Below are 61,079 nucleotides of genomic sequence, written 5' to 3'. Positions count from 1 at the left end.
TACTGGTCTTTTTTTAATTGGGTTACCACCCCTCATTTGCTGCCAGTCCCCATGTGCCACTACTACACGTGGGGGAACCAATTGTTGCAGGGTGGGGGGAGCTGCTAATTTACTCATGTGTAAACAGAACCACTATCTCGTCCACTTGGGGAATTATTTGAAAGAATTGGTCATGGAAAACAAAGATTAGGCATGATGAGAAGCAGTCTCTGCAGGGGAGTAACTGATGAAATATGTGTGTCATCATGCAAATGCTACAACTCACATAAATGTGTCAAACAGTAGGATCCAAGAACATAATTACAGCATTTCTGTAGTGATGTCACTGTGCATGTGTAATTTTGCTGCCATTGTGGTTTGCTGCAGACATCACTGATCTGAAGCAATGGTTTAATGGAATTGTTTCTTGAGTGGACAGGATAGCAATTCTCAATAACGGATGTATACAATAGAAGAGTTTCCCTTTCCCCAGAACATGTCTTTTTGTAATGTCTAAACAGGGCTTTTCTCTTCTTTTCCTTGCCTGTACAGTTGCTTCTTCCTCTTAGCTCATCATACAATTTTGTTTCCCCCTTTCTGTCTCCTTCCCTTCCCTTCCCAGTGCAGCTAGCCCTTCCCCTCACCCCAACTCTATCCTGTTTTTTTTTTTAAAAAAACACATAGGACATCTTGCTTTGGGGAGAGAGATTTGATGTGCTGGAAAAATGTGCGGGAGAGAGGCCTGCTTAAGAAGCAAAAGAAAACTCTGGCCAATGGAAAAAACTCTTGTTTACTTGTGATACTAGCTTCCTAATACCAAATGCATGAATATATTTAAAATAAAATGTTCATATGTTGGCAAAACACTGAGGCACGAATGTTAAACTTGCCCTGATCTCTCCTCCTGTTCTTTTAAGAACCACATGCCTTAAATATGTTAGTTTTTAAAATTATTCTTAGAATACAGAATATACAAACTATGAACCCTGAAACTCATTGCAAATTAATAGAGGTGGCCTTTGTTATTTGCAGGGGTTCCATTCCAGCATGAAACTGGATACCAAAACTGCAAATAGCAACAGACTGAGTCTATGGATTAGGTTCCAGAGCCAGAGGTCTTCCTTTTCTTCCCACAGAAGCTGTCTTCCTCCTGTTTGCAGAAACATTGCTAGCTACAGTGATCAGAAGTGTCAGAAGAAAGAGGAGAACCCCAACCACAAGCTCTATGTGGACATTGGAGCATGTCTGTCAACAGCACTGGTAGCCAATGGGATAATCAAGAGGTCCCCTTCACCAAGATACTGAAAGAGCTGTATGGAATAGAGAACCAACTCACCTCACAGGGTTGTTGTGGGGGGAAATAGGAGGAGGAAGGAGTATTAGGTATGTTCACTACATTGAGTTATTTATTAAAAAAATAATAAAAGCGGGATAGTAAACAAACAAACAAACCCACCCATCATGAGCCAGTAGAGCAAGCTGAGAAATCAAAATAAATCAAATAAATCATGGAGTCAAGAGATGTGTTGCCAAGTACACCGATGCATACACATACCACAGTGGATTCCTAGGATTGAATTAAAGCGATCCCAGCTGACATGAATCCAAACAGCAAGCATAATTATTTATTTCAAGTTGTTTTGTTAGTAGCATTCATTTGACACATCTACTTTCAGGCCAAATGCTGCAAGTTCAAAAAGTTCATAAAGAAAAACAAAATGCAATGCAGCTTCCTAAATTCATTAAAACATCTGTTGTTTCATGTTCCAGAACTATTTATTTCTAAGCTGTCTTAAGATACCAGGTTTCAGAAAGTCCTCATATTGCAGAAGCAGTAAAAGGTAAATCAGGATGTACTACTAGATATCTAGGCAACTTACAGTAGATCAGTAAATACATTTAATCCCCAACTTTCTAACAACATTGTCAGAAATCCCCATAAATTAATTTGATTTTTAAAAAAAGAACGGAATAATAAGAATGGAGTTTTATATAAAATAATCTGTAAGCTTCATTCTTACATTGATCATATGTTCTTGAGTTGACCATGTCTTCAGAAACACTTCATTACTTAATTCATAAGCTGGATCACATGTTTAATCATAGTTTATTGAATAAATCACAATTGGCTAGACTTGAACAGTGCATTAAGCTATGAACAAAGCCAGAACCAAATAAATTGTGTTATATGAACTAGATCATACCATGACAAACTATCCTGGAACTCAGCCGAGTGGGTCTTGGAACTCTAGTGAAAATATCAGCAACAAAACAGATTCACACATGCCTGACAACTGCCCACCTCAGTGTATCACATATTTTATTCTTACTGTGTCAATAACACTGGCTGTATCTTCCATGTAACTTAAAGTTGTTCAGCCAATTCAGTTGCATGAGTGAACCCAATACTTTGTCTTGATTTTTTTCAAAGGAATCAGCACCCATCTGGGAGGTGGTCAGTTCTGAGCCAAAAATTGGGGGGGAGGGGGGGAAACGTGGAAGATGCTTTCTTTCATGTAACAAGTCATTTAAATATTTTGGCTGAATAGGATAAACAGCTTACGTTTGGGCTATTGTCAAATTGGAAAAGACTTTGCTATCAAGTCATCATTCCCTCCTCACCATTTAGATATTTTGCTAGCTAGTTAGAACAGCCAATCAAAGATGCTCCCTTCTGGAGCTGAACCTTTCAATAATTACTGCTGTTTCTTAGCAACATCATCTGTATATTCTTCACATCCCTTTAGATTTGATTTCATACACCTTTGGGAAACCATTATTGCATGTTTGTTTTACTTCAGCTCAAGTTGATGCAGATTTATGGTTCATTAGCTTGGTGATATCATTTGTTACATCTGTGTCCAATTCAGATTCACCCAGCATTGGGGGAGAAATAATCCTTGTAAACATCTGGTATTAACATCCCTGATCTTATTGATAAAGATCTTGCAATGCCGACAATAGATAATTTTCAGGAGAAATCAGTTGTGTTTGATCGGGGGTGTGTGTGTGTGTGTGTGTGTGAATGGATGTATTTAATGATAATTCCTAGACTTTATTGTATAAATATTGTGTTTTTTGAATTTTTGTTCTTTTTCTTATTATGGTCGAAATAGTCTCAAAAAGCAAACGATTACCATACCATTGCCTGTATGCTAGTCTACCCCTTATTAGAGGAATATTTCCATCCCTTTCAGGTGCCTGCTGTTTCGAATTGGCATAAGATACTGGCTTCTATAGAAAATATTGGGCTCCTTTTACAGAATTACAGTTTGTAATAGTATAGTTAGATCAGAAATGAATTGAGAGAGGAAAAACCTGTACTTAGTAATATTCTGGGATTCTGCGTATCTCTTGTTCACGAACTCTGCTTTTTCCTGAGCCAAGATTCACTCAGAAAGCAGATACAGTTGTTCAGGCTGCCTTGCGCAGTATTTCCCTTGGAAAATTTGCAGTACTACAGAGAACATTCTGTACCTCTAGCTGGACAACGAATAGCCTATTGTTTCTCCATCTGAGGACATGACCTCTTGTGATAGAATTCTTAGCATCTCAGCAAAGGACAAGGTGAGCGCCCAACGTAATAACAGTGTTTGATGTGTGGCTCAGTTTATTATGTACACCCAAACCAGTGGTAGTGTGTTCCATAAATCATGGTTAAACCATGGCTTGATATAGTAAGTAAATACATTTCTGTTGACCGTTTTTCTCATTGTTTTATACTATACTGCCAATAGGAATGCTAGTGCCTTTAGCGTAATGGCTAATGTAGCACGGTTTGTGCTTGTTGGAGACTATTTTATAACAAAAATTTATATCTACAAATAAAGAATGGAATATGCTTCCCAACAGTGGAATATATCAGTCACCCACAGTGTTCTCTGGCCACCCTCACTGAATCCCGAGATGCGCATGTGCTGAGCTAATGGAAAGACTGCCTTGCCTTGCCAATGACTCTAGCAGTCTGCTTGAACCTTTTCACTGAGTCCCTGCAACAAAGCCTGGGGAGGCTGCCTTGCTAATTAATTTCTCATATATTTATTTCCAAATATGAATTAAATTATGAAGCATACATAATATGATGTGGAAGTTTAGAAACAGACAGATGTACACTGGCATAGAACAGATAATTTCCCCTTGCTATTTATTATTAGTATTATTAGTATTATTATTAAAAGGAAAAGGATGTTTTGAAGATTATATTCTTAGGGAATTTTAGTACATGGAGTGAATGGACCTGTGGAATAGTGGAATCCTAGAAGGCACCAAAAGATGGCTGAGCTGTACCTTCCAGCACCACCACTTTAGATCAGGCAATTCAGATCATTCAGGTAATATTACAGATTGCTCTGTCTTTCTGTCATATAAGTCACATCTCAGGGTTCTGGCCCAGGGACTGACCACCTTTTTGCCCAAAAGACACATTTAGAATTTTGAGAACATGTTGCAGACTCTCAAAAAAGGGATGCCATGAAGGGGATGGCCTGCACAATGTGGCTATCATAGTGGCTATGATCAATCACAAAACAATTATTTTCCAGAAGGCAAACTGAGGAAGTTGCTCCCTGCCATGCCCATTAACCATCCAGGGTGTTCTGTCACCTCCTTTATCACCTCCTTTGCCTTTCGGCAGGGAAGCAGGTAGATATACTTGCAAACAATGCTTTAGGCTGCAATTGCCTGTCATTCCTCCTCTCCTTTCTAAAGATGTCTATCTGGGATTCACAGGCATTCTTGTAAATAAGGATGTTATTATAGATAATACTTCGTTTTGCAGCATGCCAGCTTCCATTTATTTATTTATTTATTTATTCATATATACATTAAATTAATTTTAACAAGATTCTTTTACTTAAACAGCACGTGCAGCATTAGCTTTCCAGTACCATATATCAAGGTTGTGGAATGGTTAACTTTGCTATGCAAATAATGCATGAATTTCAGCTGATGCCTCAGACAGAAATGGCATGTAAAACTCATTCCATATCAGCTAGATTGTTGGCACAGGGAAAAACTGTTTTCCCCTTTTTTGTTTTGATTTGCTTTTTATGGTCATCGTAGCCCATAAATAATACCTAAGTCAGCTTTAACTGATTTAACTATTATGGAAAGCAAATCCTGAGTACAGGATGCTCAAGTGTTTGACTTTGCAGGATAATGTTTTTTGGAACCTGTTACTGCCACCTGAAACATGAGCCAGATATGCATACCAAATTTCCTCCTGATCTCTTGTTTTCCATGGGGCATTTCCCACATTAAAAAATCAAAGAACAAATGAGATGCCCAACATTGTAACGGTTAAGCTGAGGCTTCTCAACCTCCAACTGAATATATGAATGCTAGGCCAATGAGGCTGAGTGAAGATTATTTTCATTTTATGACTTGGCTTATAGATACTGACCCCCACTAAACACACTTATATGGATTGTTTTGTTTTTCCAAAGGTGATTTGTCTATCGATTCTGTAGGTGGCTTCAGACAAATTGTTCTGTCTAAACTTTCTTCAAAAGTTCTGGAACAAATGTTAATATGACATAATAATACCTGGTAACACGACAGGTATGGGTGGAAAAATGTGAACAGCATGTTTAATTCAGACATTTTGCCCAGGTTAAACAGGTATTTTAGATACCTGTTAGAAACAATTTAGAAACGATAGATAGAAGTAATTCCAAGACCAATTTTTTGATAGAATGTACACCATCTGAACCAGAACAAGCAATGCAGCTCTTTTCCTTCTCATCAAATAGAGCAAAACAAAAACAAAAAAGCAAAAAAACCCAGGCAGGAAGCCATTAGGTCAGTGTTTCTCAACCTTGATGACATGAAGATGTGTGGACTTCAACTCCCAGAATTCCCCAGCCAGGTATGCTTCATATTCTGGGAGTTGAAGTCCACACATCATCAAGGTTGAGAAACACTGCGTTAGGTCATCAGCGGATCATGAAATAAAACTGTTATTTGGGGACATTGTACTTTTTAAGTTCTATAAAAGTGCTGCAGAACAATATCCAGCTTTCCCTTATTTACTTCTTTTTCATATGATACTCACAAAGTCTGCCAGACAATTGTCAAAGACAGCTGAAATGACAGAATATGCTAATCAAAAGTGTAAGTTGCTTGGTTTTGGTTTAATGTGTTATGATCACAGCCACTATAGTTTGCAAATCATGGTTTATTGCTTAAAATGATGTGTGAGTCCAATGGTAGATTATTTAATAACAGGTTTATACAAAACTGGCTTAGATCAATGTATAAAGGTAAAGGTAAAGGTTTCCCTTGACGTAAAGTCCAGTCGAGTCCGACTCTAGGGGGCGGTGCTCATCTCCGTTTCTAAGCCTTGGAGCCGGCGTTGTCCATAGGACACTTCCGGGTCATGTGGCCAGCATGACTCACGGAACGCCGTTACCTTCCCGCCGAAGCGGTACCTATTGATCTACTCACATTTGCATGTTTTCGAACTGCTAGGTAAGCAGGAGCTGGGATTAACAACGGGAGCTCACCCCACCGCGCGGTTTCGAACCGCCGACCTTCCGATCGACAGCTCAGCGGTTTAACCCGCAGCGCCACCGCGTCCCTTAGATCAATGTATACACCAACTCAAAAAAAGAGAATTGTCCTAGCTGGGTTTGTCATCCATTTCTAGCCTTTTGACAAAAAGATGGAAACTTTCACTTAGGAAATAGTAAACAAACATGTAAGTATAGAAAGGGGAATCTCTAGTTTGGCAAAAATATTTGTGAAAAGGATCTTGGAATTACACTTGATCATAAGGTGAATGTGAGTCAGCAGTACGAAGTAGCCACCAATGCAGCATTGGGCTGCATCAAGAGAAGTATAGTTTCCAAATTGCCAGAAATAGCTATTCCACTGTTTTACATCAGGCCTTATAATAAGAAATCTCTAAAGATTCAAGAGGATTCAACAAACTGGAACTGGTGTAAGTGCAAAGAGCAGGGAACTGGAAATTAGGTCTTAAGTGGAGAATTTGAAGAAACAAACTGGGTATGTTTAGCCTTGAGAGAAGATTGAAGGGGAATAGGATAACATTCTTTAACTACCTGAACGGATGTCACACAGATCAGGCCTATCATCACAGAGTTCAGAACATGGAATAATGGCCTTAAATTACAGGAAAGCAGATTTTAGCTGAACGTTAGGAAGAACATCCTCACAGTAAAAGCATGTCAACAGTGGAATCACTTTTGAAGGAAAATGAATGGGTTCCTCTTCACAGATGTATGCAAGCAGAAGGCAAATAGACATTTGTTGGGGATGTTTTCATCTGTGTTCTTAAACTGAGCAAGTATTTGGATTCCACGGTCTAAATTGCCCCATCCAATTCTTTGATTCAGTACCAAGGGGGAGGAAAGGGAGATGTATTTTTAATTATCTTTGAAAAAATATTTGTGCCTGCAGCACAACCAGGAATGGAGGCATTGAATGGAGCGAAGTATTATTTAGGGAATGAGACATTTCAGATATCTTACCAGCTGATTTTCCGTACCAGATGGGTACAGAGTCTCAAGTTTGTTTGTTTTTAAATTTAAGGCAGATGTGGCACTTCTTGGCTTTTGATATAAAAGCTCATAATAAACTTCACAAATATTAAATATAATTTAACATTAATTATGTCAAGTAATGAACATCAGAGAGGACTTTGGTTAGTCTGTTAGCAGGCTTTTTGTCAACATCCCCAGTTCACAACTTGGCTGTAAATCTCAATGCCCCAACTTCACACAGCTTGACTTGGCTGCTAGGCTTGGACTTAGCTTCTCAATCACACATTCCTAGTATGGTCTAAGTAGATAAAAATCTTTACTGCAAATCAGAATGAAGACATACTGAAGAGCTGATAGCTCTCTGCCACTTTAAGCCCACTGCTTTCCCTCCCTCCCCACCCCCAGATTCTGTGCCCTGTGCTTTGCGTTGGTTGTTGATATAACCGATATGTCTGTTTAAGAACTGTTATCTCTCAACTTATCTCTCAGCTTTTCTGGTCCATGAAGTCAAGTAGGAGTGGAGCTCAACTCAACAAAAACTTGTGGTTGAGTGAGATGTACTGTCATGACCTCTTGCAAGGCACAAAGAGCCTCACAACGTAGATCATGATCATCAAGGAATAGAGGAAGGAGATAATTAAACCAGGGATTAAAACAAGCACCCAAAGCACCCACACCCATGGACCCATATACAGCTGAAAAGAAGGACATCGGATGAGCAGAGATAAGCCGCACCTGGTGCCCTGGAGGACACACCAGAATCGAGAGGCCAAAAGAAGACACCGGGAAAACGCCCATGCAGCCATCAAGGATCCCATCAAGAGGGATTGGGACAATAGAGGGTGGAGGAGCCCGGGGCCCTACAAGAGGGTATAAAATGGGCACCTCCACACCACACACCCCGTTCCCGTTTTTCGTTCTGTCAGCCACCATTCCAATAAACCAGAAATCCTTAATACCCATTAAGTGAGTCTGTGTCTTATTGCGAAGCGAGACTGACCCTGACATGTACTGTATGTGCATTTATTATGGAATATTAATGTTATCCATCTTTAAAATGGAAAAAGCATATCCCCATGTGTGACTGGAACTTTTGCCTGGAATGGACTAACTTTCTTTGATTATATACTGAGATATCCTACAATGCAAAGAAGTTGAATCAGAGAGAGACCAGCTGTATTTTTCCTATGTCTCCCTTGAAGCATAGGCAGAAGGGGCTTCTTCCTTGTTGGTCTTCATTTTTTCCCTCCTTTTGGTCCCAGTGAGTGGGGCATTTAACTCACCCATTCAGAGTTGGTTTTGTATTGCTTGTTGAATTGGAAGAATATCAAGAGAACAGAAGACTTTGGATTCTGTTGATTCAGGCCTTCCCCAGGTGTGCCTAATTTGCTTTCTCTGATGTCAGAGCATTGACTTTATAAAGGGAAGGACTGTGGATATTTTTTCACCAACAGGGAGTTTTATGAGGTGAGAAATTATTCTCTGTCCTTGGAGATCTCATGATGCCTTTCCAGGGACCACCAGATTGCAGTCCTAGCTCTGTAGGTTATTTTCTGTTTTCCAAATACGTCACAGCTGAATACTGTTGCTTGGAAGGAAAAGTTTTATATGTACATATAAGCTTTGTACTCTTGCATTGGGTATGACAGTGCTATCTTGGACTTTGCCCTTTTTTAGCCTTACCTGGCCAAAGATTTTTGACCTCAGGATTTTTTTAAATGATTATTCTCCCAAGACTTGGCAACTGTAATCCCTGTCAAGAAATAAAAACATGAAATGAAAGTGAAATTCACTGATGCATCATTTTTATCTATCATAAAGAAAGCAAAACAAAACAATTATAAGAATTACACTTCTGGAAATATCAGTGGAATAACATCCAAAGCTCCAGGTTTGAAGACATGGGGTGCTGAATCTTTCTGAGGCTCCTTTAAGGTCACTGTCCTACATAGGTCATTCCCTGCAGCCTCTGCAAAAATCATTGATTTCTATCTTAGGAGGAGGAAATATTAAAAAATAAAAAGTCCTTTGCCTTTGGGCTATCACTTGGTCCCACTGGGATGAGAAAGGAAGCAAACTGTTTATTTACAGAGCGATTCCAAGCACAAAAGGGGGAAGTAAGACAAGGTTTGCTGAAAATATGAGACATTGGCTGAACTATGACAATCGTTTTAAAAAGTAGCTGTTGTTCATATCAGAGCAGCTGAAGAAGGAAGGTGCAAGGCAAAACATTTCATTTTTAAGATGCAGTATTTATTTCTCTTTGGTTAGTCAGTCTGTATATCTGTGTTTCTCAACCTTAGCAAGTTTAAGATGGGCCGGAGAATTCTGGGAGTTGAAATCCACCCATCTTAAACTTGCTAAGGTTGAGAAACACTGCTGTATATAGATGTATCTATATTTCAATGGGGAGAAAGCAGAAGGAAGGCGAGACAAGCTTGTCAGCACATGGCATTTACTGACAAGAGCCATTCTAGTTGCTCGGGAACGTAATGAAACAGCTCTCTTTGGTTTGTACATTTTCAGAAAGTAAACTGAGATGTCATGATTGTTCCCTGTACACAACAAAATGATGACTGAGATCACATATGATACTAAGCCATGGCTTTCTTAACTACAGCTTATTGAGTAAGCTCACTATTAGTTGAGTTTTCAGAGCATAATATTCCATCAATAACCATATTAAGCCAAAAACAACAAAATAAAAACAAAAACATTCTGGCTTGGTGCAATGTGCGAACTCAGGCAATACAGGTATAGTTATTTGGATGGTCTGAAGAGAACCTTCAAAACTCTTAAACCATTTATTTATCTATTTATTTGATTGACTGATTGATCGATCGATTGATTTCATATAGCCATCCTTCTCAGCAAGCGACTCAGAGTGGCTTACAACAATAAAAACTATAAAACAGTTAAAATAATTTCAATTAAAACAATTAAATTACAGAATAAATATACATGGCTACCAAGTAAGAAGTGCATAGATATTAATATAGCCAAGAAACAGGACCATTCACACGTTTGGTGCCCCAGACCCGGGCACATAACCAGGTTTTCATGGCCTTACAAAAGGCCAACAGGGTCAGGGACATCCTGATCTCTGTAGGGAGGATATTCCAGAGGGCAGGCGCTACGGCTGAGAAAGCACGCCTTCTAGTTCCCGCCAACTGACATTCCTTGGCTGACAGGACCCACAGCGTGCCCAGCCTGCCAGACCGAATTGGATGGGCAGAAACAACTGGGAGAAGATGGTCCCTTAGGTAACCTGGTCCCAAGCCATGAAGGGCTTTAAAGGTGACAACCAGCATCTTTTCCTTCTCAAATAGAAGAGCAAGGTAGTTGTTAGTTATCTCATCCATGCTTTCAAAGATTTATCTTCCCAGATAGCAAGGTTGTCACACCAGTAGCTCCCTGCTACATCAGCAGTCTCACCCAAGCTACACAAAATGGTGTCCTGACTGATCTTCATCGTGTCATTCCCTCTGATGATCACCAGTGCAGGCATTTAAGAGTGTATTATGTCCATTTCAGTGAGTTAAAGTTATCCTGAGGCTTTCAGTGGGCAGATAATGGAGATGTCTTCTGACCCAAAGTGATGGAACCACATTTATATTTGTATTATCTGCTCTTTCTTGAGCTTCTTAATTAATTGGTGCCAGCTGGACTTTGAAAACAGAAGAGGCTTTCTGGAAAATATAGAGGGAGTGCTTACATTAATAATAACCTGCATTTCAGTACAGTAATTCAATTCCTCATTTTGGCCTGAGCCCAGGTCCTTGTAGCCAATTTGGCTGCTGTTAACTTTTGGGAATTCAGTGAGTTGCAAATGGGCAGTTTGTTGGCCATTGCCCAGTGATTATGGATGACAGCAGCTGTAGAAGAAACATTTCTACCTTATGTACTACAACCTTACTTTCTCCTTATTTATAAAATCCTGGTGGTAGACTCCCATCTGCTCTTTCTTCAATCATTATCCCAAAATGCTTGTGTCTCCTTTTTCTCATAGCTACTCTTGATTCCTGGTAACTACACTTGGATGCTTATGAATAAAGTCAAGCATGAAATCTGATTCTGCGTTATAGGTGAGTTATAATGAACATCTGCAAGATATTTCCTTGCAAATGTTCAACCACAGACCTGGGGTAATGCTGGAAGGATTTGCCCTGCTGAGTCATACCCATCCAAGGCTCATGATTAGCAAAGCATAGTTAGAGGCTGAAAGAAATGTCAAAAATCAGAGTGATTAAAGGAAGTCTCAAAATAGCCAACTCTTCCTGTCAGGGTGTGTGCCATTTCCTTACAGAAGTTGATAAGGCAGCCCTTACAGACAGTGATTTTTTTTTTTGCAGAAAATTAAACAGAGTTGCAACCATGCTTTTTGGATGGGACACTGACTCCCCGTGACCCCTGCTAATTTTATTTTCCCAGGCTATGGCACCTTATAACATTCCATGATGCACTTGCTAAAGACAAGCACTCTTAAAATGCAAAAGGGGCCAACCCTTCCCCCAATTTGCTGATCTACAGTTCTAGTTGGCCTTTGTCTGTATTTGCTGCTCACTGGTTCTGTTTTAATGTTACTGCCCTTGCCCCATGCTCCCAAGGATCAGCTGTTCTGGGACAGTGCTACTATTATACAAGGAAGCATTCTACTATTCCAGGGATTACCAGAGGATCCAATGGGATCTACTATTATAAAAGGAAGCAATCCACTATTCCAGGTATTAGCAGAAGGTAGAATGGGATCACCTGTTACAGAAATAAGTATGGTCCAGAATCCCTATCGTTATGCATGTGTGCAGTGCTCTTGTTAGCTGGGAAGAGCTGACACCCTCTCCAAATCTAATGGCTCATTCCTTTAATGGGAATTTTCAGTAGGTTTCCAACAGTAAGGAGACCAGCTCCTATCCACAACCATTCTATCCTGTTAATCAGCAGATTTTCAGAAGGACTCCTCAAGCAAACCTGTAAGAATAAAGAAGGTAGATTTATCTGCCGTTAGGTAAAAGGGTAGTCCAGGCAAATTGCAGAGTCTTCTAATCACCTTCAATTTTTAAGGTTCTGGGTTCCCATTTCTTCTCTAGAGTTGTAGAGGACTACCAGACTTGGGTTGCAAAATTTCAGACAACCTTGAGATGGCAGCAAAGAGTTACTGAAAATTCTAATACTCTGCTGCCATTTAGGGATCACTCAGATTTTTGCAGCCCAGTTCTGGCAACTCTAGGCTTATGCCAAATTTTATTCACAAAGGTGGTATCAGATAAGCATGCTTACTGAAAATAAACTGAATTACATTAATTGTATTATCAGATATACTCAGGAATTTAGCTCAGATTTTAGTTCACTTCCTAACACATATTCACTAAATTATTTTTAAAAAGTAGAAAACTGGTTTCAGGGAAACTTGGGGGTGGGGGGCAGAAGGCTTAAGAATTAGGATTTTGGATATTTGATGAAGTTTATTTCCTGCTGTTAAACAATGTTTGGCAGAAAAAAACACCAAAGCAAAGACAAAAAAGAATTAGAAGCACACACATTTATTTCAAGGGGCTTAGGGTGAAAGTGTGGGGAGATTTCAATTTGGAAATAGAAGTCTTCCCTGGAGAGAGCCTTTGAAATATGATCTTTCCTAAAGAGTCCCCTTGAGCCAGTCTAAGATGTAGTCAGTGAGTCAATCTAGACCATAAAATAATAAAAAGGACTCAGAACGAAATGACCACAGTGCTGCAAATCTCTGGGCTCCTGTTTCCTATTTTTCCATGGCTGTGACTGGATTGCTCTAGAGTGCCTTTGCACTGTAGCCCTTGAGAATCTCTCCTCTCCATTCTACTCTAGCAGCCTTGTTTACTCCTTTAGGTAAGAGACCCAGAGACAATTAGCTTCTGCAGCAAACTGCAGTGACATCATCAAGCAAATGCCACAATTATGTACTAGTGTTAAGATGACCAATGCAAGTATGTAAGTCACGGCATATGTGTGCTTACCTCACCATGTATGTGTCCTTGTTGCTCCTCCAGCCGCCTATGCAGATACACAGCTGCAGACTTGGCCTTTTGGAGCAAGAGGCAGGTCTTTCAGCTCAATCTGGAAGAGAGCCCTCTTTCTAATCTATTGGATTCTTCTTTCACTGGGACTGTTCCTCACCCTTTATTTACTGTCTCTTTGGGTTGCATAAGAAAAAGAGGGGAAGGATACAATTTGAAGTTTGGGACATTTTCTAATTGTCTAAGAATATGGGGTATCCCAAACAAAGTAGGAACTGGTCTTGGGAAACTGCCGTTAGGGAATTAGGAACAAACATCTTGATCAGCTTCAGCTCCCCAAAACAAAAAGGCAGCCTGGAATGATGATAACATTGTCGAGAAAATTGTGGGCGGGTGGGAGGGAGATGATTATTTAAAAGCAGTTTAAATTTAGTTGGATTAGCCTATTAGCTGCAAATTCTGCTCTTCGTTGATTTGGACTGGACAATACTTCATGACTGGAGTATTGATCAGGTTGATCTGATAAATTATGTGTCTCCTTGCAGATATATTTGTCACAGCCAAGCATTCAACATTATGCATAAATTCAGGGGAGGTTCAGGTTCATTCCTTCTTTCCCCAGAAACAACATTATATTTATTTGTGAGAAATAAGAATAACATTAAGCTCCTTAATGCAAAACACATCTCTTGTCTCCTAGGATTCAGTTAGAATGACCTGAATCAGCTTCTGACTAGCTTTTCCAGAGACAGAATGGGGGAAAATAATTTCTAAAAAACAAAGCTGCACACTTACATCCAATACTTTGTACACATAGCCAATATCACCAAGGGTTGATTCTATCTGATGAATATAACTAACAGCATGCCATCTTTAGAAGGGAAGCAGTCTGCAAAAAGGTCCACCCCAGATTGTTCAATCCCGTACTACCTAGAGCTTCTCCATACCCCAGGGGTGAGGAACATGTAATTTCCCAGGTGTTGCTGAACAACTCATCAGCATATTTCACTAGCTTCCCTAACTGGGGCTACTGACTGTTATAGTTCGTCAACACCATGAGGCCTCCATCCTAGCAATTCATAACTTTCTCTCCCCAGACTATATTATCTCCCTTTGCTCTGTTTGTCTTCAAAGGCAGCTGCTCTATTTCATCTTCTTTAAAAAATGTTAATTAGAGACAAGGACTGAGCTCAGGATCTGTTGTATGCAAAGCATCAATCTACCACTGAATTATTTCTACCCAGCTATCTGGGAAGTGTTCCTAGGTATTCCAGCAACACCTAATGAATGTTCCATTCATCAAAAATAAAACTGAAATCGTTTGAATACACCAAGTTGTTTTGTAGGAAGTGGAAGTTCTGTATGCACACATTTCCATTACTGAGGACTGAATGACTCCTTGCTGGCCTTTAAGATACTGTAACTGAATTATAAATAAATCACTTTAAAATTGAACTTGCTCCTCCTTGGAGTCCAGATCATTTAAGACAATATAACTTCCTCTCTGGCCTCAGGATAAACATGTTGTTGTTTTTCCCCCTTCCCCACCCCTTTTTTCCCCTCTGCAATCCATTTCCATTACTGGCACAGTTTCATCTTTAGTCAGACGCCTGTCTTATTTGGTTGTTTATTTGAATCTCATCTTTTTTCACTTATCCCATGGATTTTTTAAAAAATAATTTTATCTCCAGTGATCTCTACATGCATCAGCCTACCTTGTCCTCAGCTTAAGAAAAATGATATAAACCAAATGATTAAAGACATTCTTTGAAGAGTCTAAAGACAACCATTGGAGGGGGGAAATTAGGACAACTGAGGGAGGCTTACTCAAATGTTCACTAAATGCAGGAGCCAAGAATCTGCTGGAAGAATTCAGTCCAGATATAAGCCAAGCCTGGCTCTAAGAACACATATTTAAACAAAACTACGTAAACTGGAATTTCCAAGTAAATATCTGGCCAGATGCACGCATCACGCTTAGCCAAAATGTTGTTTGCTTGGTTTTTACAATTTGTTGGGTGAACCCTGGCTATTGTGGTTTACAAAGCATGGCTTATGGAAGCATGTTGTATCAAACTTGCCAATTGTGATTTATTCATCAAACCATGGCTCAGTGTGATGTCAGAAGCTAGCCTAAGTGTGCATTACCAAATGTTTTCCTAGGGATTTTATTTACTTATTTACTCACTTATTTGTTAAAGTCTCAATATGTTGCATCTCATTTTAAATGCCAAACCTGTGATACAAGGAGAATAGCAAGCGAATTAGCCTGCTCACTTCATGGAAGGAACAGACCCTATTCTAGGTAGCTCTCTAGGACAGGGGAAACAGAAGGGCAGTTGGTGGAGGCTCAAAAAGAGAACCAGAAGCTTTATGGTTTCCATGATGTCACTCAGGACTTTTCCAGAGGCTTCTTTAAATAGGCCCATCAGCCAATGCCCGGCTTTACCCATTTGGTCAGTTTTATCCTTCGGGTGTTGAACAAGCCATTGTGATGTAATTCCCACATCATGCTCAGCTGGAAGCTTTGACTCAGGTTCCCCCTCCTTGGAGCTGATTTTTTGCAAAAGTGACCCAGGATCATTGACAAATTGCCAGACTATTATGTAATTTCCATTATTTTCATTTTAAAAAATGAGTAAAATTGTCCCATTAAGCCTCCAATTGGTTTAACATAAAAGAGTCCTTTGAGTAGAACTTGGCAGCACTACAGAAATAGCATATTATCACCTTCTTTCAGGATGCTTTCTTAACTTCCCAGTCTAGTCTTCAGCCTTGGGATTCCCTATTGGGCTCCCATACAAATACTAAACAAGCCTGACCCTGCTTAGCTTCTGAGCCCAGACAAGATCAGACAGCTTTGGCATACCCCAATTAGCTTAACACTCTTTCATAAGGGGGGAATGGTAAAAAAACAAAACACTCTGCCACCTCCAGTGATATTCTTGCCTCAGTACTGTTCCCCCTACCATAACCCCTGATCCGTAGGAGCAAGGTTGGTCATTGTGCTAAACCATCATCGGTTTGTTTGGTTCTGGGTTCATGAGATTATGAACTTGACAAGTCAATCTGCAGCTGGTTGAACATATGAACACCACCTCAGGATATCAGAGCCTGGACCTTTGGATCAGTATGGTCTGATCTGAATGGCACCTGACATTCTATTTGAGCAGCTGTTTGCTTGTTCTACAGTAACTCTGCAAATCTCCACAGACAAGAGCACAACTTCTAATTCACATGAAACAAGTAGGACCATATAAATACAACACAACCGACAACTCCCCTCCCTACCCCACCGCAAAGATTTTTGGAATCTACAGGATTGGAAAAGAAGTGCAAAAAGTTTGAAGAAGAAAATACATAAGAAACATATAGAGTTCTTGTTGTTTAGCTCTGAGCAGAGAGTCTCCTCCCTGACCTCTGTACTGGATACCTGTCGGCATTCAAATTTCCTGTTAACTCCTTGTGAGTCCTGGGTTCTCCATATAATCTCCTGGAAGGCACACATGGTAGCAAGCCAAGAATCATCAGGTATGGCTACTCACACATTTCTAATCTCAGATATTCATGTTTTTTTCAAAAAAGAAAAGATGGTCAAAAATAGATGGGAAGGCAGAGCTCTTTCCCGATGCAACGTTCTACACCAGGAATGCAAATGGGTGGGGAGATGCTTGGGCTACATGCAACCAATGAAGTAAAAGCTGTTATCTGTACAGCTCTAAAAAAGTGTTGAAGTGGAAAGACTCCAAAGAATTGGAACATCAGCATGCTATTTAACCCTAATTATCTAGATATTTCTCTTGTTTGGTCATTAAAATTAGCCTAGGAAGCATATCTGGAGGGCAACCATTTTGGAGAAGGTTGCCTTTTATGGTTTTACTGGTTGTTATGCAGCTTTTATGTATTTATTTTAGATGGTACTGTGGGGGAATACGTTGATGATTGGGAGGGATGCTTGTACGAGCCACGTAACAGAAAATAGCAGATATAAGCAGTAATACTAATAATAATACATCTTTTCAAAGGAATGTTTGGCATTCTCTTTATTTTCCTTAATGACTGATTTAAAACTTTGAAAAAATCAGTTTTATATTGTGCTGGCATTTTATTGCTGTTTTGGTTTTGGTGCATATTATTGTATATTCTATTATCTTAATCTTTGAAAGCAGCTCTGCAAGTTTTTTTGGCTAAGAGTACACAATAAACACTCTCTAGTGTTTATTATGTACTCTCAGAAAATTGAAATGCCCCTGCCAAATACTGTAAAACAGTTTGTAAAATGTTATAATCAAAATGTTAAAATCAGTATAAGGTTGCATTATAAATGAAATTTCCCTGGAAAATTAGCAAAGCTATATCATTCAACAAAGAGCATTTTTTTTTAATGAAGTGCAGGATTGGACTCCTAATATATAACATACTATATGATAACATCTTACAGAAACTATCTGGGGTTTTGAGTTGCTAAATACAAAAACCCTACCAAAAGCCCCACTACACATTTGGCAAATATTAGGAATTAATTGTCAAGAATGATATATGAAGCATTATCTTAGTGAATCCTTCAGCAGCTAAACAACACCCAGTCAGTTGGACAAATATTACGTGATGCCTAAATTATTCTGTAAAATGAAATTCAGTATTTCAGCTTGTTACAGTTATATGTGGATGGTAGATGTAATATGAGCTCCAGTGAGCTATATAAAAACTCAGCTGCGGAGAATCCATGAGAATCAAATGTGAGCTTTATAATGAAAATTTAAAATAGAGATACAATTGTTTCTGTAAGTGACTTAGGGACTTATGTTCTGGAAGAGTGAATTGGTTTGGTACCTAGATTGTTGGTAAGCTATGAAACAGTTTGCTGACTATGTCACTGCAAAAAAAACTGGCTAGGTTAGATACATATTTCTTTTCAAGCCATAATATAGTTTGTTTGCTTTTATGGTAAATGATAGCTTAAGTTTTTGTGTACTGTATGAACCCAGCCCATTGTTTTACTCACCAAAACATGGTTAAGTGATATGTGAACTCAGCCAAGGGGATCTAATGTATCACCACAAAAAATACAAAGGTATTTATATTGGGGCATTCAAATAATTGATGCAACTAACCTAGATATTTTTAAAAGCCCAAGAGCTGTGTGAAATAGTCCAACAGTTTGTACTAGTTTTCCCTGACTTATGCTGTTGGACTTCACCTCCATAATTTGGCTGCAAGATTACGGGAGGTGAAATCTACCACATCAGGAAGAAAGCAGGTTGAGAAATCTTGACTCCTACAATCCAGAAAAATAGGTCTCAGCATTGAGGCCGGTGAGTCTCATGCAGCAGAACCCATCACTTAGCCATTCCCATCACTTGGCCTCCGCAGGAAGGCTGAGGTGTGCCACACCATAATTTTATTAAGATGAATTAAAAAGGGGCAGTTGTTTAAGTGGCATTCTGTTGATCATTCATTGGCATAAACTCTAGTTTTTAATTGCAAGGAACAATATTATGGCACTAGAAATAAATCAGTGTTTTTTGCCTATAGGAGGCCATTAATGTTTTAGATGCAGCAGTAAAAATGGCTGTCATCAGAGCCATCTGTGGGGTGAGAGATGCAAAGAAGTGAAGATGGCAACCAGAGCCAAGCAACTGAAGCCCAGCTGTGATGTGTATGCAAATGGTGAAGGCTTTGATTATTCAGGTATGACTGCCATCTTAATTTTCAGGACTCCCTCCCATACCCCTGATCCAGTTGACATGGTTGTGGAGGAAGTGGATTTACAGGAATCCATCCTACTTCCTACATCCAGTTTGGTGTGGTGGTTAAGGCATCAGGCTAGAGACCGGGAGACCATGAGTTCTACTCCCACCTTAAGCACAAAGTCAGCTGGGTGACCTTGGGCCAGTCATTTTCTCTCAGCCCTAGGAAGCAAGCAATGGCAAACCACTTCCGAAAAACCTTGCCAAGAAAACTGCAGGCACTAGTCCAGGCAGTTGCCAGGAGTCAAAACTGACTTGAAGTCACAAAATTAATTAATAGCCTACTTTTAGACATAGCTTTTTCCTAAGGTTTTACTTTGCCTTTACTAAGATTTGACTCTGTGTATATGCATCCACCTCAGTGCAAAGTGTTACCACATGTCTGATCTCTCATCTCTGTCCCTTTGTCCACAAAGGAGAGGTCCTTGTTGCTGCTTTGCCCCAGTGTTCATTGTAAATGAAGCTTTTCCAGTTGCAAAACTGGGGTGGTAATGTTCAATAGTTGGGTAGGTACAGCTGCTTATAGTGGAAGGCTGTGGGAAATCTACCCCTCTCCCACATTCTGGGACTCTTAGTTGGGGTAGCAGCATGAAAAGCTGGGCAACCTGCATGGGTCCAACAAAGGCAATAAAAATTGAACAGCCATTGTTTAACAGGTGGGGAGTGTCTTAAGAGAAATGTGAGCTGGATGGCCCTGAGAAGCAAGCTGAAGAAGAAATGTGACAGCAGAGGAGCAATGAAGGAAATTCTGTTTAGAAAGAAGTAGCACTATGGAAGATGTAATGGTTCTTGTTCATAACTACCCTACACTTGACCACAACGACAGTCACAGCACAACTATTACACAGAAAGCAGCCTCATTTTCTATTAGATGGAACAAAGAACTTGCTGTTGGAGTCAACTTCTCTAGCAAGCCAAAGGTTGCATGGGAACGACTGGTTTTTATGAAAAACAAGGCAGGAAGACGAGCCTCAGGGCACAGCTCTGTGTAAAAGCTTTGGATACCTGCAGCCACTGCAGCTCTCAAGAGTCTCCTTTCTCTGTTCGCCTGAGGAGGAAGTAAAGGGAGGAACTGGAGTGGAGAAACTACGGTCCTTCCGATTGTAGTATTAAGAAAGACAACCACAGACTGATAAAAGGGCATGTAACTGTGGGAAACAATGTATCGCGCTGGGAAAATCTGCCATCAAAGATCTATCTAAAATTTTCAGAAGTAAAGATGTCAGTTTGAAAGCAAAGGTGTGTCTGACTCCCACCATGGTCTTCTCAATTGCCACATATGCCTGTGAAAGTTGGACACTGAAAAAGGAAGATAGAAGAAAAAATGATGCATTCAAATTGTGGTGCTGGCGAAGGTTACTGAAAATACCATGGACTGCCAGAAGAACAAACAAATCAGTTTTAGAAGAAATACAACCAGAATGTTCCTAGAGGCAAAGATAACTAGGCTTAGACTCTCATACTTTGGGCACATCATCTGGGAAGACTTGATCGCTTGAAAAGGACATCATGTTTGGTAAAGTCGAGGGCCAGTGGAAAAGAGGAAGACCTTCAATGCGATGGATTGATACAATTACCGCAACTATGGATGCAAACACTGGAACACTCAGGCATATGGTGCAAGATCGAACAGCATTTTGTTCTGTTATACATAGGGTCGCCATGAGTCGTAAATGACTCGATGGCAACTAACAACAACAACTGTGGGAAGCATATAAGTTGAGTAACAAAAAAAGTCTGTAATACTCAGAAAACTATTCATGGTAGGAATTCAGTTATGCATGTATGTGTGTATGCAGGCAGCCAGTGAGGGATTCGAAGTGCGAGCATATAAATTATCCATGGAGCCCAGCTAACCTTTTGCTGTTATTAGCAGCAAAATAGCAGTTGACCTGGAAGTGTCACTGTAAGCAGCCTGTCTGTTGTTTTATTACAATACCCTGTGAACTGGATGTGCAAATTTGTCCTGCTTAGAAGGTCAGGCAAATGAAACATAAATCCTTGTGTAAAATAGCATGATCTTCAATTACCCCTTTGATTTACTCCCTTCAGCTGAAATTAATTACACAAGTAGGATTAATTTCTAAAGCATTTGAGAACCAGATAATTGAACATGACTTTAAGTCTGTAAGCAGCTTTTGCATGCCACACAATTTCTTTTAATCATCTTAAACTGCTTCTTATATTACTGTAGGGCAGGCTTCAACATTTGGGCCTTAGCAGCTAGCAACAATGGGAAGGGCGTACTTCTGGTAGTTCTGTTAACCAGCCCAACTCACAAACTAGGTTCTCTCCAAGATTGAGGGCTACCTCTATTGTTCCTGCTTAATTGGTAAGTGGAAAAATCCTTTTTCTAAATTATTACTTTGCAGTGTCTTTTTAAAAATTAATTATGGGTCTAAAATCAAGAAGTCAAAACAGGAATCCTGCTCTCCTTTCACTGAAGGGACAGCAGCTTCTCAAGCAAGCTGGAGAACAACCAGAGGTTTTCGGTGTGGCTTCATCTTGTCCTGACCTACAAAAGGAGTTAACTAAAAAAATAAAGCTATGTGGAGTCACTTATCACTTGAAAAATAATTTTCCATTATTTACAGTTTTGGAGTGACTAACTTTGTATATGATGTGATCAGAGCTTTTCGGGGCTGAAGCAGAGATTTGATGCTCTCCATCAGAGAATGGTGAAGTTAGAAACCTTATTCACTGATTCACATAAGACAAGAAATGTTCAGTTTGAAAATTCAGAAAAACAATGTCCACCAATGTTGAAATACTGATGAAAATAAATAAAAATGTTCAGGGGTGAAAAGTGACCTGTTTACGGAGTCTCTTTCATGGAAATATGAAATAATTTATGATTTCTAAACACCTCTAACAATGCTATATTACATTGTAATACTGTTCCACCTAAATCTAATTCCCACACGTGGAAGTCCTACAAGTTTATAGTGTATGCTGGAGTTTAATTTGGTGGATATATAGTATTTTTAAATCCTTCACAGCAAGAACATGCTTTTTTTTGTTTGTTTGACCTCACATATGCATGCATATGTCTTTGACTTGATTATTTTTAAATATATTAATCTTTAGTTAAAGGGATAGATAAATGTAATACAAATGCTATTGCAATATCTGATTTTGCTCCAGTAACATTATTAATTCTAAAAAAAAGGTGATTTTATTTTTCTCATGATAGATTCAAATATATGATCGTTAAAAGATTTACATTTTATAAAACGAAAGAAAAGTTTGAACAATTTTCAATACACAGCCATTGCCAACTTAATGTTTGTTTGGGAAGCTTTAAGGAATACGTTTGTTCTCATGTTGCTGCATGTGCTTCATGGAAAAAGAATAAACAAATCTAAGCAAGACAGATTGGAAAAAAAGATAAAAGAGTTTTTGAGTGCATGTGCCAGACAGCTTAATACATAGTTTTATGTCTGCTAAATTGGTACAGATTTCCAGCTAAGCACTTGATATAGAACATTTACTGAATTAAGTAAAGCAAAGATATTGGCAGAATGTAGAAAGACCTGGCAACTTATTGGACTCTTGGCTGAAACAACAAAACAAGGTGATATTTGCATTATCAAGGATGCTCAGAGGAAAAGTATATAACATAGATTTTTCAAAATCAGCTTTTTTTAGAAAAACATTTCTACTTGTCTTTACAATACTGAGTTAAATGTCACTGACAAAGGAATTAATAATTTTTTTAAAATAATATAGTTCTTCCAAAGATTACACACGACCAAGCTGTTTATTCAGTTGCACCTTTACCTCTTCAGGAAATAACAGATACTAATAAAACTATTAAAAACAGAAAAAAATCATTGATGCCTATGGTTTGGGTGGTATAAAACATACCTTGATTGGTTTTGCCCTTATATTATTGGGGAATTATAATTTTGCTTTTTTGAATAACTTTTCCAGCTTTTCCAATTGTAATTTTGAAGACTAGTAAAGATGATTATGCCAGCCATCACGTGGCATGTAAGTTCATAAAAGGGCAACAGGCTTGGATAATATTAAATTACTAACTGATCTTTTAGATAACCATTAAAAAAAACTAAAATCAGTAGTGATGATCTCACTGGATGTGGAAGAAGCCTTTGATATGATACATGGAAATACTTGGAGCAAGTACTGGCCAAATAGGGGTTTCCTTTTTTTATTAATTGGATTTACTCTAATCCTTGGCTAGGTTATTACAAATGGAATTATCTTCTCACCTATCAAGAGTTCCATAGAACACACAAGGATGCCCTTGATCTCCTCTTACATGTAAACTGATATTAGTACCATTGGCTTGTTTTATCAGATGATCAAAGGACATTCTGGGTATAAAAGCAGCGGAAGCAAAAACTGTTATATGCTTATATGTTATGTCTTATCAATGTTTATTAATGTTCCATACCAGTGCTTATTGATATAGTGTAACAGTTCAGTAAATTATAAGTTATTCAATTAACTGGTGTAAGTCTTCTATGACACCCAGTTTAATAATAGTGTGTAAAGGCATTGGGACAGTCACTCTCTCTCAGTCCCAGGAAGAAAGCGTTGGTGAGCTACTTCTAAAAATGTTGTAAAGACAACTGCAGAGACTTGTCCATGTAATTGCCAGGAGTCAAGACTTGAATTGAAGGCACATATATTAGATTGATTGACAGACAGATCTCATATTCTTCCTAAAGTTTCTAAGATACTTACATAATTTGCAAATATTTGGGTTTTACATGGTGTTTGAGCTCTTTTAAACACCTAGGAATAATTTTCCAAGAAAACTTTCCTTGTGGGCATAAATATATGAAAGTTTATCTCAGATTAATCCTTACCTAAATAGATGATTAAAAATCCCAACAAGTTTATGGGGAAAGATAAAAGTTATAAAAACAAGTATTATAGATTTATATATATACTTAGAGGTATTCCTGTGTTAGTGTTTTAGAAGTACTTCAGGCAGATGGATATGTTAGTAAGAAAGATGTTATGGGAAGAAAAAATCTCTAGATTTTCTTCATCCAAATCATGCCTGTCAGAGTTCTAATTTTCTTGGGGAGAGAAAGATAATCACCAGGCATATATTTTGACCTCTCTATATTTTGACCTTCATTTCTTTATAGAACCCAAGTGATTAAGACCAAACTCACTCCAGACACAATTAAAAAGCTATTATATGACCCCTCTTATATCATGGCTAGGACATTCTCTTTTTGTCACAATTCTATCATATTTCCAGAATTAAAAGCTGCAAGGCATATTTGGAAGATGCTGGGATGGAAGTACAACTCTGACCCTTACTCACATGGTAAATTATCTCACTGTGAGATAATCTCAGTTTAAAAATCACAAATAAATAATTATTAATACAATTGTTATTATTCATGGGCTAATAGGAATATTTAATATTTTAGACCAGCTTATTGCCAAAGTTTTTGAACCATTTCAGCTACTGCAAGAGAACTTTGGATTGGCAGTATAAATTTACAGAATTGTCATATACCCAATTACAGCAACTTTTGATTTCACAATTTGATCTAGATGAATTAACCACATCGATAACTCCTGAATTACAAATTACTATCATACTGTAAGAACTGGCACCCTTAGTTCCAATACTGACCCAACTCATGCACAATTGATATATGCAGAATTCAAGTTTATTAAGAACAAGTGCACAGAACAAGAGAAAGCTGCAATTGAAAAGTTCCCACTGAAAACTCTCAATAAAGCATTCTAATGCCCAGCACCCCCCTTCCTTTCTCTTTCTCACTCTGCTTCCAACGGCCAGCATTACCAGTTGCAGATGTCTCCAGCAACATGACCTTGACTCCCCCCTTACAACCCAAACAGGAGTAATTCACACTCCTTGCAATTCCCCCCTCCCATCTTCTTTCTTGACACAGGTTGACTCATGATTGCAGATGAACACGATCAGACGATTCAGCAATCATTTTATTGGGGAGTCTGACACATACTATCCATTTGAAATGTGTTTTGGATGTTTCCCAATCTATGGTATTTTTTAAATTGGCAAAGAATATTAAAGTGAATTTTTTCCCTTCTTTTTGCACACTAAAGCAATAAAAATACAGTAAAAAAGCATAGAGCTGTGACCTAATCTGGTTTGGAAAAAAATTGCTATCACTTGGCAAATTCAGGGTACACAAAAGACACCCTAGATTTGGTAACAATGCACAATCTAACCTTGTATTTCCTGTTAGAATCATATTTGTGTTGTTCTAGTATTTTTGCAAACCATATTGCTGCAACAAGACAAAGCAGATATTTAATAAATAAGTAGCATTGGAAATGATGGATGAACATTGACCGCAATATATGAAATAATAACAGTGATGGCCACAAAATGACCTTCCACATTGTGCCTTTTGACAGCAACTTTCCCTCCCTTTTCTCTTTTCTTTATTTTTGGAGGAGTGGTGATGGTTAATGTAGGACTGTCTTCCCTCTCTCCCACACATCTTTTCTACTACTTGATTTATTCAGTGAGAACCCCTCTACATTTTTCCATGGGCTTCACATAAATCCAGCTGCCATCACTGCAGGTCTTTCTGTACCAAGTGGGAGCACTATCTGCCATTCTTGAGTCAGCACAACACAAGGTCAGCATAACATTTCCTATCTCCACAGCCAATTCCTATCCTGCCTCTCTTGCATTGATTCTAAGTCACTGCCAAAAGGGTGCTGTCCTGATTTGTGAGTGTGACACACTTTTCAGGCAAGGTGGTTGGTTTTCTCCTTTGCCTTCCCTTTTCACGGTGTCACTAACCAGTGAGGAAAACATAGGAAAAGTAGAAATCACACACACTATTTAAAAAATTAAAAACAAAACAAAACAGAAAAAATAGGAGGAGAGAGTACTAGGTATGTTCACCACTTTGAGTTATTTATAAAAATAATAAAAGCAGGATAAAAAATCTTTTAAAAAAACATTCATTGATCATTGTCCTACAACAGGAGGGTATCTGGACTTGGCCAATCTTCTTTAGGCTGGTTTGTCTACACCTCCTCCGACACTCCATTTGGGCACCTTCCAAATTAAAATTATGCTAAATAAACATATGGGAAGACTGCAGAGCAGAAAGTTCCAGGGAGAAGGTAGCGGTCTCCACCAGGACTGTGCAAGAGGGTCCTGCAGAGCAGCAGAACCGAAACTGACAAGATGCTGGCAAGCCCTTTCACCATAAGGGGAAGAAAATGAAAACTGACAAATAAGCAACACTGGGGGCTGATTCATAATCAGAGGCGAAGGGGTGGGCCTTTGCCTCCACATTCCCAAAAGATGTATCTGATTAACCCTCAGCAGGCTAGCTGACCTCACCTACAAGGTGGGAGAAGTTGGAATAAAGGGTAAAATGCTACTTTAATGTCCGTCTTTCTCATGGACTGGAGATAAGGACTACATCATGGAGCAAAGTGAACATTATTCTCAGAGTATGATTGTGCCATCAAATGCAAGTGGGGGCAGAGCCTGCATCTACTTTGCTTGTTCTAATATGAGGTATATTATAGGCAATGTATTTTAGTTACTGACATGCAATCACTGGACTATACTTTCAGCAGAAAAAGTGAGATCAGAAAAGAAATATACTGATAAATGAGACATGTGCTCCAAAACTTCACATTTAAGAGAACCAACTTTATTTAGTCTTCCCTCCTGTGAATTCTGTTCTGTTCCGAATTGGCTTAGTGTCAATAAAGGACATTTCTTCCACACTATTCAGAAATCAAATCTTATGATCATAGACCAGCATATTCAGTTATATGGTGGAACCACCATTTTCCAAAATCCTTTTCTGCACTTGAACTGAATTTGCTACATAAAGAAGTGCCAGAAAGGGAAGTTCAAAAGAAAATAATGGTTCTATTTGCTTAGGAATGGTCCATGCAAAATCCAGATTGGCAATTTTCAAACAACAGCCATGAGAGTGATCACATATTGACTACAAAAATGTCATTCCTATGTTAAACTCTCCTTTTTCCTAAAAGCCCAATTAAGGAAACTCATAATATGAAGCTACTATTTCATGAAAAGCAAAGGAACCTAACTGTATACAAGAAAAATGTTCAAATCTTCAGTAAGGCAATATACGTATGAAGCACTCAAGACTGTCTAACTTGCAGACTTAAAGAGCAAGTGGATAATTCTGACTTGACTCTGAAGTCATGCATGATAGAAGTCATAAAATGGAGTGAAGATGACTACAGACACTCAAGTTAGATTCCACAACTTGGTGATGGTTTCAAGCTGTTAGGACTGAAAAAGAAGCAAACAACAGTTTGGGATTGATGGGAGCTATAATGTAACAGATCTGGAAGGTACTAAGTTGGGAAAGCTGTCCTGGACCTTTCAGAAGACATGAGACCAGTGGCATTATCTAACAACTTGAAATCTTCGCATTATCTTTCCTTCATTCTATTTCAGCAGGATCCCATAGTTACCTTGATAATATGGAAATGTTGTTAGGAAAACTGGGGTTATACTTAATTATAATGGTGGAAAAGGAAGAACCTGATAGGATTTACTTTTGAAAACAACATGCTGACCATCAGTAACAAATTCCAGATTGTGCTTCTATGCATTAGGGTAATACATACCTCAATTTTCATCCCGTTGAACTAATTCTAAGACCCCTCAATACTATGAAGAAAAACTGATTCAGACTAAGTGAATATGATTTACTATGTTTTATATAGTTGATTATATACAGACATATGTGATATGATAAACAAAGCGACTCTCTTCATTGATATCATTTCCTGACATGGGTAGCATTTGGAAAAGTCAACACTTTTGAGCAAGAGCTTTTTAAATATATTTTGATAATATGACTTTGCACATATGCCAACAAAAATAATTCTAAACTGAAGTCCAAGTCAATTTCCCTAAGCTTATTTTATGAATATTATGTATCAATATGTTAAAAATTATACATTTAAAACATTACAGAATTTTAAAAACTATAACTTAAAGGTACTTGCAATTTCTATAAAAAAGAATGTCACTCATGACATGCAATACAGTATTAGGAATAATGACAAAGGCTTTTTATACATCAAGAAGAGGATTTTTTAGAACAAGCTTGCATTGCTTTGCCCACTTGTTTTGAAGGAACCCTAAAGGAGTGATATTTCTCTAGAGCAAGTGGCCAAGGTCCTGCAGCCTTTTTGAACTACTTCACTGATGAAAGATCATCTTATGGGCAATTCATATAATAGTAAGGTAAATATGCTGTACAGGTAGTCCTCAACTTATGACCACAATTGGGCCCAGAACTAAGTGATGCTGTTAAGTGAGTTGCACCCGATTTTATGACTTTTGCCATGGTCATTGAGTGAATCATATGGTTCTCCATTGATTTTGCTTGTCAGGAACCGGCTGGGAAGGTTGCAAATGGTGATCATGTGACCCTGGGATGCAGCAATCATCGTAAATCCATGCTGGTTGCCAGGTGCCCGAAATTTGATCACATGACCGCAGGGGACACTGCAAGTGTCATGAGATGACCTGTTGTAAGACACTTTTTCTAGTGCTGTTGTAACTTCAAACGGTGGTTAAATGAACGGTCATAAGTCTAGGACTATCTGTATGCACAATGGATCAGTAGACAGAAGCATCTTCTGGCCCTCATTCTGCCAATGTAGAACACACATCCCAGCATAAATGCTCAAATTTCAATTTCTCATTGTCAGTTATATATAATAATGGAAGCATGGGAGAAATTGCAATTACAGGCGTGTGCAGATGAATATATGTACAGTACAGATGCCCTTTCATCTTATCACTCGGCAGAGGAATAGTGCATACAACTCTGACGTCCTTTCAGCAGGCACTGCTGTATCTTGTGTGATAAAAGCAGCAGCACCCACCAGGTACTATCTTTACAGATTCATGTGTGACAGACCACTACCTGTAGTATGCCCTTGCAGTGAAAGTAGAACCCCAACAGCTTGTAAGGTTAGGCTGCATCATTCTTCTCTTCAGGGTACTGTAAGATTTCAGTTCTATGACAGATCGCTATAGAAAATCACTGATTGTACTGACTAAATAGTTTATTAGCAACATAAGCACTTCAAGGATAGATTTAAGACTCTAACAAGAACATTTCTTCTCTTCACATCCTGGTAAATTTCAGCAATGTAAAGAATGAACTGCCTGTATGATTCTTTAGCTTGGGATGTTTTACTTCAGCCCTTGACTTGTTTATACTTTTAAGCTAAGAATGAAGTTGAGAGACAAATCAGAGCATGAGAAGCAGGGTCTGAACTTCAGGCTACATTTCCCATTTGCCTTAACAAAATTATTATTTTTTGTAAGTGGCAGTTTAATAGCATTGGGGCCTGGGAGAACTGCTTGTAATATAGATAGGTCCTCCTGTCCTCTGAACACTCTGCAAGACTGTTGCTGAAAGAGTAAGAAGTAGTTTCTCTTGGTGGTGATTGTTTCTGTTTTACGATGGTGAGGTCATTTCTGAACTGAACAGAGTAACCCTAAACTATGTGCTCCAAAGAACACTTGAGTAATTCAGTGGTTCCTATTCAAACATAAATGTGTGCAGGATTGAACTGTGCCAAAAAACAAACAAACCAACATACACAAACAAAAAACTTGGAATGTATCAGCAACTCATAACATATTTTTTTTACAGACAATTGATGGAACTGACAGCAAAGAGGTACTGACAGCCACATGCATAAATGCAATTGAAAGTGATCAGGTAAATTAGAAGACAAATCAGCAATATGCTTCAGTACCAATTGGTGGGGAACAGCAGCAGCAGAGGGCTTTTGTTCTCCTGCTGTGATGGTGATTACATTGAACACCACTCTAGGAAAAGAACATTGGTGTTGATAGACCTTAGATCTGACTCAGCAGGCCTCCTTCTATTCAGTAAACGAGCACATGCAATTGCAACATGCAAAGGGAAGCTATTCTTAACTAAATAACTAGTTTTATGAAGATGTTTTGGGTGGAGACAGTTCTTCAATGTATAGTTTTTATTTTTTGCTCTACCATAGATCAGATGCTTCAGTTTGGTTAATCTACCACAGGAGACAAATCTCATCACTCTGCTAAACACTCAGCAAGCTCTAAATGTAGTTTTCAAGTCAGAATCCTTGTGAATGGGTTTGTCAAATGGTGGGAGCAGAAACCGTGTCTTGCAATCTGTGGGATATGAGAAAGAGAGTAGAATCAGGTCCATTCCATACTAAGTAGTATGGAGGTACAGGTAGTTCTGGCTTAATGTCCATTCGTTAAGTGACCAAAGTTACAACGGCTCTGAATGGACTTACAGCCAGTCCTTGAACTTCCAGTCATTATGAACAAAATTCTGGCCCACTCATATTTACAAGTGCCTTTTGGCCACCCACCTACCTGCTGCTGACAGCTGCCCCCACCATCCGGCCCTGCCCACCATTGCTGCGCCTGCCACACCACACACCACTACCATCCTGGCTGGGGCCTTCTTTCGTGCCACCTTCTTTTGTGCCAGTGCAGCCGGGGCTTCTCTCACATGCTGGTCAGGACCTCCATTCGTGCCCCACCCAGGGCCTCCATTCATGTGCCAACCAGGGCCTCCATTTTCACCCCACCCAGGGCCTCTAGCCAGGTCCTTCTTTCACACTCCAGGTTTCGTTTACAAAAGAAGGCCCTGGGCGAGATGCGGAGGTCCTGGATGGAGCACAAGAGAAGCCCCAACTGCACTGGCGCAAAAAGCAGCCCTGGTCAGTACAGTAGTGGCATGCAGTGTGGCAGGGCAGGCAAGGCTGGGCGGCAGGAACAGCTGAGCAGTGAGACAGACTGCCAAAAGGGCAGAGATGGGGGGGAAATAGGCAGGTGGGGGGAGTTTAAGAGGAAGCAAAGGAGGGAGTTCCTTACCTTACTGAGGCTCAGGGCTGGGAGGGACCAAGCCGGGAATGGCTTGGATCGGGTGGGTCCTTGCCTAACGACCGGTGAGATTTGGTTAACAATGGCAATGGGGACTGCCATGATTGTTGTCACTAAGTGATGCGGTCACATGACATCATGCTTTATGACCGTATCACTTAGCGATGGAAATTCCTGTCCCAGTTACTGTTGTTAACCAAGGACTACCTGTAATTCCACCCAAAGCAATGCATAATACTACCACATGATGCAACATAGAAAGCAATTACATGAAGAAATGTTACAACAGAAGGCATAAACTTAGCCCTGCTTTGGAGGAGATCCTAACAATACATAGTGTGACCACATACTATGCAATACGTAAAAGCATGCACGATTGAGGTGATGACCTCTGTGTGTCACCATAACAAGCTTTTATATGCACATTTTGGCTAAAGATATCATGAAATGCACATAATTATTACCATATAGCAATCTCCTCATTGATGACTTTCCATCCTGAAAAAGTCAATTACACTTTTTAATAGATAGAACAGAGAGAACGCTTTTGAGCTGTGGTGTTCATGCAAGTTTCTGAAGTGCCATGAAAAATTAAAACACTATTTCCATACACCTCCTTTTGACCATGGAGGAGGAGGAGGAGGAGAGAAGAGTATATAAATTTGAGCCTTACCATTATGCTTTCTCATTACAATAAACCAAGGCTTACTGTGATGCTTGACTGTAATCTTAAGCAATTAGTTGTGGGCACCTTGTAGCCTCAAATTATACCTCTAAAACTAATCCACCTAGCACTTTAATGAGTTGGAAGATGGTGATAGATATTCAAGTGCAATTTGCATCTGTAATGACTACATTCAGGGAAGATTGCATCCATATGTGGATATCTTTCTGAATATTCTCTACAGTGCAGGCCCATGTTTAAGCAAATATGCCATTTTCTTTGCAACATACTAGAAGTGAATCCTTCTGAATTGTATTATTTATTTCTAACCAAGCATGAACAGCTTGGTGAGATTAGAAATTCCCTATTGCATGACTTGTATGACTTTGTTTTACTGTTTACTATCATCATAATTGATTTGCATGCTACATTTTCATGGTAAACCATGTCCAAAATATTTCACAACCACACGTTTGCCATTTCATGGGAATCTAGGATGCTGTACCTTCTTTTTAAAAGTGAGAAAAGCAGAGGAAATAATTAATAGAATTTTTAACACTCCCACTCAACTAAATTCCTGTAATTCTTTGTAAGAATCCATGACAGGGGAAAAAAACCGTATTATTCAAACAGTATAAATTTGATGTCCCCTTCTCTCTATAAGTGTAATATAATTATGATGTAGCTGCACCCTTAGGGAATTATGAAGAGCACTAATTTGTGCAGAGTCATATCTGACTGCAATTTGCAAAGATTTGCTAATATACATTTAGAAGTCACAGTTACATACAAAAGGAGAGAGGAAACAAAGACTCATAGTGTCAGAACATAATATCTGACTCATGTTCTGATTATAATTAAGAATACTAAAGTTGGAGTCAAGAGACGGAAAAAGAATTTAACTAAAAATGAATCCTAGCTAAAGTATGATTTTAATGATTTTAATTCAGAGTCTTCTAAAGAGCAAGAGTTCTATTGCCAGCAATAGCAGCATAAGTTCTATGAACACAAAATAGCCATCAGTGAAGAAACATCTTCTATCAGTGATTGGCCATTTTACTGTTTTGCCATAACGAAGGACAGGGCAATCTGACTTGCAGAAGCTACAGTTACAGGCAAGTAGGATATAAACAAGACTTGCAACCTTAAAGCATTTTGGTGATTTTAAAAAACAGAAGAGAAAGGATTAGAGTTGCTACAGCAACCATGTATTATTCTACTTAAATATGTTACCTAAATTATTTATTTTTAAAGATCATGACCTTATTTTGAGCTAGGTCATTTTTTAAGGCCGATGTAACTAATTTGATGTCACCAACACACAGTAACAAGTCTAGAGATATTCAATATAAGGCTAAAATTAAAACAGTTATCAACATGAAAGGGGTCAGGGGAGAAATAAGTAAATTGATATAAATATAAAAGTGTGTATATGTAATACATATTTTCCAAAATGATCCATATATAAAATGTCAAAATAGGTCAAATAAAGTAAAATAAAGACTTTGAAGGCATATTAGTTATGTACAAGGCATTTGGCAGGGACAGTTCTTTTTTTTTAAGTACTGAGAATATTATTCGGCCTTCATCTGTTCTCTAACATCCAAAGGCAGAGTTTCAAATAAGGTGTCTTCAACCACAAGTCCACTCTTTTTCAGAGCTTTACAGTCACCAAGTTCATGGGGAAGAAACTCCAGGTGGTTCCCTTTAATGTCCAAGTAGGATAGCAACACCAGATTTCCAATTTTAGGAGAAAGAATAGACAAGTTGTTTTTCCCAATCTTCAGTGTCTTGATTTTTTTGCAAAAGTACAGCTCATCTGGCACACTCTCTACTTTGTTGCAAGAGATTGAAAAATACTGTAAGCTTTGTAGAACCCCAATTTCAGGGGGGATGAATCGTATATCATTGTAAGATAAGTCTAAATATCTAATTTTGTTGCATAGGAAAAGGTGGGACGGGAGAACCTCTATCTTGTTGTGACTAAAAGAAAGCCGTTCTAGACTAGTGAGCTTCTTTATGTGCTCAGGGATATATGTTATACTATTGTGCCATAACTTTAGGGTTGTAAGTTTTCTAAGGTGTTGAAAGCTAACAATTTCCTCTATGGATTTCAGATTGTTTTCCTTAAGATCTAGTTCCTGGAGGGTATTAAGGCTGAAAACAGCATGAGGAATGCGCTCCAGATCACAGTGCACTAACTCCAATTCTGTCAAGTTGACCATTTTTTTCAGGTTGTTGAGCATTACTAGTTTAGTGCCATCATTATGAATGCACATTTTTTGAAGGTGACTTGAAACATCAACTACAGACTGTGGAATTTTGGACAGGTTGCTTTTTATGTGCAGAATTTTAAGATTCTTAAGCTCTCGAAAAGACTCCAAAGTTATATTTTTAGAAATATCATGGCATAAAGAGCCAATTAAGCTCAATTCTTCTAAATTTCTGAGCCCATACATCCAAGGTGGAAGTTCTCTGAAGTCATCAAACTTGACATTCAAGACTTTCAGGTTTTCTTTTAGAAATGCCAAGGCCGCACTGTGGATCTTTGCAGAACACTGGTATAGGGAGAGCTCTTGGAGATTGTCCAGTTGCACAATGGTAGCTGGTATCATGACATTATTAATAATTTCAAGTTTCAAGGACTGAAGCTCTGTAAGTTCAAAAACTGTATCAGGAAGTCCAGACAGCATAAACAGCTGCAGTTCCAAACGGTTATAGGCATTCATTTGCAACCTTTGCCTCAGTTTATCAGCAGTCCACTCATTGTTTAAATTCAGCTGCTTCAGTTTGTTTTCACTGACCTCTGAAAGAAACACAGCAAATCTTTTCGAATAAAGAGGATCATACTGGTCTATCATGTGTAGCATAAAAGCAAAGTCATTTCTGACATCTGGGATATCATCAATTCCAGTCTCTTGCCGGACATACTCAAAAGAATATTCTTTCAGCGAGCGGTAAAACAGCCAGTACAAAGTGTAAAGGCATGTCAGCCCATAAATACTTACAAAGCACAAGTAGCAGAATGAGAGTTTAGAAAAGAGATGTGCCATTGTATGATTGCAAGAAAAGTGCTTATATCCTGTCATGTCTTGGATGTCAACATTGCAATCTACTGTAAACTGAACTTTTGAAACAAGTGCACTGTTATATGCAATAATAATAAGAAATTTGATCACTTTCAGCACTGTTTGGCGAACATACATAGCATAGAGTAGGTCACCTTCCTCCACATGGAGACGGAATTTCTTCACCTTCTCAAATAATGCTTTAGCTTGTTCTCCTTCTTTTTTATCCAAAGCCCCTGGAGTTCCTTTATCCACAATGAACTTCTCAGGTATGGATTTCAAAGACTGAGTCCTGACCAAATTGCCTTCTGTGCTAGGCTGGACAGTATTGGACCTGCTGACATTGTTCTTCCTGTTGTCCTTCTCCTCCGAGTCTTCTCCAGATACTTCTGATAAAGCCCTTGTAGTCCAAGGAGAGTCAAAACATTTCCCCAGAATGGAAATGAAATGTTCAATTTTTGAGCTGGAACCTGGGAATTTGAACCAAAAGTTGCTACACAGCATGAAGATCAATGTATGTATAAGGACGAGATATGGAAAATACTTTGCATACCAATGCAAGGCACGTTCGTAGCACATCTGATTGATAAAGCTGTACTGTTGGAGGTCTAAGTCAGTCTTTAGGCCCTTCATTTCAACAGTAGCAGGAGGTGTAGATGGCTTGGGTGGAAGGAATGGAGCTGCACTGGAATCCATATCTGACATATTAAGAAGGTGAGATATGTTCTGAGAAGGTTGGACTCTTTTGGGAAGGCATATGATCTTATCCTGCATAACCTGAAATGCACACAAACAAAAATTGTACTTTGAAAATACATTTTGAGGCAAATAACTCATTTCATAGAGGAAGATAAGGTCACACACTTGCAGTCTTTGAAACAACTGTACCTACAGAATTCCTAGATTTGGAATATGAATCATGCCACCTCTCTAACCACCAGAATCTCTGCAGACTGCAGTTGTGTGTAAAAATCATAACTACAGTGCTATTATATTCCTCTGACCACCACAACATTTAAACATGGCTGGCTGTTTCAAAGGCTATCTATCATCTTTACTTGGTCATGGAACTAAGCAGCCATATGAACAACAACAACAACAACAACAACAAAAAATCACAGTATTATAGGTTTTATTGCATGTATATATTTGCTAGCTGTTCAAAGGGCTCAGGGAAAGTTATGGATGTTTTTCCCCTCTTGCATTTTATATTGCCATCCAAAGTCTGTGGGTCTCCATTTCACTACAGACTGTGGGGAAAGAGAGGCATAAATATGGTGGTTTCAGTATCATTGTGCATCTTTTAGTAGGATCTGGCAGGTAATCACAGCCCGAGGTTTCAGGCATGAAGCATGGATACTGTATTCTGGTGGCATAAGGCTTCAAGACATGGACAGAAAGATAATACTTTACTATAAACCAAGCTTTTCTGCCATGAAAATATTTTTTCAACTGTATGTCCTAAAATTAGAATAAATTTGGGAGGGCTTATTAATAGCATAGACCAGGACCTTTCACATATTCTGTATTCTACTATATCCATATGGAATAAAAACTCCAAACCACAATTCTCTGTATTTGGGTGGCATGAATTACTCAAAGGCCCTCTTTATAAAATCTAGCATTTCAAAGGGCACCCAAGTTTACTTCCAAGGAAAGAATTGGACACAGATAATTAAATGCTTTAAAATGAACAGCAGCTTTGCCCCTTTCTCCTCTGTAGCTTTATCACTCCCCATCTGGGCATTCCAGCAGCCTGGGAGAAAACTGCGTGCCAACTATGTCCTGTAGTTGCTTAGCAACGAGGAGGAAAATCACACTGTCTTCTCTTTACAATCAAAATGGCCAGATGGGTGCCACAGACTCTTCTTATAGGCATCTCTTCAACCTCCAACAAGGGCATATATTTGTCGATTCATTATCCTTATACCCTGCATTTATTTAAAGGAGAGTGTGAAGCCTCTAACCCTGGCAGCTTAAGGGCCAGGCCTGCTTAGCTTCACGAATGTGCACCGCCTCATTCTCAGACCAAGCTGACGGCTATTAAGAGCAGCTGTAATCTACACTTTGCTCTATTGCTCCATGCCCTTCCCAGGCTCATAATGGCCAGGACAAATGGAATAATCTTGCAGTGGAAAGGGCAAGGAGCTATTCTCCATTAACCTATAGGAAACACACGAGACAAACGGTTCATACTGTGGCTTAAAAGTCATGGACTGTAGTCTAACAGAAGTTTGGCTATAGCCCAAACACTACCATATTTATCAAAAGAAGGATGATTCTGAATTCAAGATGATTTCCCCACTGCAAAAAGACAGATGAAAAAAAAATCTGTTTTCAATATTATATTTTCTATATGAGGTGGCCCTCATATTTTAAGGGTAAAATATTAGGGTGAGGGGAGCCCTAGTATTCTTTTCAGGTAAATAGAAGACTGCAATGCCCAAGTACAGAATGTTTGAAAACATACAAGTGCTTTCAAATTCTTGACATGGACACAATACTCTGCAGGATATAAATCTTAATATTAAACAATTACTCTCATTATCAGTAATAAGAATACCACAAATTACGCATTGGTCTGATTTACTGATATGATTTGAATAATCACAGATTTATGCCAGTAAAGCAGCTCTGTTTGTAGAAGAGGTAACGGGCAGGAATGTGAATTCAAATATTTGCATTTTTACTTGCTATTTTCTTGAGTTTTAGTCATTTGCACACTCTGGGATATTTACTTCAATGAGATTTATAAACCATAATGGTTGGATTCACCCAAATTGCAAAGCCAAAATAAAGCAAACCACATTAAGTCTTGATCTGAAGTATCATCGAGTATCATATTGCACTATATGATATGGTGCAATGCTGCTGTTGATGTATGTCCCGATACTAAATAAATAAATTCCAGGTAACAATACCTGTTAAAATTGTATCTGCAATCTGTTTCTTGCCACGATAGCCATGCTGAAACACAGCAGGAGGCAAACAGATGCATCCTATGGTAGAGGAGCATAGTAGAGCACAGAAGAAGACACCTGGGTCCCTAATCTAGGTTAAAGTTCTCTGGCTCCAGGACCTTACATCCAGAGTTTTTATTCAATAACATTTCTATTCTGGCCTGTTATATTTTGCCAAACGAGATTATCAAATTCCACCCCTACACTCTGTATCAGACAGATGGCTGGCTGGAGAATTCTGGGAGTTGAAGTCCACACATTGTAAAATTGCCAACTTTGAGAAACACTGCTGTACATGCTTATATTTTCCACTACCTCCCACTTCCACAAATAATCTCATGTACATCTGGGAAACAATTTACAAGGCATCTCATAATGGTAATACATACAGTGATTGGGAAAGGCAGAAGTAGGAACCTTAGTTAGCACTAGGCCTCTGGCCAAGAATACAGGCCTTTAGAGTCAAGAATTTCAGTCTCGCATATAACTGCTACTGACTGCCAATTCAAGAAAGACAGCTAGGTCCTTGCATGTAGTATGTGTGGAAGGAAAGAGAGAATAAGAACAACTTAATTCCATATATAGCATTTGGACACTGTTTGTATCACACAAATTAAAAAATAATTTGTTATGCCCCAGATTTCTCTACTTCTTTGTTTTTATCCATAGAAACTAATTTCAGTAAGAGAGAAAGGGGAAGCACTCTGGAATATATGGAGAACTATGATTCAATATAAGGCAAACTCAGCAACAACAGTTGGTGCAAAAAAGGCAGCTTTATTATGTTTGTCTTTGCAGAACATTACCTTCAAAAGACTATATTCTTTGTTTCCAGTACTCAGTTATATATACTCAAAAGTACAGAACAGTCTTTGCCAATGTGGTTCTCTCCCAGAAACAGTGGAGTTCAATTTCAATAATTTTCAGACAGCATGGCCAAAAATTAAGTTGGTTTAAGTAAGCATCTAGAGGACACCAAGTTCGGAGGACTGTTGCCTCTCTATATTGCCTCACACTTCATATTTAAAAAGCAGTAAGTCATAATAGATGCAAAGGAATAATTTGGCTCATTAAATGAGGCACTATCCAATCGGGCATGATCTGCAATTATAACTTCTATAATTCCTGGCCATCATGGCCTCTGGCAGTGTAATCCTATCACATCTAGCTCTTCTATGGTTGGAGAACTCTGCTTTAGAATTTGATCCAGATTTTACTTTCTCTCTTGAACAGCAGAAACAATAGGAGAGTGTTTGAAAAACATGAACAATTAAGCATACTCTCCAAAACAATTAACTGAAAGGCAGATATAAAACATCAGGGAAATGAAAAGAGAGGTAAACCTCAAACTGATGATTCAAGGAGAACACATTCATTTTGTCATAGCTATTCTGCTCTGTAGTCACCTTCCTAGATTACTGTAAACAAAACCGTATCATTCCTACAGGCTAAAAGGTTTCAGGTAACCCCTCCAATGTGTTGAAAAAAAATGTATAGGAGGGGCTTAGCCATATGCCAGTAGCCATGAACTCCATCTGTTGAATGTGTTGGAGGAGACACATATGCATGCCACTGTAGCACTCTTTCAATCAGGCCACACTGCACTTCCGTTAAAGTTTATACACTTCCATTAGCACATTCCACATATATTATATATGCACATAGTATTTTAGCACATAATGTTTACAGATCTGAAAAAAAATTGGTTGCTGTTTTAAGATTAAATAAGCCCATGTTTATCTTCTTTTACCTCAGTATTAAATATTTATTTTCATGAAGGTGATTATGCTAACAAAAATAGATCAGTGGAGAAAAATAATTTGTACAGACTGCAAGATTTCACCTTGAATGAAACAAAGATGAAATCTTTTGAGACTTTCTCCTTGGAATCGACAGAAATGCCTTAGTAGTTTCAGTATCTTCAAATATGTAGTATAGTTCAAAAGGAACTACAATAACAAGGTGGCACACTCAGAAATTTGACTGAATTTGAAATGCTTATAATGAAAAGCTCAGAATATGTTAGGGTTCCTATATAAGTTGTTAATGAAATATGATTCACAAACTAAACAAGTCAAAGACTGCATGATTAAATGAATGTAGAATTTAAGTAGGACAATTGATATGTAACAATGGGAATATTAATAGAAGGCAAAAGTAAATTTACTGTGAATATTACACTCAGAGAAAACTGGTATAAGATTTTTTTCCATTGGCATATTATTCCATTGTTGATTGCCAAAATGGATTCTTACTAAAAATACCTGCTAGAAATATAACAATCAGGGTGGATCATTCTTCCATATCTGGTGACAATGTCACAAAGCTCAGCAAATTTTGAAGATGGTTCATCATTAAGATGAAACAAATTTCAAATACTGACTTCCCCTTTTCTACTTGTTTTTCTATTAAATATGGCTATATATTCGCTATCAAGTATTTGCTATAAAATATTCCTATAAAGTTTGCTGAGTTGGCTTTATATACAGTATGATAACCTCTGCTAGGATATTCAGTGCTTCTCTCTGGAAATTAGATCCAATTCCTTCATTAGAGGACTGGTAGATTAAGCTTTGGGAGTACACATCGATGTCCAAAATAACTGCATATCTAAAAACTAAGTCTGACACTGTAACTTAAAATTGGAAACTATAATTCTGAGCATGGTCTTCTGCCACACCTGACATTTGGGTTTCTTTCAACAAGGTTTTAAAACCTTCTTCCTGTCTAGTAAATTTAAACCCATAAAGTTAAGGATGAACTGTTTCAGATTAGTTGGGAATTCTTTGTAATTCTTACTATTTTTGATGTTTTTATCAATCTCTGACCTGACTCTTAGTTCTTAAAATGCTAAACTGTCATGTGATTATCTTTGTATATGTTCCAATCTAAAGTGACTGGTAAGAATAACAGTGGAATGTTTTTTATTTTTCTTTGAATATCTGGTGAACTACATAATTTTTTATATTTTGTACAGTAAATCTCTAATACAGTCCTTTCCCTTCCTTCCCTCTAATGCTTTTTTTTTCTATTCTCATTCTTTAAGTAACTTCAAAAATAAACTGAAAAGAAAAGTAAAACCTATGTCCCTCCCCTTCCCAAATTAGCACATACCAAGGGTGTGAATCATACTTAGCTTCTGATCTACACACCAAGGGCCACACTCAGTCAACACAAGGAGCAAGCAGGGCCAAACAAAATAAAATTTAATGTAATTAATTCAAAATAAAATTTCATATATATTTGTGGAGTCGTTGGTGCTCTCTGAGCCTTGTTGTTTTCTTGCAGACGTTTCATTGTCAGAAACTTCTGCAAGAAAACAACAAGGCTCAGAGAGCACCAAGGACTCTACAGTTCAACCCAGAACTACAAATACTCTCTTCGATTGGTAAATATATATTTACTCTCTGTGTATTTATTAAGTACCCTTTTCTGTCACACTGGATTACAATATAGTAGCAATTTTTAGAGAGTTATTGGGGTTGCATACAAAGCTTTGGGGAGCTGCAAACAGCTCTGGGACTTCAAGCTGTATACTTGAGAATCCTTTCCAATGTATACAAATATTTGGACAAAGGCTGTAAGGGCACTCCCTGTTTGAACACCCAGATAACTGTACCAAAATTAATCATATTATTTAGATGACCCCATGTCATCTTGGACCCTACTGCTCCAAAAGCTAAGTAACACTAGTGGAAATTGGTCTGCTATGTTTTCTCTTTCTGCTTGAACAGGATGTACAAATAATTCTAGTGTCTATGAACTTAAATCTTTTTCTGTCACTTGGAATCTGAGACACTTCACAGTCCTGCTTCCATGGTACTAATTTTTAGCTTGGATTCCTGTTTACTTACCTGCAATGTGCAACCAAACACACCAACCATCAACATGGCAACAGAAAGGTAGTCTGTAAATACATCCCACCATGGCTTCAAAACACGGAAGGCAGGCTGCTGTTCAGAGAACTGGCGGAATTCAGTGACAGGAATCATTGTTCTGAAAAAAAGCAAAAGGGGGAATGTGTTAAATAATTAGGGTTTTTTAATAGGAAAAAACATGCTATAGTTTTATTCACTGCAGTCCTAACAAATTCCCTGATACATATAGTCTAGGCCACATTTTCCAAAACCTGGCACCTTCCAGATGTGTAGATTTCAATTCTCCAAATTCTCAGCAGTGGCCATGTTGCTTGGGGAATTCTGTGCATTGAAGACTACGCATGAAGAAAGCACCCAGGATAGGAAACAATGGTCTAGGTCATGGCATTTGAAGAACTATGTAGTATTAATGTTTCCCAAGTTTCTCACTGATCACATGATCTCCTAAGGGAATGGTTGATTGCTCAAAGCCTCTCAAAGTTCATCAGATGCTCCTTCAATCCTGGATGTTCTTTCCATGACTGGCTATCACTAACCAGAACATCTATACTCCAATCTGTCTGACTAGTCTTCTACCATCCGCCTCGTCTACTCCTTACTTAAGTTTTACAAATTCAAAATCTGTTTTTATTCCCCTGACCTGCCTGAATTACCTCATTTCAGAATCAAGTGCCAGCCTAACGGGGAAGACTTCTATTGGTCATTTTGGTTGCAAGCCAAAAGCAGAAGCAATGAATGCTAGATAAGGATCAGCAACAGGACAGTAAATGTTTATGCCAGTTGTTTTCTGCCAACTCAAGAATGAGTGAATAGCAATTTAAATCAGCAATAGGGAAAGCCCCAGACTATTCTTGCCCAGTGATGACAGCTATACAGGAAGGAGAAGACAAATCAGGAACATAAAGGACAGTCGGTTAAGATACAGAGGAAGGGAGATTAAAAGGGAGCTTTGGAAATATGACTGATGACTGAGCAAGGGTGAAGGGAAGGAAGCCAAGAGAATAAAAGCTTGGGATCCTCTCTCTCACCATTGAACCACAGTTTGAATAAACCACAGCTGTCTGTGTTCAAACAGAGAACTGAGTCTTAAATTATGTTTTTCAAACTGTAAAGGCTGCATTCACTCAAAATGCTAAGCCAGATAGACACATCATATTATAGGTTAGACACAGTCAATGTGTGTACATTCAAGAGAAATGAATTCATACGTTCAGAAAGAATTGTGAATTTATCAGTCTCCAACCCCCCCAAAAGTAATTCTTAGACCCCAATCCAAGAAATGCACAAACTATAGTGGTTTATTCTCATCAAGAAATAAACAGCCCTATCATTTTTTCCAGCTCTGCTTTCAAATTTCCTATATTGCATCCTGAGCTGCTATTTTAAAATCTACCAGTCTAAAACCTTTGGTATGGATCAAGTTAAACTGCACATAAACCAGTGATTTGCCCATTTATATATCTTAGCATGTCTTCTGACAGAATCAGCTATATAAAAAAGGGCATGATTATTTTATGGTATAAATGTTGCTTCTGTCCCAATTAACTTGAATCTTCATGATTTTTTCCAAGATAACATTATAGTCAACTCCCCAACTGAGCAAAGAGAGCCACAAACATGTTTAGTGTTTCTTAATTAAAGGGCTTAAGTCAGGACAGACTACTCAAATGGATGTGAATAAGGAGGAACACATACACACATATCTATCTTGATTCCAAAATAGAATCTTTGAATTCTGTTTTTTCCCCCCAACTGGCCTTCATCACATAATTAAAGAAAAGCTGTAAGGTCAGCAAGGAAGTAGTAAAGATAGTACTCCTTGAATAATGAAAGTCTACATCGGATTTCAGACGATCCAGATGGCCTATGTATCAGGATATAGTGGAAGTTAATTCATTTATCTACTGCACACGGGCAACTCATAGGAATTATTCCTGGATGAGGCTTTGAGAATGAAATAGGTTCAGTGGCAGTTACAAAACTGATCAGGATGAAAACAGAATAAGAGAGAAGGCCCTTGTATCAAAATAAAATTCTAGGAATGGCACCAAACTCAAGTAGAAGCTTATGCATCCTCAGTTTGCTTCAAGCTAAACTGCTTATTAACTGTTCCTATGTATGGTTTTTTTTGTGTGACTACAGTACTGCCACAGAACTCTTTCAGATGAGTCCAAGCCATCAGACTTTATACCCAGGCTCAACAGTAAATCTCAGGTCTCCAGACACTTAATCCTTAATTCAGCTTTCAGCTAGACTTGGCAAAAAACTCCTAGTCACAACTTAGCTAGATTAGTCTCTTTACTGCAGGCAAGAATGAAACTGCAACCACAACAGATGAATATTTACTGCAGTGCAAAGGAGTCAGAGGTTTATCTATCTGTACTCCGGGTTTAAACTCTCGGCTTCTTTTTTCCACCTTCCTAAAATGAGAGGGTGCTTGATGGCCTGGGAAGATGGATAAGATATTAGAGCCAATCTCTAGCCTATGAACCACTGGTTCCTGCCTCTGCAGCCTCAGCTCTTACACACAGTCATTGTACTATACTACACCATTTTGGCCAGACTAGCACAAAAATGAATCTGAGTTTCTGTTGTGTTGCCATAGTACCACTGCTGTCCTGATTTATATGCTGCTATATTCTGTCCAACAAGTAATAATACACTGGGATCTTGACTGGTCAAAAATTGACCAAACCATGGTTAGCTGTTCCTGCCCTCATTCTGTAGCTCCCATTCTCATTACATCTGATCTTGCATAGGTGTTGAATTTGGCACAACCCCCTTTTTTCCTTCCCTCAAGATAACTGATTTTTCATTAGATCAAAGTCCTGAAATACTACATCAAGATCTTCATTTGGAAAGGATTTTGAAGTGGGTTACTTTGCAACCACACCCAATAATCCATGTAGCTATTGTACAGCTACTTAAAAGGCATACTCTGAAAATGGTGTTCTGCTCTTTAGATATTTGAAAATACAATGAGCAAAAATATATGGACACAGTGGCCATGAACAAAAGCCCTGGGAAGTAGCAGGATGAAAATGAATGACAAAGACAGGTACAGGCATGGGAACACAAGTTTTACGAGTGGTGGGAACCCCCTCCCCCAATTTGTCATAGAAAGATTACACTGAAGACTTGGGAAGTACTGTGGAAATCACTCGTGTTGGACCCCATATCATTTTTTCAGGAAAATACAGATTTTGCCCAGCACAAAAAAATCCTAGCACAGGGGCACAATACAAACTGTTGGCCACATCATGAGGACTCTGTCAAATTTGTGTACCCAGAGCATAGTGGTGCCATAGTACATCATTTATACAGAAAGATGTATAAATGCAAGCATCCCTGAATGATCTGCAAAGCCATTACTTCTTAAGGATCTGGCTTAATGCCTGAACTGATTTCAGAAAGGCCATCTGGAAATAGTTGCTAATTCAATGAAGTGGAAATTTTTGAATCAACACCCAGTTATGATTCCATACAGTATCAGGGGGCATAATTAAAACAGCAAATGAAGCAGTGAGTTCTTTGGGATTTTGACTCTGAGACTTTAGGCAGCAGGTAAGATTACACTGCAAAATGTTCCTTTATAACAAAAACAACAACAACAACAGAATGTGAAGGAAAGGGCTAGAGCCTTTTATTATCTACTTTTTCTGTCTACTGTGTGTGAATACATGACAGATCTGCATATAAGCAATCTGAAATAGTGTGGTCCAGTAATAGAAACACATTACAGGCAGCCCTTGCTTAACAACCATTTGTTTAACAACGGTTTGGAGATACAATGAGGCTAAAAGTTATTTGTGACCCATCCTCAAAGTTATGACTGTTGCACCACCCTCACGGTCACATGATCGCAATTTGGGCACTTGGCAACTGGCTCGCATTTATGACTGGTTGCAGCATCCTGTGGTCCCATGATTGTGATTTGCGACCTTCCCAGATGGCTTCTGACAAGCCTAATCAATAGGGAACCACTGATTCACTTAACAACCGCAGTAAAAATGGTCATAAAATCGGGACTGGTCATGTGATACCTTGTTTAGCAATTGAAATTCCAGTCCCAATTGCAGCTGTTAAGTGAGGTCTACCTATATTCATTGTTTCAAAGGATTGGTTGATTATTCTGTGCTTTTGAAAGCTAACTGTTAAATGACAGCCAATTACTTTAAAGATAAATGTAACAATGTTGATAAAGCATTTATTCTTTTTGGTTTACACTGCATAGAAATGATAGCTAGGACACACTCCAGCAAGAGTGCACGCCATGGAAATGGAATTTCTGGTCTTCCTATTTGTATTAAAGCTGGTACTGGAAAGTGTGGTGGTTTCTTAGGTTTGCCTTCCCTAACCAAATACTCTCCAACCATTTTAGTATTACACTACAATTAGTCTTACTTTTGAACAGATACATTTATAATCCCATTGTTAGCTAACACAAAGGTCATTTCTACGCTAGGGACTTATAGCATCTCCTACAATTGTCCAACTATTGTGCCATAATAATAACAATGAAGCTAAGCTTTATATCATTTCAATAATGGTTGGGTGGTGCTATGAAGATACTATAAATCACTAGTGCAGATATGAGCAAATTTTCTTAAAAACTTGTAGAATCAGTTACTAAAAGGCACATAACTAAATTACAGCTTGAAGTAAGCACCTGTGTTGCTTCTTGTGATGTAGGTTTGTTTTCCACTCAGGACTCCTTTATTCATCTTTAGGTTTGTTTCTAAGACAAGGAAGGATCACTTACTGTAATAAGCGGGAAATGTGATGATATGTAGAGAAGTGTTCACTAAATACAGATACAAATCTTTCTTTCTTTGTCTCAGCATCTGGTTTATTTTTCAGAAGATACATGTCAAACCAAATGCTTGGATTTCTTTCAGGACTTCCTGCCAAATCAGTTACAAATGCTATATAGTACTAAGGCATCAGGTACCACATGGCTAAGTCCATAATGAACCAGCCAACACAATATGGTTACGTCACAATACTCCTCTATTTTTTTATTAATACAAAACAAGCTTGCTATGGATAATGTGCCTGTTGATTTATAATTCACAGTGTCATCTGGAAAAGTCACCAACAGCAGCACTCAGAATGGCTTCCTGTATTAGTCTTAAAAAGCATTTATCTTAATTATGGAATCAGAGCCTTGTTTTAAAAATTTATGGATCTGACCTACTGTACAATAAAACTTACTTGAGATAGCCAAGTGAATTTAAATTGGTGATAGTCAAGTGGAAGTACCAATAGCTAAAGACTTGACATATAAATCAGGGATTGGAATTGTAACCTTGTAAATGCTATTTGTCACTGGCAGTGTTCACACAACACATTTAACAAGGCAGACAAAATTTAATTGTTGCATTTATACAACATGCTAAGCTTAGTTAGTTTTGACTTAGATTGTTTTATGGATGAGCATTTAAGTCAGCTCATCTTATTTGCTTAATGCACTGTTTAGTATATTATGGATTGAGAACCTGGGACCTTTGAACATACATAGCATAGCCTCAGTTGTGATTTTGGATGCTGTAGCACAGTTTACATACACTGATTAAACCAATTATTTATTTACTATTTATTTACTATTTTAGTTAGCAAAACTAAAACCATTACTTCTTGTTTGCAACTGCAAATTTCTCTTGTTGATACCATTAATCAAACACAATTTAATTTCTGGATCTGCTTAATTTAGCAAAAATGTCATTCTTTTTCTCCTGCTTTAGCATTTCTGGCTCATTCTACACTAGAGCCAAATAATACTACTGTATCTACTAATATGACTGAAGTAGTTCTATGGGGAGATGAATATAAGAAACAGAGTTCAGTTTTGCAAGCACTTTCTGTTCAGAGTGGGATGATAAACACTGGGAAGGCCATCTTATTTTATAAACTTGTATGTTTTTTGCCAACTTGTCATCTTTGATGAGCAACCCATACTTTTGTTGATCATAACTAGAACATTCCACAGATTAAAAATATCAACATTAAGTGACATAGAGTCTAAATGCTTGAAGTACAAAAATTTGTTGGAAGAAACTGGAAAGCTTTCAAAAATGTGTTTAAAGATCAGCTTAATATCTCAAATTATCCATTTTTAAGACAACATGCCAAATTTTTCTCCTTAGGATGCCAGAAAGAAACACCTTTAATCTCAGTTCTAGCATCTGAATGCTGCAAGAGAACTAAGCTAGAATCAGGGAAACCCAAATTCAAATCTGCACTTAAAATCACACAGGGCATCATCATCTCTCAAAATAACCTACCTCACAAGCTATTATGAAGATTATCAGGAGGCAGAGAGCAGTGTGTAATGGGTTATGCATATATTTACCCCCCCCCATTTCACATAAGTAGCTCTAGATAGTGCAGAGAGGATTAACTCCAATCAAAACATAACTTAATAATATAACACGCACCCAGAGTCTAAAAATCAGTCTATTTTTTTCATAGAGCTTTATTAATTTTCAAGATATAATTAAAATACAGAATATAGAACAGACAGAATGCAAGTCTAAAAAAGAAACAAGAGAAACTAAAACAGTGCAAGAGTAGACAGAAAAACGTATCACAGGTGGCTTCTGACCTTCTCCAACACAAATATAAAAGTACATAGAAGTTAATCTCTTGCTATTAATTAAACATTTAGTAACATTATTTCTCTAAAATCAAACCACTTAATCATCAAAACCCAAAATCAAAACTTCATTTTTTTGCGTTACAAGCAAATAGTCCAAAAGCGGCTTCCAAATAGAAACAAATCCAGTTACAGTATTCTCTTATCAATGCTGTCAGTTTAGCCATTTGCGCCAATTCCATTAACTTAATCATCCAATCTTCCACTAGGGAATTTGTGCATCCTTCCATCTTTGAGCATATAAGAGTCTTGCTGCTGTTATCATATATAAGAACAGAGTTCCATGTTGCTTCTCAAACTGTTGGTCCATCAAATCCAAGAGAAACAGGTCCAGTTTCAATTTTAAGTACACTGAGAATCTTTTGAATACATATTTGATTCCTAAAAATATATCTATATATATCAGTCTATAATGCAGATAACAAGACAAACCCACTAGCAGGCTAATTTAACTTCTCAGCCCAAATGCTGGTATTTTCTTATAGAGGGGACCTGGAGCATACCAAGCCTCCAAGTTCTGGTGGGGCAAGCAGGAACAACTGGAGGGAGGCAGTCCTGCAAATAACTTGGCTCTGTGTCATGTTGGGCTTTATGGGTGATAACCAGCACCTTCAATTGCACCCAGGGCCCAACAGGAAGCAGTGCAGTGTCAGATGGGTGTATTGTGGAATGCCCAAAACTGCCTGCCACACTACATTCTGGACCAATTGCAGCTTCTGAATGTTCTTCAATGGCAGACCCACGTAGAGTGCATTATAGTAATCCAGATTAGGAGGTGACTAAGACATGAGTTACTGTGAGTAGGGTCTCCTGGTCCATAAATGGGCACAACTGGCGTATGGGATGAACTTGTGCAAAGGCCCCCCTAGCCACAACTGCCACTTGCTCCTCAAGTCACAACTGTCACCTGCTCCTCAGGCAGGAATTGTGAGTCAGGCAGATGCCCACAATTGTGCACTAGCTCTGTCTAGGGAAGTGCAGCCCCATTCAGAGCTAAAGGTGGAAAGCTTCCAGTCCAGGGGGTCTCAAAACCCACGGCTACTTAGTCTTAAGCTGAAGCCTGTTCTTCCCCATCCAGACCCCTATACAATCCAGTCATTGAAAAAGAACCTCTACAGCATTACTTGGTCATCCTAGGGAAGACACATACAATTGGGTATCATCAGCATTCTGATGATATCTTGCCCCATGTTGATGGATGACCTCCCCAACAGCTTAGTGTAGATGTTTAATAGGAGTGAGGAGAGACTAAAATCCTGAGGAACTTTTTAAAAAAGGGGACTCAGGCTCAATCTCTCCCCCACCTCAAACACTGACTGGAACTGGTCCTGGAGAAAGGAAGAGTTACCACCGTAGCACCATAACTCCCACTCCCAATCCTTTGAACCTCTCCAGAAGGATGCTCTGGCTTTTGATATTATTATGATCAATAATATCAAAAGCCACTGAGAGATCAAGGAGAGCCAGGATGGATGCACTGCCTCCATCCCTAGCTCACCAAAGCTAATCAATAAGCAAGGTCAATGCAGTCTCAGTGTCTGAATCCTGACTGAAAAGAGTTCAGATAATCTACTTCCTCTGGGGTTGTAAGCTAACCATTTTGGAGAGCAGACAGAAATTGTCCAGCTCCACTGGGTCCAGCAATGGACTCTTGAGTAGAGGGGGGATAACTGCCTCTTTCAAAGCAGATGGCATTACCTCTTCCCATGAAGAAGCATTAAGCACCCCAAGGACCTAACTACATGTTACCTCCCAGGAGGCCTTAATCAACAAGGAGGAACATGGATCTAAAACACAAGTAGCCAAGCTCACAACTCTGAGGACCCTGTCCATCAGGACTAGCAGGTTCAAACTCTTCCCAGATAACCAGGCAAGACAGCACCTCAGGGACCTCTGTAGGGCTTGTACAGCTAGAGTTGGGCTTTGCGCAAATTCAAGTAACTTTATCCAACAGATGCCTAGTATAATCCTCACAGTGGCTCTGCAAATGTTCCCCCAACCTCTCCTTACCCAGGAGTGACTGGGTCACCTTAAACAGGGCCTCTGGGCAGTTCTCCATGGATGCAATGAGTACCCTTGTTACCCTTCCCATGAGGTAATGCCTAATATGTGCCTTTACTCATGCTTGGTTGGGTTCATTCTTCATTTTCCTCCAGTTATGCTCTAGACATCTCTTTTACCACTTCTTCACTCATAGTTCTTCTGAAAACCAGGAACCCTCCAGGATTCATGTACATAGAGTCCACAAGATGCAATCCAATCCAAGATCAATGTTGCCCTCTTGTTCCAAATGGTGACTAAGACTTCAGTTAAACTATGTGCCAGAGGCCTAGGAACAACCCCATGTTCCCTCTGAAATCTCATGCAGTCCCCCAGCAGCCTGGGACAGATTGATCAAATAGGTCCTAGGTCCCTCTGGTAGGCTGCAGCCTCAGAGAACACCAAAGCCAACAGGGGATGATCTGCCAATGACAAGGGACTGATGATAATATCCCCCAACTCCAGATCACATTGCCGCTGCCCAAAGATAAAAACCAGGTCCAAAGTGTGACACTACCCCCAGCGGCCCAGAGGTAACTTTGGGTCAGGTGCATGCTAGCCATGAACTCTTGAGCAGACTCTGAGTCTGCATCCAGGGATGACAGATTAAAGCCAGGTTATTTAATACACTTTCTTTTGACAAACACTAATATACACAGATTTCCACAACTGATGTCCTTAAAATTATATCACAATGCCTGCTCATGCTAACTAGTACCAGAGTCTAGTTGCAAGTGATGAACTCCTTTGAACTGGAAATCAAACAGACTATATCTCTAGTTGATTTGTCCAGACATTATCCTGTATAGATGCAATTTAACTGGCGTATTTCAAAATCAAAAGATCTCTCTATCAAGACCTTCCCTCATCAGAAATGTTAGTTTAAGATCACACAGAACTAAGGAGGGGTATGGTTGATTCCCCAAAATGTGGGTTTTTATATAAAGGATGTATTCTACCTTATGTCTGCCCTGCCAAACAAGAAGACTTTTACAACTTGCCTGCAGCATTTCTCAGCAAACAGCAGCCTTCACACACATAGACTAATAAAATAGTATTTCAGCATCAAATGCATCTTAGGCATTTGTTTTCTTAAAAAGGAATCTGGCCTCCAGAGTTCAGAACAACAGTGCAATCTTATTTAGGTACTCAAAAGTAAGTCCAACTGAGTTAGAATGAACTTAATGCACAGAAAGTGCCTAAGGTTGTAGCCCAAATCTACATCATGTTTGTTGTTATTTCAGCTTCACCATAACAAGTCTAGGAGGTAGACTGAGCTGAGAGATGGTAATAGGCTCAAAGTAATCTGGTAAGTTCCACAGTTAAGTAGGAATTGAACCTTGGTCTCCTCAGTCTGAGATCTTAACTATTACACCTGATTTGCTGCTCTCTAAATAAATTTGAATTACAATGTCCACAATTATCTGCAAGCACTGAAGATTCAGGGACTGTAGTTTCAAACTGCAGACACCAGGTTGGGAAACACTTCTAGATAGAAAAACTAAATAATGGTACCTTTAATTTAGCATTCCAAATGTGTTAGGAGGATAACTTTCCCAATGAGAATGGCACATGTTGGGGTAAGCTGTCCAAAGAAGCCATCCAATGTAGCAACTATCCATGGACCTTCTATTGTTTTTTTCCACAAACACACCATCCTTTAATAAAATCAGTTGCTACAATTTTCTCATTCATCTCCTGCCTCCAAATGATACGAGTTTCTCTTCTGTTTTATCTGTGGACCTGCTATTGGAAATCACTTCTGGTTACAGATTCCTCATCTTTAACTCTGCAGTACTCCACCTTCTAAGAGTTAAGATAGGGAAGCTGAATGAAGGGCGGGATCAAACATACATTCCTCATCTGACTGGTGGCCTGTTGGATTCTGACATATCTTGCTCTTTGAAACCTGTTATTGTGGTTGCAAACAACAGTTTATGGCTCACCATGTTATTTGAATCCAGAAAATTGTAGCTTATTAGTCAACCCATGGTAAATATAATCCATGGCTTAGTGTGGTACATGAAGCACATGTGGGATATACTGTTTGAGACCTGAAGCTCCAAAACTCTACTGAACTGTGGACAAGCCAACATTATTGTTATGAATTTGGTGATACGTAGCTTCAATCTACTACTTTTCTTACTATTCTAATAATTCAGTAGGTGACATCTCATAAAGTTATGGATAACTAAAACACACACTGGGAACATTTCAAACAGTGCCCAAGGTTATGTTTTATTCTTTTTAATTTATGTATTGTTTATAATAGCTTTATACTATTTTGTTTTAATATTTTAAGCATTAAAAGATAGTGAAAACAAAGCAGAAGGAAAATGTAGAGAAAAAGACAGACAAAAAATTAAAGAAATACACAACAAATGAAAGCGACTGAAGTTTAGCATACTACTTTATTTTACAGTGATTTTATAGCAAGTTGTCAAGAGGAAAGTTAATGGAGATAATTTTCTTACCCTCATCTTGTTCTGGTAGCCACTATTATTCTCCTCATTCCCAAGCTTACACAAAGGGTTTTGAGACGCTGCTAAAATCAACTGTGTCATAAGGGCCACAGCTGACAGAAAAAGGTGACTCTTCAAGCGCTGAGCAGTTACCTGTTGTGAACATCAGTTCTACTGGTTAGCAAAACAACCTTGTTGATTACAACTCCTAAAATGCATTTCCTATGAATATTGACTTCTTAATAGGCTACATTCAATATGGTGGAACTTACTTCCTGGTCAATATAGATAGGATTGTATTGTTATACAATTATGAGATTTTTCTCATTCTGAAAGAGTGCATCACTTCAAGAACTGAAGCTGTAACCCAGAGAAGGTCCTCTCCTTCCTGGGAGAATGTCTCACTGAATTGGGGGTGGAGGTTATGTTTGATTAGTTACTCACTGGCTTTCTCTGTTAAACGTTTTTTGCGACCTCTGCTTTCAACTTAAACATGCCTTCATTCCATGTATCTCATATAATCTAATCGAAGTACGAACAGATTGTGGCACACAATCAAGACAGCTCTAACTAAGTAAAGTATGAAAACACTGCTGAAGAAAAGAACAATTTAAGCTATTCTTTTCAAACAAGATAGTCAAAATTAATTATTTATGTTGAATGTAATGATAGTCTTAAAAATTTGGGGAAAAATAGAATTGAAATGGTAAGGTAGATAGGTAGTTAAGTAAAATGCTGTGCTGGATACTGTCTTCAGTAAAATATTTGATTAAGTGGAAAATTTTCCAAGAAACAGTAACTGACATAACTCATAATTTAATGAAATGTGTCCGTATGTATGTGCATACACATAGGCACATACTCCAAACCCAGTTTACTCAAATCTTATTGGGGATTTCAGTGGGATTAATTCTATTTAGGTGCTCTTAAATATCATGTGTTCCTGGATATAATGTGCTGAGGGATAGAAATGGAGCCTCATTCTGCAAGTCTTCTATGCGTTGTTTACTCAGATGCAATTCCCATTGTTTTTCTAGGCATTTATTCCCAGATAGGTATACACAGAATTATATTGCTGCTCCTCTGACTTTTTTATGAAACTTATTCCAAGCAACATGTTTATGATCAAAGACATAAGCCAGACAGAATTTAAGGCTTAATCCTCTCCCCTCAAACACACACAGAAAAAGATCCCCATCTTCTCATCCTAACATCGGAATAGAGCTGCTTTCTGTAACAATTTATCTTTACCATTTACTATTTTGTCTAACATTAAGCTGCTAAAATTCTTGACTTAAATGATTGACTTTTTTCAGATGCTTCATTATGTGCAGAACTACCGCCCTAACGAACTCACAAAAGAAGTGGCAATCGATGCCCTTCTAGAATATCATGTTACCAGAAGCTATAACCAAAAGCTAAAGATATGCCACAGAAAGAAGCCTTTTGGTGTATCACCAGAGAGAGCAAATTTGATTCCTTGTCTGCTCAGCAAAAACCCAGAATAGGTACTCACACTTGTGATTCAAGTGGAACACTCTGAACTAGTTAGGCTGATTCAAATGGTCCAAAGTACCTCCATGCACAGTTCCAACTGAGTTAGCTTCAGTAGAATATACTTTTGTAATTATATGGGAGAGGTACATACATTTCTTGCTCTTCAACTACATCATATATGCTCTGGGGGGTAAAAATGTGCCAGGGTCTCACACAGACCCTTTTTTCTTACCTTCTCTTGTTTGAGCAATGCAAGTTAGCCAAAGAAAATATGGCTTGCTCCCAAACCGGAACTGGAAATACTATTTTAAGCAGATCTTAATTTTCTGTCCAGAACCAAATTACTGGCCAGGTTCACACATAGCGCCAGATTCTCAGTCTCTTAGAGAGCCTCAATGGAAAAAAAAGTACAAATTTGCCCTCCCCATAAGGTGTGCAACATGGGTTGAGACTAACATAATCATCTTTACAGCCCTGAACACCATTATCAGTAGAACCACATTACCTTTTACAGTTCCTTTAAAAAAATTATCCTGGGAATAAACATACAGGTAGTTCACACTTATAGACCGCAATTGGGACTGGCCACTCTGCCACTAGGGGATGTGGTTGCAAAATGAAACCCACATGACTGCGTTCAACTTACAACGTCAGTTCTGACTGTGGTTGTTAAGCAAATCACCCATGGTTGTTAAGTGCAATCTCATGTGACTACGACTTGTGACTTCCTGCTGGCTTCCCCATTGACTTTGCTTGTCAGAAGCCAGCTCTGAAGGTCACAAATGGCAATCGAGTGACCACGAGATGCTGCAACCATCATAAATGTGTGCCAGTTGCCAAGTGCCCAAATTGCGATCACATGACCATGGGGATGCTGTGATGGCCACAAGTTTGAGGACCTGTGATAAAGCTTCCTTTTCAGTGCCACTGAAACTCTGAACATTTGCTGAATGAGCAGTTGGTAAGCAAGGACTACCTGTACTCAAAATAATTGCACTGGAATAGAGTCTTTACAAACCTCTCTTGTAGGATGTAAGAGTTATGTAAAATCCAGCTAATAAGATGTTCCCTCCAAATGTCATGGAGCTCACCAAATCCAATAAACATCTATTCATGGAGCTCTTGAAATGATAATTCTGCAATCAGCAAATGGAATCACACTTTTATACCAGTTTTCTCACTGCCCAAGCATAAATAGGAATAACTTGCCAAAATTCGTAGCATCAGACTTTTATCCAAGCCCCTGTAATACACTTTTCTCTAAGAATTCAAAATGCCACCCTGGAATTTTCACAGAAAGGCAAAGGATGAAGCATGGAGAGAATAATACGGACCATAGTTTACAAAGCTTAAGGATCTACTACTTTTTATAGGTGTGTTTAAATCCTGAATTTCTTTCTCCCAACTTTGTTGAAAAGACTCATAGCCAAGCTTGGGAGTGGGAGGGGGGCTTTTCTGTTTTGGCCATCTGCAAATTATTTATAAAACAGCCATCTCTGTTTCAAGACATCCTACTTCCTGCTTTGCCAGTTTCCTCCTTGACAACAAGATATTCTGTCTGTGTTTCTGTGAATGAAGACCAAGATGGATATCAGTGGATAACATTATGTTGTAAAATAGAACCTTGCCAAGACTCACAGAGGTGGGCAAGACTAAGGATGCAAGAACTGCACAGAATTCTGTAAAGGATCTCTAATGCTTATCTGGGGCAAGTACAGAATCTTGGAAACTGTTAATAAGAATTTCTCAGCCTCATTTATAGTGAGTTAACTGCTGTGGAGACTTTTTGAGTCCTTTGAGAGACCTTCCCAGATTTCTCTTCACTTGGGCTCAGTTGCTGTTTATGAGATAAGTTGTCAACTGAAAGATGGCTGGTATCCCTTTCGTTCCTTTCCCAGCCTCCCCACAATCTCTCCCACACCTGTAAGAAAGAACTACTTCTGAGTGACAGAAAAGCATGTTATGCATGCAGGATGTCACTGATTCAGCTGCTAGCATTTCTGCCTAGAGTTCAGAAAGATCTGCCTGAAGCCAAGGACTTCAAAAGGGCAAATAATACTAACTTAAATGGACCAATATTCAGACTTCATATAAGACGTTTCCTTTGTTCCACCTTGAGTAGAAAAATATCTGCACATGAACCACAGTAATCTGAACAGAAAAGCAGGAAGAAACAGCAGCATGTTCCAACTGATTAAAACAACAGAAAAAAAAGGAAATGATTCACAAACCACAGGTGCTTGAAAGAGCTATTTTTCCAATACTGTATAGGCCAACAAACTAGTTTTTAAACCAAATATAGCTTCATCTTCCAGCTCTGGATGTGTCACTTTTGTATGTTGTAAAAGATGGATGGTAAATAACATGAGTGGCCAATGCTAAACTTTAGTCTGCAAACAGAATACCCCAGGTTCTCCAGCAGCTGAAGCATGCGCTGCCCAATCAATGTCACAGAATGCCAGCTTTTTTCCATAAGACTCTGATGCATGTGTTACTTAGCTGCAAACAATGCTGCCACTAAGGAAGCATGCAATCAAACCATTAAAGCCCTTGATGGACAACAAAGTAGCAATGAGCAAGCTAATTGCAATCCTGTGATGTACACTGTGATGTGCATGAGCATCTCCCTTGGTGTCTACTAAGCCTCTGCCCCTCCTAAGCTGGCAGTAAAAATTGAAAGAGTTTTTAAAAACTGGAATACTTTTTATGAAGTACATCTTTGCTTCCAAAAGGGCTCAGAAGCAACTTAGGAAATCATTATGATAGATGGATACAGTTCACTGCTATGTTTTGAAGCTTGCCCAGCTGGTTGCACAAAAAAAAAAAAAAGGTTAAAGGGTGTTGGGAGTTTGTTGGAAGGACAGAGAGGATGGTGAGAGTGTGTCCTGTGCTAGAAAGTACAAGAGGTCAGACTTAGAAAAAAGATTTTTATGGTGGCTATAAATCTCAACACAGTGTAGGAATGAGAGAGGAAAAGCTAGCCAACTTACTTCAAAAGCCAAAATTCCCACACAGGCAAATCCAAGATCCAGGTGTCAGACCTGAGTGTAGTCTTGTACCCATTCATAGATCAATTAGGGAATCAGAAGCAGCATGCATTCAGGAAGTCAAGGCCAAGGCTGGAAAATTATTTACCAACAGAAGTCTCACTCCCAAAGCCCTCCTTTATAGCACTGACTTAAGTGTGTCCATTTTCCTGTGCCACACCTCTTTCTTCATTAAGTTGATGAGCCTTCCTGACTCATTGAACAATTTTGTTCTACACCCTCTCCTCATTTAGCAACCACAATTTTGTTAAGCGAAATTGTCGCTATGTGAACACATGACAGAGAGAGAGGGATGTGGCAAAGATCACTGATTGCTGCCATCTCATTCAGATAAAGTTATCTCAGACAGTGTCCTGTGACTGACCCTTTCCCCCTGCTTTTTTGGCACTTCAGGGCGGAGAGATTGCTTAGACAAGCTATCTCTTGCTGAGCTGTTTTTCTCCACGCTTCCCTAAAAAGTGCTAACTGCAAGTTAACAAGCTCAGCTCTGTGACCTTAATTAGTTAAGAAGAACCCTCTGCTGGCCCGGCCGGTGCTACTGTCTGAATCAGTTTCACATTAAAGGCTTTTGTTGTCAGGAGCATGTAATTTGGTCATAAATGCATGCATTGGTCAGAAAATGTTTTCTAATTACCGTCGTATCTGTGAAGTCGCTAAGCAAGGTAACTGCTAAATGAGGTGTGGCTGTACTCACATGATCTTTCTACATGTGCGAGGATCTTTCTGTGTTGAGGCTCTATATCAGGTGACTCAGCCTACTGCTGTGCTTCTGCAATAGGTGGCTGATTACCTGACTGCTCTAAAACTGCAGGCTCATCCTCCGACAGGCTCTGCTCATTCTGAACCTTGTCCTCCAGGTATCTGGAAGCCCACTGGCTTCTGAGGTGCAAGGTGAGAACCTGGCAGGACCCACTCCTCCCCTTCTGAGTCTTACTATCAGGCAGACCCATAACAGAGTGAGGGACAAAACCTGGTAATTATGATTGGCTAGGTTAATCAAGGGAGCCATTCTGTGGCAATATCTGTAACAGTTTCAAAAAATTTCAAATGTCTTCCCCCCAGAATTGAGAAAGTCCCAATACAATGCTACCCTAGTAACCTTTTCTATTGTGTTCTCGTGAGTTAGCTTCCCATTACAAAAAGTGCAACCCACAGGTAAGCCTATCAAAAACATATAGGCAGTCCTAAATTTAGAATTCAAAAACTTCTGCTTTTCACAAGGAAGAAGCTTGCCTTCCAAAAGGAATAAAACATTAGCGTGTATATGGGAGCTTTTACAGTACGTTTGGTTTCCTTAATGGAATTACAAGCGATAAAGCTGGCAGCCAACACCCATCTCATATCAACAAGAGGGGGGGGAAATCAATTACATCGCCCAAGAAACTATTTTTAAGTAAAAGGAAAACAATCAGACTTAGTTACTGCAAGGCTTTTCATTCTCTCAGTCATGTTCATCTATTCATTAGGGTTATATTTCTCACAAATTAGGAAACCACATAAAGTGATGTCTTATCTCTGATACATTTTTTAAAGATTTTTTTTATCCTGCCTTTATTAACTCAAGGTGCTAAACATACCCAATACTCCTTCCTCCTCCTATTTTCCCCACAACAACAATCCTGTGAGGTGAGTTGGGCTGAGAGAGAGACTGGCCCAAGTTCACCCAGCCAGCTTTCATGCCTAAGTTTTAGTCAGTAAATAATAGTTAAAAGACTGCAAATGAAACCTGTTCCAAAAGCACAATCCTTTGTATACATATTTAAAATGACTAATTAATGAGTCTTATAACCGGATAAGTATGAGTAGGATTGTAATTTTAAATGGGGGGGGGAGGACAGTTGAGCTGTAAATTTTCCACCATTTCTGAAGTCCTGCTTTACCATCACTTCTGCCAGATCCTTTGGAGTAGCAAGGAGCGTAATATAAAGCCTTTGAGATGTTACTGGACACCAGTTCCCATAATCCCCAATGACATTAGCTGAGGATGAGGGAAACCAGAATCCAAAAGTTTTCCATTGGCAAATTAGTATTTCCTTGTTTCTGTTTCACTTCAGTGGCTGGGGATGTGGGAGCTGATTAACATTACTGTACCTTAATACCATTTTTTCTTCTACTGTAAGAGAAGTGATAATACCTAGCCAATATGAGTTAAATAAATATATAATAATTATTTTTGTGTCACTCTTTTCCCAGAAAAAGAGATGTGGGTGGAAAACATTAAGAGGAATGCCTTATAACTCATCACTCGATTAGATCTTGTAACCATCTGGCATTCTCAGGTGTTGGACTACCCCTCTCATCATCCCCAGCCGTCACCGCCACACTGTGTAAGGAAGCTACATCAGGAGGGCGCCATATTGACCTGACTATAAATCAGCCTGCCCCAAACTGAAGATATGCATTGCAACTTTTCTACTCCATCCTATCCCCTTCTAGCTACGGCAGGAGCCAGCCCTGAAACCACCACTTCGTCTTCAGCCTCCATCTCTTCTGCCTGCAAAGGCGCGTGGGCAGCGGCGGGAAACGTCCCGCGCCGCTCCGCATCGTCTCGCGCCCGAGCAAAGGGGTGGCCGTCACACTCGCTCTCCCCCGCCGTTTCCTTTCCTCGCTGAAAGGAGAGTCTAGAAAAAGTTAACTATGGGGACTGGATGTTGTTGAAACTTTTCCTCAAGGGAGCTACGGCCGGCTCCATTGGAAGTCTGCCCAAGCTGAGCAAGAACACGCAGCGGGGAGGTATTTCTTCTGGAAAACTAACGGTTCGCTAATTGTGGCATGTTAGGAGGAGACAAAAGGCACCACTCAGTGCGCTGAAGGAAACGACTTCCTGAGTCCAGAACAACTAGGCAGAAGGATTAAGATTTGGCAGAGGCTGTCCAAAGGAGCCAGGTTTCCTCCGCCCTCCCACCCCGCCCCCGGCCCCAAGCCTTGAGACTGAGGAAACGCAGCAGCCCAAATGCCGAAGAGGAAGATGTCCCGCTATCATCAGCCTTATTCGACGAAAAAAAATAGGGTGGCATAGATAAAAGACCCCGGACCTCTGCGTTGAGATGTCTTCCCAGCGCGGCAGAGGCTACTAACTCCCCCACCCATTTAATTCCTAGGAGATTCCCCCCGAAGATCTCGCCGGAGAAGAGAGCCGGAGTTGCCGCGTTCCGGCGTCTGGGCAGCGAAAGGGGCGCCAAGTGGCTGCAGACAAGAGGTGCTTCATCTCCCCCCGGTTGGCGAACTCACCTCGCTGAAAAGAGTGCTGCGCGCGCTGGAGGCAATTCACGGGCAGCGGCAGTGCGCGGAGCCGAGGCGGGCGCCGGCGCCCTCCATAGCAGCGAAGCACGGCGACCGGGCGACTGATGCTCCGCGCCGAGCTATGTGCAGAGAGCGGCGACTCGAGGCCGCGGTCCCCAGTCCCTCCTCCGACAGCCTCTCTCCTCCTACTGTCTCCTCCGCCGGCCGCCACCTCCGGGCCACTCCCTGCTTCGACGCTGACGCGCACGTGGCTTCTCGAGGCCGCTACTGCGCAGGGAGGCCGCGGGAGGTTTCCGCTGGGGATGCCCTTTGCCCCGGCCAGACGTGGGCCGGTGAGAAGAGATGCAGCGCCCCGGCTTCGTTCCCTCAAGGAGGAAACAAGAGGGGCTGTAGGTTTAGAATGCTCATTCAGCACGCAACTCTGCCCGCGCTTATC

General features: G+C 39.2%; 1 protein-coding gene across 1 annotated transcript; it reads right to left on the bottom strand.

The window, feature by feature from the left end:
* Positions 1-33,334: 33,334 nt before the first annotated feature.
* On the bottom strand, positions 33,335-60,849 carry LRRC8C (leucine rich repeat containing 8 VRAC subunit C). Its single transcript, XM_063298231.1, has 3 exons — positions 60,632-60,849; positions 41,676-41,817; positions 33,335-35,638 (listed from the first exon to the last, which is right to left on the bottom strand). Exons 2-3 carry the CDS (start codon positions 41,811-41,813, stop codon positions 33,368-33,370), a joined length of 2,409 nt encoding a protein of 802 aa, XP_063154301.1. The 5' UTR covers positions 41,814-41,817; positions 60,632-60,849; the 3' UTR covers positions 33,335-33,367.
* Between the last annotated feature and the right edge of the window lie 230 nt (positions 60,850-61,079).

This window comes from Candoia aspera, chromosome 3 (assembly GCF_035149785.1).
Source record: "Candoia aspera isolate rCanAsp1 chromosome 3, rCanAsp1.hap2, whole genome shotgun sequence".
Lineage (NCBI taxonomy): Eukaryota > Metazoa > Chordata > Lepidosauria > Squamata > Boidae > Candoia > Candoia aspera.
The sequence above is the reverse complement of the archived record's forward strand: the minus strand, read 5'-3'. Positions and strand labels throughout refer to the sequence as shown.

Bases quoted from the DNA above. Each gene is read 5' to 3' on its own strand.
- LRRC8C (XM_063298231.1), bottom strand. From the start codon at position 41,813: ATGATTCCTGTCACTGAATTCCGCCAGTTCTCTGAACAGCAGCCTGCC. The intron at 35,639-41,675 runs GTAAGTAAACAG...TGTGCATTTCAG, and splicing joins TGTTTGGTTGCACATTGCAG to GTTATGCAGGATAAGATCAT.